We start from the raw sequence: 72089 nt of genomic DNA on the forward strand, positions 1-72089 counted from the left end.
CAACTTATGTACGCCAAATTTACTGAATTAAAATCTTTTGATAAGTTAAAGTGTTGGATCAAAACAAGTCTATTCATGAGATCGTGCGGTCCTAGTCATTATGACGACATAAGTTAATTTTCGAAGGAAATTACGAATTGTACTGAGCATAATAGAATGTGATAATTAGATCTATCGCTGCCAAGCGAAAAAGTGATGATATTGTTACTAGCAATACATTTTGTCCATTTAACAACGTACCGACATGACTGCTCAACTTCTCTATTATACCATTTTTTGGGGCTTCTCTTGAAATATATCGGCATTATATTATAGTCTTCCGTGTGCCTTAATTCTAAATCCGAATAATATACTTATATACCTCCTAAATAATTGGATATAATACTTGCTTTTTATCATTGGGCTTTTTCTTGATTGTGTGTCTTTTTCATGTGTTTTTTGTGATTGTTCTTACTTGCGCCTGCGGGCTATTCACGCAGGGGTCTATAAGCGTAGACGTGTTGCAGGAAGGGCAAGCGAAGAGATGATGAGTGAACTAAGTAAGGTTTTCGCACTCTGGGCATCTGACCGTCGGTGTTCGCCCCCACACACATAACTTGAAAGACGCCAGCAAACTTTAGTGACCCGACCGACCGAGCGTGTGTGTAGAGGTTAGGGGGGTTACAGAAGGACTGCCATGTAAAGCATCGCAACGGTGTCTTTTTAATCTTAGTCTACGGTCTTAGTGTCTTCTTCTTACTTAATCGCTTTGCCTCTTCATGGGAGCTGGGGGGCATGATTCCATTCTCCCTAAGATATATTACGTGGCCAAAACGCGACAGGAGACCAGCTTCCGTGGATCTACCGCGGAGAGAAGCGAAAAATGCCGGGCAAGACCAATGCTTAGCATGCCGGCCGTCCTGTTGCCGTTCGGGCGTTGCCTTTACCATGAGGAAGAAGGAGTAATGAGTGTTTCAAGTGGCTCCCAGGATTTAGAATTTCATCCAGCGAAATATAGCCGTTGTTAATGTGGTGTTGGGACGCATGCAGGATTGATGGATGTCCAGAGTGAAGAGCTTGACAGAGACTATCCCGGCGCCAGAGCCACCTTATTGGCGGCGGTCCAAGAGGAGCTCTGCCAGGCCTTCCTTCTCTGCGTCCAGCCTCGGGGAGGAGATGAAGATGGCGAGGGCGTATGAGGCGATGTTAGGCGGCACTGTGTGATCGGGACTTTCCCTTGGGCTGGGTCTTATCTGCTCATTTTTTACGTTTTTTTTCTTATAATTTTCTGTAAAATATTTCCTCTCACCGCCGTTAAGTAATTTGTTTATGTGTTCTAACGAGTTATAAGTTTCACAATTAACCGCAAATTTTGTCACTTGTTGTTTGCTGGCATCGTCCTTGTGATCATTAAATGTACTATGTTATTTAGTTAGCAAGTATTGATCGATTTTCTATTCACGTGTATTTTAGTTTAACTTGATGCCGAGCTTAGCTTGAGCTGTGACGGTCAATTGGTGTGCTGCGTTCCTGATAGTTGCGTGGGTGTCACTACTGCGTGCCCTAGGGTTTGTTATTAGTTACAATTCGGATGGAAAGTGCAATTGTAGGTAAATAGTTAGAAATTTAAGCTCCAAAAAACATAAATCTGTCTAAAATTGAGGCTTTAACGAACTCTGTTTTTATGCTTTCCCTATATTTGTGAATCTCATTTCTTTGGTACAGTTCGTTTCGTGTATTCCCAGATGTTTGATGTGCATTATTGTTTAGCATAATATCCTAGATATAGTACTTGTTTTAACTTTACGTATTATTTTTTTTTTCTGGTGGTGCCCGAATTGTGGTACGCGAGAGCTTTTAATTTAAGACTTTTTATAAATAGCGGTGCACTTTTGCCTTCATGGTAACAGGACCAATCAGTGCTATACGTCGGCTCTCAGCTCGCACTTTGAGATAAAAAGTGTGTCACTAGATGGGCGATATGAGAGAGGTTTTATTGATGGTTCTGCTTACACAGAAAGTTTGGGAACCACTGTTGCATGCAAAACACGTATTTTACGAGTTTTATTTGGGAGTCACCAAATCCCTTTTGAGTGTGAAGAGTTTGCGTGTTTACCATTTCGCATAGAGGTTTTCCTTGATCTGCTTTAACCGTAGAGATTTTCTCCCTATTATGGGCCGCTTCGTACTGACTTTAAAACTTAGTTATCATAACTTGTCCAAATGTTGCAATCCTCAGTGTATTGACTATATTCAAAAGCCTTGAAATATAAAGTTAGCTTTTTGTTACTCGTTTTTTTTGCCGGAAACAGGGTTCTAGAAAAAACTTTTATGAAATATTTGTTGTTTTAAACAAATCGATAATTGCCAAATAAATATGAAATCACCATGAAGTACGATACGTTTCCTAATACCGTGCAATCTATAGTCGTTGAAATATTGAACATTAGTGCCTGTTGTATCCCAGTAAAAAGAAGTAGAGTTTTCTTGACATCCCTCTAAATACAGTCGAAGAATTGGTGTTGACCGTATTTGTGCCAAACGTAAATTCGTCTATGCATTGGGGGTACAACTTTACAATAATAGCAAAACGACAAAAAACTAGTATTTGAATTTTGCAGTGTCGAGTTTCTCCATCAATCCCCATCTTGGGAGAATTATTCAATTTTGCGCCAGTAGAGCGCTTAAGCTCGCAAGGGGCAGATGTCTATTCAGCGTACGCAGTATTTATTTTTCACGGCGATCAATGAACTTGTGGAAATAGTCTGCCAGAGTCGGACTCGGTCGTCAAAACGCTCTCTGTAAACTGCTTCAAGAGCGGGTCCGACAGTTTCTGGAAGGACAACACAGCCCATCATCACGATCATGCTACGAATAATATATTTCCGAACAGCTTTGAACAGACGCTGTAAGTCACGCGTGTGCACACTGTGCAGTTTGTAGTGCTGATAAAATTTCTTGACCGATTGACCCGGACCCGGACCCGGATTGACCCGGACCCGGACTGATCCGCCGGAACAAAAAACCCGCTCACAAAAAATAATCAGCTGCAAATCATCTGAAACGTCGAGAAACTTGAAAATTTACATGGCAAATTCCAAATTTACTTAGAAAATTTTCGTATGTCTAGCACATGAGGGTCTCAGAAAAGTAAAAAATTTTCGATCGAACAATTCGATATCTTGCCCTATCATTCTATCAATAAAATCACGGCACTTGGAGTTGGAGCGATGGTCGTCAGACGTCAGCCCTCACGGCCGTGCAGGCCCGGCCCGTGCTCAGGCCTCAGGGTAGGCTATCAGTTATACACCATTTGACAAGTGTGTGGAGCCTCAAGTGGAGGTGTTGTTTAGCTTTACTTTGACCCATAGTGGCAAAGCAGAGAGTTTTTTAGACTCTCCCTCAAGTTCATTTTTGAGTCCTATTGGTAGACAAGTAAAGTATCCTGGATACCAGCATTATCATACTTAAGAAATTGGTTTAAATCTTGAGTAAATGAGGAAATTAAAAATGAACTGATTCTAAAAAAGCCCTGGTTTGCCACTATGCTTTGACCGAAGCAATCAAATTGTTATCTAAATATCTTATTAATAGTATTTTTACTCTTCTAAGACCATTTACCTTGTGCAATAAAACATGTAAGTAACTGCAACTGCAATTACTGCATCATACTCAATACTCATTGTGAGACTAAGTGAGTTATAATGTGTTTAAAAAATTAAAAAAAAATCAATCATAGCTGGGAGTGAAGAGGATAAATGAAAAAATAAGGGTCATTTATGGTAGGTATGTGCACAAAAATTTTTTTTCCTTTTATCGTAATGAAAATTACACCACTGAAAAGAGAAAAAAATTTAGAAAAATATCATATAAGTATGAGTGAAGTAGGTCGAAAAATGAAAAAGATATGAATTTTTTCCTATTTTCTATTTCACCCCAAAAATGGACCAACTTCTGTCACTTTTTTTTGGAAAAACTATCATTTGTAGGTTTCCTATGAGCCAATTTCAAAGTTTTTAGTACCATTGGAAAGCTCATGTTGTAGGCTATCTATTCTAACCAGATCAGCCGCTAAACTTTTTTTTCTTTTTTTTTCTTTTTCTCTCTTCTTCTTCTTGCCACACATTTCCTACGACACACAGCAATCCCCCAATTGTGGCCTTTTCCTGTGTGTATCATTAGTGTTTAAAACAATCTTACATTAGTTTTACCTAGCCAAAAAACCCTAACATAACCTAACCGAACTGAACACAGCCTGACATATCCTAACCTGTCCTAACCTAGTCTTACCTCACTTAACCTTACTTCACCTAACCGTACCTTGCCTAACCTTACCTAACCCAACACAACCTAACCTAACGTAACCTATCCTAACCTAGTCTAACCTAACCTGAACTAACTTTGCCGTACCCTAATCAACCCTAACTTAACCACCCTATGTGATTGTCGCCATAGTGATAGGAACTTGTTCCTGGCTTGAACCTAACCTCAGCAAATGACGTATATTTTACGACATGTTTAATTTCCTATCTGTTCTTTTTCGATTCCGTGCATGATTGTGGCCGGAGTTCGCATTTCCAACACACACTGAACGTGTTGGAAATGCGAACTCCGGCCTAAATACTCCAAACATCAATAACCTGGGTGTCGGTTTTCTTCTATCAAAGTAAACAGTGCAAAAAGTTTAAATACCTAGTCGATGGTTGCAAAAAAACACAGTTAAAAGACATTGAAAAAGCAAAAAATCGCAGTTAAGAATAATCCCCTACGAAAAATCTGTATTGGACGCAGTGGTGGACTTCAATTTAGTATAAATATATAAATTTAATATGGAAGCTAGGATCATGAAACAGGGTCCAAATTAAAGGCAAAGACTTTTTCTTTATTGTTAGGGTTGTTGAAAAAATATACAAAATTTTTCCGTAGAGTTGTGAAGAGAAAAGTGAAAAAGTTGGTAAAAAGTTGATCAAAGTTGATCAAAGTTTTGCTCACAACTTTGTGTGTTTTGAACTTTTTCAAAATCCGTTTTCACCAGTGTGTTTGTCTCAACAAGACGCATCTTTTTCCCGCTTCTACTATGGCAAAAATGTTTACGGTTTGGCCGCGAGAGTTGAAAAACCACCGAAAAATGGCCGAAAACAATTTTTTCAGGGTCAACTTTGACCCCCAATTTAGGGATGAAGTTTTGACCCGACAAAAAATCGTTCGAAATCCCAAACACATTCCAATCCTTTACCTTTCGTTTGAAATGAACCGCATTGCTCCGAGTTTGCAACTTTTCGAGCTATGATCGGTTCCGATTTCTCATTTTAGGTAATTTTTTGACCAAATTTTCCCCTTTTTGGGGGATTTTGGGGGGGAAGGAGTGGGAATTTCAGAAATCCGACAAGAACGTTTGGTAGAAAAAATATGCGTACGTGCCTGTGCCAATTTTCATGAGATTCTAACGGTTGAGCTCCTGGGAAAAATGGCTCGAGTGAAAACTTTGACCTCAAACCCCCCTGTACGTGATTATACAGCAGCAGCATATCAAAAGTGGAGAGTATAAGTTTAGCGTCCGCTTTGCTGGCTGTAGGCACACAGAAAGTGAGCCGCTCCTGCCGAACCAGGATGGAATTCTAAAATTTACAGTTCATATATTATTTTTGCTACACCTAGACCAGTTTTTCGATACAACATTATTTGAGGCAAAAAAATAAACTTCTTATAGGCTTAAACACGTATAGGTAAAGGTATAAAAAGTTTCTATAAAGTAATCACTTCACTTGGAAATGTTGTGTGTCTGCAGGGCAGCTTGCACTCAACAATTAAAATTATAAAAAGTAATAGTTCGTTAAAGATTTGTCTCTTAATGTGACAGCAAAGAACTTTTCCATGATACACACACTAAACACGCAATTCATGGGAGCGAGACTACATATAGAGCAACGAAAGCAGGCTCCCGGCATGCAACTGACAGAAACGAATGATAATCGCGGATGCGGCAGCATGAGGCATAACGTTCACATGCTCAATGCAAGAGAATGATTAATTATGATATTTTTGATAGAGGTTTGAAATATTTTTGGAAGCCTAAAACGTGAACAAATTATTTCGTTACTCTGACATGGTTGATTTCAAAATGAATATTTTAATGCCAATTCATGAGAAGCAATTAAAATATATTGAATGATGTTCATTTTATCTATAGGTTGAAGTAAACAATTATGAATCAATTTATTATCCTTTAAATAAGAATCCTTGCATTGAAACATCTTTATGATGTGTCTACCACAATATTTGTACAATAGTATGGGTATCTAGAGTCAAAGCCGTTAACCGATCATTAAATGGCAGCCGCAAATATGTAGCATCGTTCTACCTATTAGGCTATTACGGTCAATAGAACCTAAATAAACTCATCTGAAATTTCGAGAGCATGCTCTAAAAACTATAATCTTGATTTCAAATTATCTTTCATTAATTTCAAAATACGATATCCATGTTTATTTCCTGCCCAAATGTTACCTCTTGCACATCCCAGCTAAGCAGGTACTTGATAGACATTAAAAAAAAAAAAAAATGATGTCGTCATAGTTCAAGTTTTTTTAGTTCGTTTCCAAACAAAAAACAATCAAATTAAGCTAACATTTTGGCGGGACTTTCAAAATTAAATACCTTACGCGCGCCGATGCGGAAAGTGGCTGTCCACCATTTTGCCAGCATTGTTTACATTCAAGCGTACTTTGTGCACATACCTATTTATGGCCATGTTCTCAAACATTGGGCTAAATATCATCATTTTTTCTACTGTCTAGATTAGACAATGTTTATTAGGCAAAGTGGCAAACTATCAATTTTTTTGAATCAATTCAGTTTAAATTTCCTCATTTATTTGAGATTTGAACCAATATCTTATGTATGATGATGCTGGTAGCCTGGTATCCATGATAGGTTTGCTGGTCTACTTATAGGACTCAAATTGAACTTGGAAGAGTCTAAAAACCTCTCTGCTTTGCCACTATGTTAGCCTATTAGGTAAGGGAGTAGGCTTACAGATGAATTTCAAGCAAGGCTCTGCCAAGTCTGCCCAGTGCCCACTGCCCAGTTACCAGCCATTGTTGTGCTGAAAATGAAACTTAAAAGATGTTCCTATAATGTATATGTGTGCCTTTTGGATTGTTCTGGCATCCTAATGAAAAACAAAGAGGTTCAGGAAAAAATCAAGTTGTCCCTATCCCTAATTTCTATTGCATAAATATTTATGAGAAAAATCTATTATTGTCATTTGTCAGACTGTCAGAGAAATGTTTCTTTATAATTTTCCCATGCCTCTTTGCAGCCTGCAGGTAGGCTTGATCATTAGGTTTGGTTCCAACAATGGCTCAGGGTTTAAGTAAATTTTTACAGAATCAAAATGACACCAAGATATTTTGTCTCACATCTTGTACATCATTACTTATTTGGCTGAACTCGGCACTTTGGCTGAAATCTAGGTAAGTGAAGCATGCAAAACTGCAATTTCCATCTTGCATGAAATTTGGGTTTCAGAAGCTGTTAGCTACTTGAATGCAGTACATCATTTTCTCGGACAAAGTTTACAAAACCATAAAAAATTATATCCAGTTCAATGAAACGAAGTTTGCCAATTTAATATATTTCTGGCTTGGTCTGTTTCAAGTGTTGGTTCAATTTGATATTGTTGTTACTAAAATTGAATAGGAAGACTTGACAGTGCATATATATCTATCTATCTGAAGGAATTATTTAGGTTAACCTGTCCTCAAGTTGAAAAAAATATAACTCAGCACTCACTGCAGTAAGTGACAGAGAGTGCATTTTCTTGTCGACAAAAACAAAGTCAGGGTTGGACAGACAGACGGACAGAGACATACAGACGGACGGACAAACGAACATGAAACATGATTTACCTACTACCAAAGCATAAGAATTTATCTTTATCTCATGGTGTAAAATGGCATTTTGTTGTTTGTGATAATGGCACTGATACATCAAGACATTTGCATCAAATTTGCAAGTAAAATATGTCAATTCATTTAATTTATCCATAAGAATGACTTACTGAAAAGATGAGTTGAAATATAGAAAATTTTAAAGAGATGAAATTGTTTATTTTAGACTATACTCCTTGTTTTAAACCTATTTATTTGCATTATTCTGAAGCATATTTTAATCTATCTCGATTTCTTAGATCTAAATCAAAAAAGAAGTTGGAGCTTGTAATTGGTCAAGAAAAGAATGGCACCACAAATAAAATTCAGGTAAGAATAATATCATGAGTAAGTCTTGCTTTCAGTTTCTTTCAATCATCAACTCAATGTTTCATGAATATGCATTCATAATATTTTCATATTCAAGTACTAATGGTGCGTGATTGAAGTGACACAGCTAACTATAAATATTTTACCAAATTTGAAACATATTATATAGTACATTGTAAGTATTGGTATCTTAGAAAAACCCTATTTTATTAACCCTTCTTCTGATGTGCATTTGATAACTTTACTTCTTTATTACAAAACACCATACAAAGTCCCAAAGTAAAATTTGACTAATCTTCTTTCTTGTATTACTGTCAAGTGGGGTGATTTTGGCCACCATGAGTGACTTCGGCCAGCACTGCAACGGAAATGCGTGCCAGCAAAAAAATAAATAAGCGTTTTCCAAAGTGACTGGGGTGACTTTGGCCAACGTTTATTATTCTGTTTTTCTGCCATTTGTTTCTGTTGTAGTGCTGGCTGAGGTCACCCCTGGTAGCTGAAATCACCCTACTTGACGGTAGTCATATGAAGCGTTCAAAAAATTTCAATGGTTCTTATAAAATTACAAAATATCACTGTAGGTGGGCTCATATAACTGTATATTGCCATCTTTTTTCTATGAGAATCTACTGTAAATGAAGAATTTTGTGTTCTCCCTATTTTTAACTTAGAGTTTAGTAATTGGTAAAGAATAAGCTGTCAAATTGGGTGAATGTTGAGTGAAAAATTATATAGTCATGTGGACCATGAAATGGTGGCTTGCTTTTTGTATGAGTGAGGAGTGTTGGGCCTGGTGTCTCACACAAGAAAGTGAGGAGTGTTGGGCTGGTGTCTCAAGCAAGAATGTGAGGAGTGTTGGCCTGGTGTCTCACGCAAGAAAGTGAGGAGTGTTGGCCTGGTGTCTCTTGCAAGAAAGTGAGGAGTGTTGGCCTGGTGTCTCATGCAAGAAAGTGAGGAGTGTTGGCCCTGTCTCTTATANTCACGCAAGAAAGTGAGGAGTGTTGGCCTGGTGTCTCATGCAAGAAAGGCAGAAATTTTGCTCAATTGTTTGTTGGTGGCTATTAAAGAATCTACTTTCTTATCATTACCTTGGTAATTGTAAGAATTTCGATTAGGTATATAAGTACCAATATTTTGGTGGTGGGTAATATGTGTTCCATGAAATAGTTGATGTAAATAAAGTTTGAAAATATTTTGCCTATTACCAAACTAAATTGTTTGAGTCCTTGAAACATTGTTCAGGATCAGGAGCATGGTTTAGAGATTTTAAGGTTAAAATCATGTGTTATGAATGTAGAGCTTTGAAATTTTGAAGTTTCTACAAAAATATAAGAGGCCCATGGAATGTTGTGTCAATGGAAGTAATACTAATCAGTAAAGTGTTGCCTAGTGTCTCCAAATGTCACTTGACACTTAACATGAACCTTTATTGCCATTGCAACTAAATATCAAATTTAAATTATGTTCATTTCCATTCATGTTATGAAATATATGTATGACAAAAAGCATTACAATTAAAAAAAAACATAGCAATCAATAATGATGAAGAATAAAACCCTAGAATACTCTAATAAGAAATACACACAAAACATAAGTAAAGGAATTCTCAACCATCAAAAATCAAGAACCAGCAAAATCAAGAAATGCTGAAAACATTCAGTTGAAAATAATAATTGCTAAACATTCAATTGAAATATTCCAAATGGTTAAACTTTTGGACTATTTCAAACACATCAAAATTTTTATGTATATGACAGTTATTTGGCTCTATGCTAAATTTTCTATTAACATAACATGTAAAAGAATTGATCTTTCTCTTCTGTTGTGTTCAGGTTGATGGGAAATTCTTCAGCTCCCTCCGTAAACTGCTGCGTGTTCTGGTGCCCGGGCCTGTCAGTAAAGAGAGCGGCTACATGGCACTCATTGCGCTCATGCTCGTCTTGAGGAGCATTTGTGACATCTGGATGATCAATAATGGCACCCTCATTGAGAGGTTTGTGAGGCAGCTGCCATTGTCTTGAGCATTTGTGACATCTGGATGATCAATAATGGCACCCTCATTGAGAGGTTTGTGTGGCAGCTGCCATTGTCTTCACAAGTGAATGGCCCTTTCACTGTTATGTACTATGATTGGCTAATTTCTCCTGGTCAGATTTCATTCATTGTGGCTTATACATTCCCCAGCTTGACTTAAACCAGTGATGGAATTTTCTTCTAAATTCAATGAATTTTATTCAAATATCATACCTTCAGTTTTTATTTGTATCTAATTTGCTATCTTTCTGGGATGAAGTGGATTTGTTAAAATATATAGACTACCAAATTTTAATGGCAACAAAAGAGTTTTTTTTAACTGTTCCTCATTGTTATGTTTACCTTACTAAATAAATGTGCTAAACAATAACATGTAATGTGGGAAAAATTGACTGATGAATTTACAGTGAGGTTACTTTTTCACCATTATTACTTTCTAAAAATGTACATTCTACTGAATTAAATATTGAATTTTGAGTTTAGCTCACATATTTTTAAACAATGTTATTTTAGAATGTTGGTCAAATTGAGAATTTTAGTTTGATCTATATTAATTTATTAATGTTGATCTTTTCAGTGCCATCATATCGAAAAACCGCCAGACATTCATCAAGTACTTGGTTGACTTGTTCCTTGCCATGCCTACGGTGAGGAGATAATATGTGAAGTCTTAGGAGACTTATAATTACTTATAAAATACTTATAATTATCTATGGCACTATTTTGTGCAGTCTACTACGTGCCTGGATTAAAGAATCACTTTTCATCTCAACAAAACAGATGTACTTTCTTGCTCCAAATATATTGAATTTGCAACTTGCTTTAGTATTCATTGAGAAGCAATTTTTGTGCATGTTTGTGTTTTTGTTATGTTATTTATCATGTCTAGAAATGAGTTAATTAAAGATAATTTTATAATGCATGTTACTCCTCCCGCCGGACTTGCTTGCAGATTTCTCTGGTCAACAACCTCCTCAAGTTTGGGCTGAGCTCCTTGAAACTGAGATTTCGTGCTCGTCTCTCCAGCCATCTGTACATTAATTACCTCAAGTAATTGTGATCAGTTTTAAAAACCATTATACTCTCTGACAGGTATCTTGAGTTTAAGCTCTCATAAGCTTTCATTGCTCAAAGATTGAAGAAAAACAGTAAACATTAGCAGCAGATTGAAAGTTTTGAGCATAACCAATATTTCCCATAGTTTTTGTACATAGTCCAATGATTTGCAAAGATGCTAGAGTCAAATTGTTTGTTTATATATTATGTGGTGCTTCAATAAATAACACATGCTTCAAAAAATACATGCTTCGATATATTATAAAATATACCAATATATTCACGCTTCAATAAACATAAATATATTGGTATAAATTAAAGATGGTACATTTCAGAGGGTTCACATACTACAAAATGAACAACCTTGACAACCGCATCACCAATGCGGACCAGCTGCTGACGCAAGATGTGGACAAGTTCTGCGACTCAGTTGTGGACTTGTACTCTAACATCAGTAAACCCATCCTCGACATCGCCATTTATGTCCACAAACTCACTCAGACCATCGGGGCCCAGGTACTTGTGGGTGTAAACGCGGAGCAACTTCGTCCGTCATGGTGATGATCTACTGAGTAATATCATATTATCACTATTATCATCGTGCCAGGGAGAACATTTGAAACATAGAGCGTGTACACCGGCTCAATGAGAAACATGACTTACGGTAAGTTAATTAAGGGCCTGAGTACGAGATCTTGTGGTATCCACGATCCCGACAGATGCGTCCCAAACCAAAAGATGGCTTAACAGCCTCACCCTGAGTGTTTTAAGGCTCATGCTATGTCTTAATGCAACGACAGCTTGTTGTTGTAATTGCCCATCCTGGTAGTGGCGACTAGGGAGGGGGGGTGATAGGTGAATTTTTCCGGGCACTCGGTACCACTGGTAGTTCTACGACCATCACTAGCTCGCTGACCCGCCAGAACCATTTGATTGCATTACACAACACCTTGGACAAGCCAGGTACTCGTTTATCAACCAGAGTTGGATGAATGGCTGAGTTGACCATGAGCTGAGCTTCCCGGTAGAACTTGTCCTCAGTGGGACTCAAACCCGGGCACTGGGTGTGAGAGACAGAGTCTCTCACGACAGCTTGGTCGCCCTGACGTGGTGCATGTTGTTGTATAGTACAGTGAAATGCAACACAGTGCCTCAGCTACAGTGAAATGCAACACAGTGCCTCAGCTACAGTGAAATGCAACACAGTGCCTCAGCTACAGTGAAATACAATGAAACTGCCTTCCTTATCCAACCTCAACATCGCCAAGCTAAAACACTAGGCAGGATTCTGTAGGCATTACCATGAGGCAATTTCATATTCAAAAACCCTAGACGTCATTGAAGTGCAACCGTGCATATATCATCCACAAGTACAATAAATTGTTAAAATAATGAACAGTGTGGTTTGTTTGCTTGGGGACTAAAAACATTATTGATGATCTTTAATGTTCTGAAATTTTTTTGTTCAAGCATTGTTTATTCGTGTCCAAAAAGCTGAAAACTATTGAATGTGATTTTGATTTAATTCTTCGCTTATTGTTGTGGATTGGATAATATAGATTGAAAATTGTAAAATTAGGCATATGATGAATCATTCTTATTCACTTCACTCAAATTTTAATCTCTCAAATGTTTCCCTCGATGAACTTGTTGAGTGTCACCAATGTTTTGTGGCTTTCAAGTTGCATCAAACTCAATGCTTATGCCATCTATTTTGAGGCGGTCCGCCTTTACGTTGCCTGCATAATAGCTCAGGCAACCTTGCCTCTAAATTTTCTTACACTGTTAATTCTTGTTTTCTTATTTTTTTTTCTGCTGGCATATCCAGTGTTCTCCGGCTCAGTGCTAACCCTCTTAGGCGACCCTGTGTACTAATTTTCTTGTACTGTAATTCCTGTTTTTTTTCGGCAGGCCCTGGCAGTGATGCTGGCATATCTGGTGTTCTCCGGCTCAGTGCTAACCCTCCTTTGGTTGTTTGGACAGGCCCCTGCAGTGATGCTGGCATACCTAGTGTTCTCCGGCTCAGTGCTAACTCGCCTGCGCCGTCCGTTGTCGCGACTCACGGCGGAGGAGCAGCGGCTGGAGGGCGAGCTGCGCTACGTCAACTCGCGCCTCATCACCAACTGCGAGGAGATCGCCTTCTACAACGGCAACCGCAGGGAGAAGACTACCATTGACGCCGCTCTATCTAGACTTGTAAGATATTTTGAGATTATTCTTGTTCATATTTGAATACCCTAAAAGAGCTGCGTAGATATTTTGAGATTATTTTCGTTCCGCAAAGTTCATTCGTATTTCAAGCTGTGTTTCTTCCTGTACGGTATGCGTTTTCCGCCAGTTGAATAGTTTTACCAACGTTCTTCTTATCTTATGCACTCCAAGAAGTTACTTTGATAATGAGTGATTAATGCTATGAACTTTCATGAAGGTTAATATATAATTTTCAATTCATTACTTGTGAAATACTTTATTAAGATAGCGAATTTTGTTGCACCATCTTTTCAAACGCAAATATTCTTGAAACTTGGCAGATCGAGCATCTGCAGAGTGCAATCAGCTTCCGTTTCACCATGGGGTTTGTAGACAACATTATTGCGAAGTGTGAGTTTTTAACGCCATTTTGAAAATATTTTGTTACTAATTAATCAACAATAAATCTTCATCACAGCACGTTGCATTATAGTAATGTTCCATACCTAATTCTAGTACGTGTATCTGATGATTTGTCTTTATTGAAGTTTTTGTTTACGTTTTTCTGATGAAATAATTTGTCTTTATTGAAGTTTTTGTTTACGTGTTTCTGATGTAATAATTTGTCTTATTGAAGTTTTTGTTCGTGCAGACATGGCGACGTGCGTGGGATTCTGTGTTGTTTCTTACCCTTACCTGGTGAACTCCAGTCTCTCACAGGGCGACCACAAGCACAGGATGGAGGTTGGTTTATATTAAATGCGTTTTATTGTTGTATACTACTTAACATTTTAGTCCAATTGGTTTATATCAAATTTGTTTTATTGTTGTACACTACTTAACAATTTAGTCTAATTTGTCCGCTTAATGCCGCCTAATTAATTTCCCTACAAGCGCCTTAGGATACATGTGTATCTGAAGAATACTTTATAGGGTAACAAAGCAACCAAAGGCTACAAAACTACAGTGCTATAAGTTTATTTAGTTTTGACGTATTCGTAAACTGCTATTTTAATATTGGACTTGGCTCAGGATGATGTTGCCGCAACCAACACAAGCGTTGTCATCCAAATGAACTTCCCTTTGGTTTTTCTTTTGACTGTACTACTGAAAATGTACAGTTCTACTGCTACTTAGGTAGAGCTAACTTTTTATCTACGTTTATCTATGTTTGGCCACAGTTAACTACTACTTCAAGTAAAGAATTCTATTATCTAAATTTTAACATGTTGGTATTTCTACTACCAGAGCAACAGCACTGGAATGCGTGGCCGCAGTTTAACTAAAACATTAACTTAGTTGCGTCTTATCTAAGTGTTTTCCTGTGTGTAGGTTTACTACAATATTACAGCATGGTTTAAATTAATTATTCATTTACAAAGCTGTGTCTTATGTAAATTTGTACATGTTTGTACCTGTTCCTTATGCAAACGTGTACGTGTTGGTAGTTTTACTACAAGAGCGGCCGCATGCTGGTGAGGCTGGCCCAGGCTGTGGGCCGCGTGGTGCTGGCAGGGCGTGACCTCACAAAACTTGCGGGGTACACGGCGCGTGTAGAGGAGCTGCGCACCGTCCTCGCCGACCTCAACTCCGGCAACTACAGCAGGACCATGGTGGCCCAGGGTCTGTACCTTCTGGGCTCTTGACGGTGGTGGCACCTGTCTCTTATACACATCTAGATGTGTATAAGAGACAGGCACAGGGTCTGTACCTTCAGGGCTCTTGACGATGGTGGCACAAGGTCTGTACCTTCAGGGCTCTTGACGATGGTGGCTCAGGGTCTGTGCCTTCAGGGCTCTTGACGATGGTGGCACAAGGTCTGTACCTTCAGGGCTCTTGACGATGGTGGCACAGGGTCTGTACCTTCAGGGCTCTTGACGGTGGTGGCACAAGGTCTGTACCTTCAGGGCTCTTGACGATGGTGGCACAAGGTCTGTACCTTCAGGGCTCTTGACGGTGGTGGCACAAGGTCTGTACCTTCAGGGCTCTTGACGATGGTGGCCCAGGGTCTGTACCTTCAGGGCTCTTGACGGTGGTGGCACAGGGTCTGTACCTTCAGGGCTCTTGACGATGGTGGCCCAGGGTCTGTACCTTCAGGGCTCTTGACGGTGGTGGCACAGGGTCTGTACCTTCAGGGCTCTTGACGATGGTGGCCCAGGGTCTGTGCCTTCAGGGCTCTTGACGATGGTGGCCCAGGGTCTGTACCTACAGGGCTCTTGACGATGGTGGCCCAGGGTCTGTACCTTCAGGGCTCTTGACGATGGTGGCCCAGGGTCTGTACCTTCAGGGCTCTTGACGATGGTGGCCCAGGGTCTGCCCTCTCTTTTTTTTTATTGAACCGACTTAAACCTCAAACTTTCACGCACATTCTATTTTTTAAGTCCGCATCCTCCAACAAGCATGGTTATCTGATAAGTATCGAGAATGAAAAAGACTTCTCCTTCACGTAAAATGTTTCCTCAAATGTAAGACTAAATTGTTCAGTTACAACACGCAGAGTTTGGGTTTGTGATAGGCTAATGACTTGTTTCATCTTGCACTATTTATATTATTTTTGTCTAAACCATCTATAGGAGTTCTCGACGCTGCGCATCGCGATTACATTAATATTAATTTAATGTGCATATTAATTACATGCACAGTTCATGAAGGCTCATTGTATTGACTTGTGTGCAGGCAGCGTGAGCGGGGCTCTCGTAGGCCGCGGCAGCGTCGTGATAGCGGACAACCTCATCAAGTTTGACCGCGTGCCGCTGGCCACGCCCAACGGCGACGTGCTCATCGACGAGCTCTCCTTCGAGGTGCACTCGGGCGTCAACGTTCTTGTGTGCGGCCCCAACGGCTGCGGCAAGTCCTCCCTCTTCAGGATACTGGGCGAGGTTTGTGCAAACTTGCTTTATTTGGATTCAGCCGGTCATAAAAGAGTTCTATTAAATGATGTAGTTCTAGTCGTGAAGTTTTATAAAGTATTCAATTCTTATAATTTTTTTGCACTTGTTAGTTAGGTTTTCTGTGGTATTTTTACAGTTTTTATTTGTTCACACCTCGTGTACGAAAATCGCTGGTAAATATTGAGCAACTGGACACGGTCCTGGTGATTCAATCCTCGGTAGCCATTGGTTTGATGATTTAGAAATAATTTGTTGTTGGTCATTATTGCTCAAGGAATCTTTGAGTAAATTGGGTAACCCTCATTGCTTCTTAAAGCTCACGGCAAACCGAATTCACTAAAATCATTCTAACGGAACCAGCTTTATTGTGCCAATAATATTGTTGTTATACATCCGCTTTTAATTTTGTTTGTACATCATCCGACGTGATATAGATTACGTTTTAATGAAATGATAGAAAACCTTTTACTACTACTACTGTTCCTATTAAGTACTACTTGTAACAATATTGCTAATTCTACGCTATCAGTACTACATCTACATCATTCTAAGCAGTTTTCTGTTTCAGTTGTGGCCCGTTTTTGGAGGCACCGTGACGAAGCCCAGCGCAGGCAACCTCTTCTACATTCCGCAGCGTCCCTACATGACCATAGGCACTCTCCGCGACCAGGTCAGCATCTCTCATGTTTATTTCGTTTCTTCTTACTTACATCGCAGTCTCTGCACTTCGCTTTTGAGCTGACACTCTGGTATCTTAGTCAAAAATCCTAATTACTTACGACTCGAGAATTTGTTTCTGCCAATTTTTCTGACTTGTAGGGTACATTGCAGTGTTCTTGTGCTACTTGATGCTACGCTCCTCTTCTTTAGTTGTTCGATTCTTCTCGACTTCATTCTACTTGCCTATTTCAGATTCCTATCGTCTCGTCCCGAGTTTAATTAGTATCTCTAATTGGTTACATTTGCCTGTTACCAAATATACATGCCTCTTTACATCTACTTGATGTTTGAGTGCCAGGCATCACTGTAATGTTCAAGTGTCCAGCATCACTGTGATGTTCAAGTGTCCAGCATCACTGTGATGTTCAAGTGTCTAGCACCACTGCGATGTTTGAGCATGACTGTGATGTTTGAGTGTCGCTGTAATGTTCACGTGTCCAGCATCACTGTAATGTTCACGTGTCCAGTATCACTGTACTGTTCACGTGTCCCAGGTGATCTACCCCGACATCGAGAGCGTCGTGCCTGACGACGAGCTGCTGGAGCTGCTGGCGCGCGTGCAACTCACGCACATCGTGGAGCGCGAGGGCGGCTGGGACGCCGTCGCCGACTGGATGGACGTCCTCAGCGGCGGCGAGAAGCAGCGTATCGCTGTCAGTTCATCCTTTGTACCTTTATTATTATTCCTAATCAAATGAAACATTTATAACTGCTCTTCTTAGTCCTTTACAACTAATTTCAACACTTTTCAATGAACCAAACAACCACCAGTTGTTTGTGTGGTACAGATCGCTGGGATAATCGTTTTGTAAATTCCAATCATTCAACTGCTCGTATATAGTAAGGGTTTTTTCATAAGATCGTGAACATTTTCACGTGAACACGACAATGTGATACGGGCAATCCAGCTGCAGATGTTGCGTTCTTACAAGTATTATTAAATGCTAAGACTATAAATATTTTATCTGATCACAAGATTAGGTGATTCTGCCATGACCTTGTTTTGATGACCCTTAACTTACTCTAAATTCTTGTTACTCGAGGGGATTTAAAGCCTTAAGATGATGTACAGCATCAGTTGTTGGGTGTACAGATGATGTACAGCATCAGTTGTTGAGTGTACAAATGATGTACAGCATCAGTTGTTGAGTGTACAAATGATGTACAGCATCAGTTGTTGGGTGCACAGATGATGTACAGCATCAGTTGTTGGGTGCACAGATGATGTACAGCATCAGTTGTTGGGTGTACAGATGATGTACAGCATCAGTTGTTGGGTGTACAGATGATGTACAGCATCAGTTGTTGGGTGTACAGATGACACAGATGATGTACAACATCAGTTGTGCGCACAGATGGCGCGCGTGTTTAGATGATGTACATCAGTTGTTGGGTGCACAGATGATGTACAGCATCAGTTGTTGGGTGCACAGATGATGTACAGCATCAGTTGTTGGGTGCACAGATGATGTACATCAGTTGTTGGGTGTACAGATGATGTACAACATCAGTTGTTGGCACAGATGGCGCGCGTGTTCAGATGATGTACAGCATCAGTTGTGTGCACAGATGGCGCGCGTGTTCAGATGATGTACATCAGTTGTTGGGTGCACAGATGATGTACAGCATCAGTTGTTGGGTGTACAGATGATGTACAGCATCAGTTGTTGAGTGTACAGATGATGTACAGCATCAGTTGTTGGGTGTACAGATGATGTACATCAGTTGTGCGCACAGATGGCGCGCGTGTTCTACCACCGGCCGCAGTTCGCTATCCTGGACGAGTGCACGAGCGCCGTGAGCGTGGACGTGGAGGACGCCATGTACCGCCACTGCAGGCAGCTCGGCATCACGCTCTTCACCGTCAGCCACAGGAAGAGCCTCTGGAAACATCATCAGGTCCGTTAAACTACAGCAATGTCGCTAAACTCTGAAGCTCTGCTACATTGTCACTTTACTATGTAATATTATTCTCCTGTTGTCCGGATTTGTTTACACTCGGGAACGTTTTTAGAACGTTCCCCGGCAACGTTATTAGAACGTTCTAATAACGTTCTCCATAAGATAAAACATCAAGTTGTAAATGAGGAAGCTCACAAAGTTGAAACAAGTAATGCATTCAAACTAGGGCACAATAAATCAGATATTTTGTGCTACGAGGTCATTAACTTGACCGGAAGTTTATTCTATGCTAAGAGAAGGATATAAAAATCACAAGAGATTGCTTATTTCACGTGCAGTATTACTTCCACATGGACGGTCGTGGCTCGTACGAGTTTCGGCCCATCGAAGACGACACGCGCGAGTTTGGCTCCTGAAGAGTTTGGCTCCTGAAGAGTTTGGCTCCTGAAGAGTTTGGCTCTTGAAGAGTTTGGCTCCTGAAGAGTTTGGCTCCTGAAGAGTTTGGCTCCTGAAGAGTTTGGCTCCTGAAGAGTTTAGCTCTTGAAGAGTTTGTCTCCTGAAGAGTTTGGCTCCTGAAGAGTTTGGCTCCTGAAGAGTTTGGCTCCTGGAGAGTTTGGCTCCTGAAGAGCTTTACCCTCGAAGTCGCCTGCTTCTCCTCACTCTGTGATCGTGTCAGGTCTTATTGTGTTGAATGACTAGCTTTATTTAACGCTCTGTGGTCTGATCGTTGGGTTGTTTAATTGAGACTTCCAATATATGGGAAGAAATGTCTCTTCACTTTATTTAGTTCAGTCTTATTAATGTTCACAACACTTGGGTTCTCAACCGCAACGATGTGTAGTGAACTGCTCCGCATTGCTAGTAAATTGGTCGATTTTAATGCCTTCAGGTCCCTTCACCTTGCGAAGCTGTGCTTGGTAAGTTTGAATACAAATTATTGTCACAAGCGATGGATTTTATACAGACCATTAATTAGTTAATTATTCTTCTTTAGCGGTAATTGACTTCTCACATCGATTGCAGCTAATTATTATGGCAACTGTTCCATAAAACGATAATGATGATAATTAGCAAAATAGCACCACTGACATTACGGTAATCATTGGCTGTATTTAAATCCGTTTATTGCAATAAAGCTTTAGTTCAAATTTCTTCCAAATATAATCTAAAATTGTGGCTAACTATTTATATATAGTTTCTTCTATTTATATAGTTTCTATAGTTTCTTTCAGTGTCAGATAGAACGTTATGGCTAAACTTACAATTGACTATTTCTGATTATCGTCTATTTAATTTTAGAATTCAGTGTTCTTCTAAGAATGAAATAACTACGTCAAAATAATGCTTCAGGTTTTGTTTAAAAAAGTGTTGTTTTAAATAAATAGTTTTGCAGCTAAAGAGAAGAAGCTTCGTTGTTAATGAGTTTTAGATGAGCTCGTTAGGAAAGCTCAAATATTATTACTATTTTAAATGGGTAACTGAAATTCTTGTTGTGATAGTATCGCTTTATACAATATGGTGCCATATTTCATTAAGCATTCATGTACCTCATTAAATTGCTAGTATACACCGTGTAAAGTGATGGAAGTTTGTCTCGAAAAAGTGACAGTAAGAATTCGACTGAGCGACGACTCTCTTGGACCCCCCGTTATCATAAAATTTTTGTCATGCATAACATACGTCGTGGTTATTTTAATATTATCTACGTAGGCTCAATCTTAAGGCCCGTTTACACTACGGGACTGATTCGGAAGGATCGAGACTGGACTGAGACCAATAAGCCACATGGCTGGGCCTCAAAACTGGCGTGAGCGTTCAGACTACGCGCATGTGCTGGGATCAAGACTCACGACTATCGCAGTGCTGCCACTCTGCCGCGCGCGACATTTCAGTTACTCGTTTGCCTTTGGAGATGGATCGTGCTAACGAGTAACTTGAAGATTTTGGATTGAAGCCGAAAAAGATGGTTTGAATTCAAAAGTTTTCGGCTATCTATATACCTAATAGCAGTTATGAAACGCAAAACCTAACCACAACCGCGGTGTAAATGAATCCTCGGCACCTGCTCCAGATTTCAGGGTATCTTTCTTACCGTGTCGATGGCCCGGACTGCCTCAGTCTGGACTGAAAAAGCCAGTTTTTCAGTCGTCAGTCGCGCAGAGTCTCGTAGTGTGAACGGGCCTTTACAGTTCTCTGTACAGTTCTACATATAGTTTACAGTTCTCTGTACAGTTCTACGTATAGTTTACAGTTCTCTGTCCATTTCAGCCCTGCATAGTCAAGGCAGCCAAATTAATGACCAATCAGTAACGCTGGCGTTATCACAAATGTATTGAATCTATATGTTGTCTTCGTAATTTTTCACTGAAGAGTGTAATGTGAAATCTACAATAATGATTAACTAAAGGTATCGTGTTCAGATCAACCCCAGAATCAGTTGAATTTATTATATTTTACAGCTGTCATGAGCTCTGATTAGCGATCACGAATTTTATGTTGTAACAATAAGACAACTTATTTAAACTTGTATATTGTTACCGATTATATCTTAGCTAGACCATGTATAACATATACAATTTTACGTTGGGACCTAGGTTCTGTGTTTTATGTTTCAAATATATTTAAGTGTAACTTGGGGCGTACACAATAATTTTTGATGTTTATATACAGGCACACGCCTAAGCGCAAGAGATCTCTTTAACGGACTTAACACGGTGTAGGGGCTTATACTATGAAATTCTTTGATAATGTTATAAGAAATCGTGAATTACTTCTTGGAATTATTATTGTTTAGATTTAGGGTCGATGACCGATCAAAGTTTTTACCTCAGGTTTAGTTAGCGAGTGAGCGGCCGTCCGTGCGTGCCGAGCGCTCTAGTGAAGACATTATTGCCGTAAGGGAGATGATTGCTGTGTTCATGTACACTCTGAGGAATCTGTGGGACTTTGTTCAAATAGCGATACAATTTTTACCCTTCTTTGGGTCCTCCTGATCCAAATTGGCCCAACAGAAGGGGCGCATAGAAACACTTTCTACTCGCTGTAGAAAGTCTTTCACTATTTGGAAGATAGAAAGTCTTTATTAGAAAGTCTTTCACTATTTCACTTTCACTATTTGGACAATGTGACCCATGAATTAATGTGAGTGTACTGTGCTACTTCATGTACAATCTTGTGAAAACAAAACGTGCTTGTAACGCTACAGGTTGTCTTACTTCTACTAGAAGGGGATATTCTATGTCTATTTAATTATGTGTATGGTTTCAGTGTAATGAAAAATTTTTGTTATTTGTGGATTAATCTATTAAATTCTTTTACTGCGCAGTACCTCCTGTTAGCTGTTGTTACTGTTACGTTGTATCTCGACCTTTTACGTTACTAGCTCTATAAGGTTGCCATATGTTTTTCTATTTTCCATGCCTGTGGCGGTGAAAAGAGATTGTGGTATTTTGATAAGCAGGGTCCTGAATTCAAGGTATATATTTAATAGAGGACTGAGATAGTTAAGTTGAAAAACTCTCTCTTTATTGTATGGGCTCAAATGACGCTGTTTTATATTTCTTATGGACACATTAAATACTTGAGATTTCCAACAAGATATTTTTGTGCCTTTTATAAACTAATGATTGCTCGAATAGTTCATACGTTATGTCTTGTTAATGGTATTAATTGATCTATAAATGCTAAAGTTTTACTGTCTTGATTCATCAATTTCTATTACTTCACTCGAGAGACACGGTAGTTCCAATTATATTTCTCTGTTTCTGGCAATAATTGGATGATGTTCGATCATCCAACACTGTTGAAGAAAAGCTGTTCTTTTGCACATCAATATTTTCAATATATCAATATTTTCATTAATTTTTCTTATATCATTCACGAGTGCGCATTGTTAGGTGAAGGGTGGCCGCAAGGGGCGGGAGCCTGGCTCCTGTAGGGGAGCTGACAGTCCTCCGGTCCTGACGTCTTCCTAGTGCAGTGGTTCCCAAAGTGGGCGATATTGCCCCTTTGGGGGCGGTGGAAAGATCTGTAGGGGCCTCTGGGAAGATCTGTGTTTAACCTTTCTCTTTCAAAATTGCAGCATACCTAAATATCAAGAAAGAGGCGTTTGTTAGCGCATTTTCTCATTTATGGAAAAAGTGCAGTATTGTGCTCGCCATGTCCGTCTGTGTCTGTCTGTCTGTCCGTCCGTCCGTGACCTCAAGTTTTCGTCGACGAGAAAATGCGCTCTCTCTCACTCACTGCAGTGAGTACTGAGTTATATTTTTTATATGTGTCTGTCAGCGAGGGGGCGCTAGAGATTCACTGGGGAGCCAAGGGGGGCGGCAGCCTGAAAAGAAAAATTTTGGGAACCTACACAGTCCTAGTGACTAAAAGCTTTGGACTTGTCAGCTCACGCTGTCCAGCGCATGTCTGGGGCCATACTTTCAAAACTCGCTAAGTGAACGTAAGTACTTACGCTCTATTTTCTTGTCTATGATTGGTGGATACTTTCAAAGCTCGCTATGTGAACGTAAGTACTTACGCTCTATTTTCTTGTCTATGATTGGTGGATTTTGCTGGAAAGGCCGTCTATGATTGGCTGATGAACTTACGATCTCTTAACTTTTTTTGAAAGTATAGGTCCTGATCGATCAACTGTTTTCACTTATTCCTGAATAGCGAATAATGTAAAGCTTCTGGCATGTTAGTTCATTAAGTTTTTTTTTAACACGAGACTAACTATTCTAAGTGTAATCTTTCGGTTAACCACTCGAAGATAACTAACAACTTAAATAAAAAGGTTCCAATAGTGTTCGGTTAGCTGTTGATCGAAATTTCAAGATTTTCAGTAATATGGATGTTGGTGAATCATGTATACATTTGCTTCAGTGGCGAATCTTTTCTATTTTACTGAGGTCCTGCCTGATTGAGGTAATAACACGATGAAAATGGTTTGAGTAAAGCTTAATATCAAGTATCTGCTGTATCAATCTTATTATATCGATATTATTCACTTGTGAGGATTTCGATCCCATTTGGGCCTATTTAGTGTTGATTCTCTAGTGAACCATCCATGTCGGATACACCACTTGCCTAGTAATGTGAGCTTTTTATTTTGCTTTCTCATCGAGAATTTATAGGCAAAGAAAATAGCCAGCAAATTCACCATTTATTAATATGAGAAAACGTTTCTGAGTCCAGCTCCATCGTCAGTTCAAAACCTATAGAATAGAAGTGTGTCGGCGCTGAAGAAATAGGCCCATGGCCTATTTTTAGAATCTATTATAATTTTAGGCCCATAATTTATTATGAATTTATTTAGAATCATCTATTAGAAGAAATAGGCCATGGCCATGGTCAGTTCAAAACCTATAAGTAAAGCAGAATCAATTCTCAACTTTCTCATTGTTTGCAGCAGAGATTCATATCGTAATAAATAGTGAGGAAGATGTCCAGGATACCGAGAGTGGTGGGTGGAGCGTGGGGCCGTGTGGTGAATGGTGTGGTGCTGCCGTCAGAAACTCTGCCCATCATCACCCGCCCCATCAACATCACAGAGAAGATGGTGAGACGTCAGCAGGCTGCTGCTCGCAAGCGATCGCAAATCAACCCGCCTGTTGTGCGCCGTAAGAAACAGGTACGTGCTGCCTTGTAATAATATGCGTTTAAAATTTTTTTAAATGCAAAAGTAATTTTTTAAAATGCAAAAGTAATATTTTTAAATGCAAAAGTAATTTTTTTAAATGCAAAAGTAATTTTTTTTAAATGCAAACATTTTTTTAAATGCAAACATTTTTTTTAAATGCAAAATTTTTTTATATGCAAAATAATTTTTTTTAATGCAAAAATTTTTGTAAATGCAAAAATTTTCCAGCACATGCTGACGTTTCAACGATCGTTCTGCAAACTGGTCGTTTTATTTAGTAATTTACTCGTATGAGGCAATCCCTACAATTCGTGCGACTACTGACTTATAATAATATACGTTTAAAAATTACTTTTTAAAGACAACACTTCTGAAGAATCCAGTGTCTCCAATGTTACACATGTACAATGAATTTCTAATTTTAGTATCATATATGAAAAAATTAATTTATTTTTAAAATGTAAAAAAATTAATTTTTTCAAAATTATTTATTCTGTCAATTGATTCATGCATTGTCTCGAACTTTACGCAAGTGTGCAAAATTTCAGATCCCTTGGAGAGGTAGAAGTGTGTAAGTTTCGATTATAAGATTTGTAGCAAACAAACAAACAAACAACAAGAAGTGAAGTTGAAGAGAAGTGTTGTAAAATTGGTCCCTGTTGCTCCGATTTGTCTCTCATATTCATTACTCTGACTTGAGTTTTCAGCATCCGTCATCAGCGTATCGACAATCGCGGTGTTTTATTGCAATTAATGCGAAATTTGATAAATGACTCAAGGTTGACATAGAATACAATTGAACTCCGTTTGACCTGTACGTCGTACTGTCAGTGTGCAGTACTGGCTAATGCCACGTTAACAGTAGCTTATTGAATTACCCTCTCCCTAGGACGCGATCATATCTTGCAGCGACGCCGTAGCTCATTTAATTACCCTCTCCCTTATTTAATTGCCCTCTCCCTTATTTAATTACCCTCTCCCTTATTTAATTACCCTCTCCCTTATTTAATCACCCTCTCCCTTATTTAATTACCCTCTCCCTTATCTAATCACTCTCTCCCTTATTTAATCACCCTCTCCCTTATTTAATTGCCCTCTCCCTTATTTAATTACCCTCTCCCTTATTTAATCACCCTCTCCCTAGGACGTGATCATATCTTGCAGCGACGCTAAGAAGAACATGTACAGGGATCAGACGTACGACCAGTTCGCTCAGGTGCCGCTCGCCAGTCTGGGCTGGAAGAACCGCAAGTCCGTTGGCCAATATTTCACCATTCATCCGTTTTCCGCGGTGAGAATTTCAATATTTTTTTCAGTAATGAAGCATAATGATGTTTGCAACATTATTGTATATATGTAAATTTTGTATTTTATAAATTTCAATATTTATTAGATAACTTCCTACTAATTTAGTCGAAAGAAATGTAGTCCTTGCACCCAAAAAATTTTTCTAACATGATAAAATTATATATATTGCTCTTTACTATGGGGCTGCGTATTCCAAATGGTATTTCTCAACAACTCACAACCCTCAGTGCGCTAGGTGTCTAAAAGCGAGTCTCAGTTATGGGTGCGTGAGTTCTATGTGATTCAACTTAACATGCATTTACCCGTGAAGCTTTTTAGCTTATATGGGCATTCACCTGGAAGCATTTTGTATTTTTTTCTCAAAATTTTTTACATTTTCTTGTTATGAATTTTTTTGTATGCTCCTGCGTGAATAAAGAATAAAGAAAGAACCTATTCCTTCAGAATCCTGCGCTTCAGAGCGACTGTCAGTCTTTCTCTGACTTGCTGCTTCACCAAAAGGTCGTCGACGCTCTTGAGATGCACGGCTACAAAGTGCCTACTAGCATACAGGTAAGTTAACATGTGTAAATTATACCTTATTTCTATAGCATCTTGACTGTGTTTGATTACACTTGCTTTCAATTGTCGTGATAGAAATTAAATCAGTTTTGCGATGCTAATAACTCAGGTTGGATTCCCCTGAAGGATTATTACATTAACTGTCGTCAAAGCCACGGGTATATAAACCCTGGCTTTAAATACCACTGGTATCTAAACCCTGCTTTTAGATACCACGGGTATCTAAACCCTGCCTTTAGATACCACGGGTATCTAAATCCTGGCTTTAGATACCACGGGTATCTAAATCCTGGCTTTAGATACCACGGGTATCTAAACCCTGCCTTTAGATACCACGGGTATCTAAACCCTGCCTTTAGATACCACGGGTATCTAAACCCTGCCTTTAGATACCACGGGTATCTAAACCCTGCCTTNAGCTTTTGTGTTAGGAGAAGCTCTGCAGGTCCATGTTAGTGAAGCTTTTGTGTTAGGAGAAGCTCTGCAGGTCCATGTTAGTGAAGCTTTTGTGTTAGGAGAAGCTCTGCAGGTCCATGTTAGTGAAGCTTTTGTGTTAGGAGAAGCTCTGCAGGTCCATGTTAGTGAAGCTTTTGTGTTAGGAGAAGCTCTGCAGGTCCATGTTAGTGAAGCTTTTGTGTTAGGAGAAGCTCTGCAGGTCCATGTTAGTGAAGCTTTTGTGTTAGGAGAAGCTCTGCAGGTCCATGTTAGTGAAGCTTTTGTGTTAGGAGTTCTGCAGATACATGTTAGTGAAGCTTTTGTGTTAGGAGTTCTGCAGATACATGTTAGTGAAGCTTTTGAAGAACTTCTGTAAGCCCCTGATAGTGCATCTTTGATTCCTGTATAATTCGTCTGTCGCCAGTTATAGTTTATTCACTGAGATTATTTTAATCTTCTGCCTTGTAACGTTTTCTCCGAGCTTCTGGAGAAGTTCATGATATAAGCGTGCAAGATGAAGAAAAAATAATTTTTTTGTGAGAGAGGCTGCTCGTTGTTCCTTCTGCTCGTTTTTTGTACATGAAATTATGACTTATTCGATTTATGACAGTATCACCATATATTATGTCAATGTTTTTATTTATGAATTTCTAATTTGTGAACTGAAAATGCTCAAATTCAGTCAGTGTGCGAGAAGCTGGCTACTGAGTTGCAGTTGAAATCCGAGGTTGTGTTGGGCGCCGACAGAACACAACTCAAGCTCAGAAATCCTAAGATGTCCAACCCTGATATCTTGGTTGCCACGCTCGGGGTGCTCTCGAAACTCGTCACAAACCGTAAGCGATTACAAAGGACGTTTAGAAATGTATTAGTTTAGGACTGAACATATGGTCGCTCAGTTGAACAATTAAAAGAAATTCCGCTGTTACTTCAGAAGTATTAGAATGTGATGAATCAAAATACACAAAAATGATTCTGTGTGATTCACTATGTTACTGTAATATAGAGAAATTCCGCTGTTACTCCGGAAGTATAAGAATGTGATGAATCAAAATGCACGAAAATGATTCTGTGTGATTCACTATGTTACTGTAATATAGTTTACAAACAATTTGAGTTGCTAAAGTAAATAAAATGATTTTCCTGTTCTAAAAACAACACTTCGCATCGTCCGCAGGTATCGTACGTTTAGATCACGTCAGGCACATCGTGTTGGACGAGGCTGACACTCTCCTCGATGCTTCTTTCGAGGAAAAAACCAAGCATGTTCTTTCTAAAATACCAGTAAGATTTTTTCTCTAAAAAATTCAAGTTAGAATACGTGCATATGAACCTTCAAACGGTTATGAAAACAATCGTACAAGCCTCGTCACGAAACTGTTTTCTCTTTGGTGAATCATGTGTTTGAATGCAAGATATTTTATCGTTTTATTGCGCTCAACAAGATGTCGAAAGAGATCCAACTTATCTTCTTCAATTCCCTTATTTATCACACTATATAGTTTTGAGTTTTATATTTTATTACCACGTTTTTCTTAGCTCGCTTTCGTGTCTGTGATGATCAAATCTTGCAATCGATATTTCACCAACTTTCCCATTAGCTAGCGCTCTGAAACTTTTAGGGAAGCTCAGCTCCCGATAACAATACAATAATCAATAATAAACAATTAAATACATATGCGCCTCACGTTTTTCGTTTTAGATGTTGTAAAATATTTTAACTGAAATACAAAAGACCAAGAGAATGAAAGCAAACAGAGATCAGTAGCTGCCGAAAAATTATTTTCTACTTTTGAGTCCACATGAAAAACGTGGTCTTTAAAAATTTTTTTTATACATTTTATCTCAATAATCAGAAGCAAGATGCTTTCTTGAACATTGAACAAGGCCAGCAATTGTCCACTGTAATTTAAGCTATCGGACAACTATTATACAAATTTAATAATATGTTTTTTCAGCACAATTTTGAATTGAACCCGCGGTTTATTGTGATGTTACTTGTTATGTTCTCAGTTGCGCGTGTCAGAGGAGAGCTTAGAAGGAGCACAGCTCGTCCTTGCGGGCGCTACGGTGCCCCGCAATCTGGGCAAGCAACTCGGCGACATACTTGACGTGAGTAAAATACTCTCGTGTGTGATGTGTCTTGCTGTCAAATTAAACCATTCTGTCATCTGCACGCATTCCAGCTAGACCAAGCTACTTGATAAATTGAAAGAATCGTTGAAAGGCTTTACAAATTAAAAAGTTCATCTTCAATAAGTACCGATTTGTTTAAAACTATTTTGTACCTTGACTGCATTCATTTTATTCCTACACAACCTTAAACAGACGAAGACACTGCAGCAAGTGTCGACGAGTTCATTGCACTGCGTTTTGCCCCACGTGATGCAGCGGTTTTATCGCGTAAACCAGACAAGGAAACTCGAGTTTGTCACGGAAATCGCCATGAACGCTCACAAGAAGGGCCTACCGACCATCATCTTCAGTAACTCAGGCGCGGCAGTGGACTTTATCGGGTTGACGCTCAGGGAGGCCAACATCGGATGTGTACACATTAATGGCAGGTTGCGCTCCACAACGCGACTCGAGCTTTATAAAGCCTTCATGGACGGAGAGGTTAACATTTTGTCTGCCACAGATCTCGTGTCCAGAGGACTGGATACCATTAAGGTTAGTCTGGCAGTCGTCTTGCGCTTTCTACTATAAATGTGGGACAAAAATGAACTATCGTGTCACGACAAAACGAGTTAGCATTTTAAAATGGATACTTTTTAAAAATATTTCCAAATAAATATGACAAATTTTATTGCGTACGTGGAGCGACATGTTGGTATATTAAAAGCCTAAATATAAACAATTTTAATCGTATGTGCGTGTTCTCCCAAGGCTACTCATATCGTGAACTACGAGTTCCCCAAGTTTGCTTCGGATTACGTGCACCGTTGCGGCCGCGTGGGCAGAATAGGCAGTCAAGTTAACAAGCCAATCGTCACAAATCTCATCACAAAACCTCACGAAGTCGAGCTCGTGCAACAAATTGAGGTAAGTTTTACACTTACGAAGATAACAAAAATAAGAGACGAATTAATACGTTTCGAGTTCATTGAAAAAAAGTGATGTCAGACAAAGAGGAAAATTCATTTCCAGCAGCATAGATTTGCAAGTAGCTGTGTGATTAAAACAAAGGCAGTTTAATTAGTCTTTATTGATTTACGTAGCCTTCGAATGAAGGCAAAATGTGTAAAAACAAGACAAAGAATATTCGAATTTTGAATTCTTTCTATGCTCACGTGGCATATAATAACTAAACAAAAAATTCATAATATCTATATACCTGTGACCGTCTATCTGTACGTTTTTCTACTACGCTGTTAAATAGATCCTGTACACTTCCGCTAGAAGAATGTGCAGTAAATACGCTGAATTGTTTTTACAGTATTCAGTGCGCCAGATGCAGCCGCTGCAGAATGTTGACGCCAACATTAAAAGATTATACGAAGAAGAAAAAGAACGAATTGACGAAGGGAGAAGAGAAAAACTGGAGAGGAAAGAGAGAAAACAATGGAATAAAATGGCTGCAGCAGAGTTAAACTACTAACATCAATGTTCCGCACTTAGCGTGTGTAAATAAAAATACAAACTGTGATGTATTGAATCTTTCAATTTTAATATTTCAATTACCTGACAAATACCAACTATGACGCACAAAAAACAGCGACAGTCATGTTACAGTAAACCAAGCGCATGCTGAGTAAAAATACAGCAAGTGCAATATTATAGTGCACTCTAATAATCTTGGTGATTGAAAAGAAACAGGCAGATTCCGCAAAGAAAATTCCTTCACTTATTTTAGTTAAGGTAGAGACGATGGTAGTCGTTGGCGCCGAAAGCAGCATTGCATTTGGGGCACTTGCGTTGACGAGTTTCATATCGAGTGCGCAGGCAATCGAAGCAGAAGACGTGGAAGCACTTCACCAACACAGCGTCTTTCCTCTTCACCTGCACGTTCAAAATTGGTTCATTGGTTTGATCTTCACCGAAAATGAGAGGTTTTTATCAATGGCGTCACTAGGTCTATTTTAAGGAGTTTCAACAACCCTATATATCAAGATTTATTAGGTTTCTCGTTGATAGATTTCCATTCAGTAACATTTTTAATGTCTAAAGAAAAGATCCGAGTTCACTTGGAGTATTCAGTACGATAAAATTTCCTTACGCTCACTGGAAAACATGCTCAAAACAGAAAACAAATGTTTATTGACATAGTATAAGCATACTCCTTCAAACAGGAACAAGTTGCTTTAGACATTGCTTAAGACATTGTTCGCTAAATATAGAGAAACTAATTGTTTAAACAATACATGTGGAAATAATAAGTTCTACTTGAACATCACACTTTCCAAGCGTGCAGAATACAAGTGACGCTCACCTTACAGGACGGGCACGTCAGAGACTCCTTGTACTCACGAAGCTCTTCCATGAGCACTTCGTCTGCTCTGTCAGCCATTTCAAATTTCTTCGCTCGTTCTACTTTACGGCGAAGACTAATTGCTTCTTCCTGATAATTGGAAAATTATTTCTAGAATTAAACGCAAGGAAAAAATGCATGAATCCATTGATCGGCATGGAGCCAAACATGCGTTATTCTCCTCCCAAAAAGACGATTAACCTAAGATTGTATGTGTGAAAACTTCACAGATCATTGAACAGTCAACAAATGTTGCTAAAAATCGAGATTCAAATCGTCCTACGTAAATTATTTTCATGAAGTTCGTCGAAAGTGACTAAATATATAAGGCATGTTTAATTCATTATTTAATTGAAGCCGATAATTTGAAAAATGTACCTGGCTGCGCCTGTACTTGAAAGATTCCTGTTCCAAAGTGATGGTTTTCTCAGCCACAACCTGCTGCGCTTCCTTCATCTGCGCGTGGTATTTCTCTGCACATAATATTGAAATTAACTAAAGAAATTCAATATAATCTGATATCATTGATTATTATCGACGATATGAGGTCACTCATCGAACTGAGATGTCCACGGCGTCGCGAATGCCGCCAGAGATCACATGCCAGCATTGAAAGCAAATGTTAGCAAGTATGGAAACGTAAATCCTATATTATCAAGCGAATTCCAACTCTTCAAGATTGTAGACTATATAAGCTTATGAGGCATGAATTAGAATTCGTGCACTTCTCAAGGTACACTACTATTATCTTGTGGCTAACGCACCCAAATGGAGTTTGAGATCAGCAGCTGATTGTGCAGACTCGATGGCCTTGCGTTTATGCATCTCGAGCGCCTGCTGGCGAAGCGTGAGCTCCTTCTCAAGAGTGCTCAGGCTGTTCTGCAGCAGTCGCTCCTTCTCTTCTAACTTGCGCACTACTTGATTCTGTGCCGATACTTGCGTTGTCAAGGTGTTCACCTGATCATAGAACCAGTATTGTAACTTTTGTGTTATATTTTTGTCAACAAACTTGGTGAGATTAAAAAAAAGCTCGAATGTTTCACTCATTGCCTATCTATACGTACTTTTTGCGTTTGAAATTATAGGTAGAGGAATTGAATGAATTTAATTCACAGCAAATGCATAGAAAGTAAAGGTAAATCTTTCACAAGATTTCGCATCCAATTAAAGTATAATAGTGGACCTAGAAGCTTAAGCACATCAACAAACCTACCAAACAGATCAAACTAAAAGCGAGTGCAAATGATCCTAGAAAGTACCATTGCAGTGCAGATAAATTAACACATATCATTTACCTGTTCGCTGAGACTGTCTCTTTCTTCGTTAGCGAGTTTGTTTATTTGGTTGGACTTGATTCTCTCGGACATGAGCTTGAAATTAGCGTCATCTTTTTCTCGCAGCTGTTGAATCAGACGAATATTTTGATCCTGCATGTCTTCAAATGCTTGACCAGTCACTTCCATCTCATTCAGTAGAGTTTCTTCTTCCTGCAAAGCAATGCATGCAATGAATCACTCGAAATCTTGCACAATTGCAATGGTGCTTAAGCGCAATGCGGTATCTTTTCCTCTCGACGAAAAGCTGTCTTCAAAAATGTTTCAATTTGAAAGAGACTGACAAAAGCCTTCAGATAATTGTGCCCACATTTTTTTACCAAATTCAGCAGGAGCTAACTTGTTCCGGCAGAAACTTTGAATCATGACTCGCCTGCTTCTGCAGAGCAACTTGTCGTTGCAGATTTTGACCAGTCTCTTCAAGCTGCTTGATTTTCCTGATAGCTTCTTCATCAGCAAGCTTCTTGCGCTCCTCTCTCTTGCTCTCTTGCAGTTTTTTTACCTATGGCACACAAATACAGTCACTGAGGTAACACTTATTTTTGACATGATGACAGAAGCGCTTAGGAAAGTTCTGCTTACACACATTCTAGACTAGTCCAAACAAGTCAAATGTTATAAATTACAACACTTCTGATGGCTCTTATTGTCAAATAGCAGAACCAAATGAATTGGGTTATATCAACTTTATTTGTAAGACGAATAGCACTTCTTCAAGGATATCATCCATGTGTTAATTCGAGAAAAATCATAAAAAATTAAAGAATGGAAACAAATACAACATAAACGGATGACAAGGCCGGCAATGAGAAAGTATCATTAAAAAAGTTATTTCATTCTTTCAACAATAATGCAGCAGCCGTAACTATTCTAGACCCAGAATTCAGTGGATTAAAAAGAACTATGAAACATTATCTGAACTAAGCATTTCAACAGCTCCAGAAATCATTGGATTGTAGAATTCTAAATAAATATATTTTAATATTAAATGTTACTCGCCTGATTTTTCAGGTCTTCAACTTCCTGTCTTGCCTTCCTCTCAGCTGCCATGAGCTGAACTTTATCTCTCTGTTCCTTACCCACGCCTTTGTACATATCCAACAGCAGCTTCAGCTCGCGCGAATCGTTCAGGGCTTTCCTGAGAAAAGCCATGAATCGGAATATGCTACAGGATATGAATAGTGAGTAAATCATGTAGTACCTAAGGGTACGCACACAGTGAAAGCAGGTTTTCCCGCGCGGGCAACCTGCTCCAACCTGTCACAAGAATGAACATAGGATAATAATGTAAGTGTTCACAGTGAAAACCTGTACGAATAGGCTCCTGTATTCTATGGTTTCAGGCGCCAGCCTGAGCAGGTAACCAGAACGATGGCAACCTGCTTTCACTGTGTGCGTACCCTAACAAGGAAATGCATGTTTTCCAGCCAGTTTTTACTGATACACTAAAAAAATTCATTAGTTATTCGTGAAGGCAAACTATTTGTTCCTAGGACTATAAAACTCTGCGAACATTCGTATCGCTATTCCAAAAACGCAACATTAGGCTTAAAACAAATCTATGTAGCACGAACTTGAGGTCAGCCTTGAGATTCTTGATGGCCTCGCTCTCTCTGCTCTCCTTGAGAGCCTGGGCGGCGGCTTGCTTGGCAAGCTCCTTGTTCTCGAGCGTCTTGACGTCCTTCTTGCTCTGTGCCGCACGGTTCTTCTCACCGTCCTTCTTATCACTCTCATCGCCCTGAGCGATAACGTAAACTTTTTAAGGAATGAATATATATTGCAGTAAAAGCGTTGAAAATTAACTACAAAGAGGCACCTAAAAAATGCTTCTCACCGTCCTTCTTATCACTCTCATCGCCCTGACCGATAACATGAACTTTATAAGTAATGAATATATTTTGCAGTAAAAGCGTTGAAAATTAACTACAAAAAGGCACCTGAATGCACAAAAAAGACATTAATTAATTCATATTTTGGGTTCGGTAGTTGAAAATTTTACACCGAACGTTCAAGGGTCAAATAATTGTCTAATGGGCCATTCGGCTGACCAAAGCAAACGTATCAATAATCTACGGAATAAGAACTCGCGACTTTATTCATATACGGAATCTAGTATAAAACTGTTAAATGGTAACAACTACAGAACCAGAATGATAAAGAGATCGCAATGTGCATAAGTGATACGGAATCAATTGTGTGCATCAATTAAGTTTTTTCATAAGTTGTCTTAAGCTTAGTTGGCATTTCAATGTGGAAGTACCTATTCCATCAGGAACTGAGTAATAAATTAATTTATCTAAATGAAATTTATATAAATATTTTCGACATGAAAAAATTATTAGTTAACCTTTTCCAGTTCCTAAACTTAGATTCAACAGCATGAAAATGAAGAAGCTAACCTTCACTTGGTTGGTCCCGTGACTTATATTGATCGACATGAACATAAAGCAGCCAACATTCTCCTGGTCCCGTGACTTATATTGATCGACATGAACATAAAGAGGCCAACCTTCTCCTGGTACACACGATACACAGCAAACGTTGATTCACAACACACGAGGGAACTGATGTCTCTTACAGCCCAGGAAACTGCCCACCTGTTCTTTAGGAGGATCTGTTCGTTCAGCAGACCCGTCCTGCCTGTCAGCGGCGCTAGCATTGCGCTGACGCACCAGTAGCCTCGTCTGGCACTCTTCCAACTCACGGCGAAGCTGTTCACATTAAGGTAATTATTTAATTACCTTAATGTAATAATGTAATGTACATTTAGATAATAAAATAATGTGTATTAAAACAAGTGACATCACAGAATCTTACTCTGATCACCAATAATCAAATCAAACAAAATAGAAAGCATTTTCATTTCGAAACGAGCTGTGCTCCTATTATTAGTATCATTTGGGCGAATTCAAACAATTAATTAATGCATTGTTCCATTTTCAAACGATTGTAATTTAGTAGGTTACATTGGAATGAAACTAGACTCAACTAAATAACGGAGAAGTTCAACCACATCACTCCTTAATAATACTCGTCATTTAACTTCATAAAATGCGATGATAGAAGCAAGACAATAACTCACTACTTAATTAAAAATGCGATTATAGAAGTGAGTTATTAAAAATTAAAATGCGATGATAGAAGTAAGACAATAACTCACTACTTAATTGGATCATTTATCCAGTTCATTACATTGAGCTCAGTAAGAGAGATCCCTGAAGCAAAACTCACCTTGTTGACTTCAGCAGAGCTCTCTTTGTACTTGCGCTTATAGCGAGCGATCTCGCCTTTGAGTTGCGAGATGTGGTTCTGTAGCGAAGTTATGAGGTGGCGCATCTCCCTGTTGATGGGCCCTGTCTGCTCATTGGCTGCCAAGTTTTGCTCAAACTCAATACGTAACATCTCGTACTCCTTACGCAGCTGAGCCAGCATGTCCTCCAGCTGGATGACCTCGGTGCGCAACTTTTTCTGAGACAGCAGCTCCTCGCTCTGAACAGAAACTGAGCTTAATGATGCAATATTCCTGCTGCGTACCCTAAGCGAGGGAATACATCTAAACCAATAGTCACTCTGTGAGTACCTATTATTAATAAAGTAGATACAGAAATAGGAAGGATGTTTTTACTCCATTTGAAAGGTACGGGATAAGGTAGTGAAATTGCTAATATCCTGAAAATCGTCCCTGTAATTTCGAAACAGATTACATGTTCTTTTGTGTTCTGTATAACACAGGAGCGAACCCAACACAAATCTTGCTCATGTGACAATCACTTGATTTGCTAAATAAATCTGCAATGGTTAAAAATATCACAAAATTGATGGGAAATTAACCTCCATCTGCTCAATCTGCCTGAGATGGGCATTCTTGCTGGTCTGTAGCTGGTGCCGCGTTTCCTCGAGCTGAGTCTTAAGTTGCATTGACTCGTTGTACAGGACCGAGAACTGAGACTGCAGGCACTTGTACTCCGTCGTCTCTACGATGATGCTTTCGGGTAACTGCCGCAACTGCAGGCATGGAAAAAAATACAAGTGAGGACCCAGGATTAGAATATCAATGCTCTGAAAACTTTCGCAGAAACTGCAGGAGCAACAGTAAGTTCACAAGAATTTTTTTGCTCTAATAAGAAATGTTGGTAGAAGGTAAACTTTAGCATTTCATAGACTCGTCAACTTCACATTTAGGAATAAAAAAGGAACGAAAAATGGCCCATTTTGAATTATGGTTAACTTGAACAGTTGCAAGCATCATTAAAATGGAAACTTACATCCATTTTGAGTCGTTCTAGCTCCTTGAGGGCTTCCTTGTGTTCGCCAGTCTTCTTCTCGAGTTCATCCAGACGTTTAGTGTTGAGTTCACGAAGCTCTTCCAACTCTGCCAGGCAGTCTTCCATCTGAAAGCAATTGGTGCAACATATTATTCAAGTCATCAAGAGCCTTAAAAATATTTAAGTTATACAGCGCTGATACCGCACTGCTAACACAACTGAACAAAAGTGTACCAGCAGCAAATCTACAATATTCTACCTGACAAATAACAAATTCTTTTTGAAAAATATGGATTTTTTTTGGAAATTAAATCAAATCTTCAAACTATAGTTGGCAGTAAGAACTTCGACAATTGCCGTAGCTATTGCACAGATAAAAAAAGTCTATTAGTAGATTCAAAAAGCGGTCGTAATCGTAAAGTTAATGTATTCTCACACGTTTCAAATAGAATTCCTCAATCATATTGTCGTCAATCATATCCCTGATGATTGAGTTAAGGAATATTCGCCTATCTTTGCTTTCTGATGAATTAAGGACACTGTGGTTACCTGCGCTTTCGCCATGACGTCACATCACACAAAAATAATTCAAGGAATAACTATTGATAATCTTGACTATTGAAAATAATTACTTACTCAGGACTCAAATGACAAGGTGGCTGATATTGGCAAGAAATAAAAACCATAGACTTTGTGAAGTTAGGAAGAAAATGAAGCACTGATGGACATTAACAGGGAAGAACACACATTTACACGTTATGTCATCTGCCTTGACTACCAGGAAACGGGAAGTTTAATAAGTAATCCTACCTCGTAACAAATTGTTGCTTACAGCTGAGACTTATCGGTAGTATGTGCATTGAGGCATGTCACTGGGGCAAATAACGCCACTGGTCTCCCGGCGACCAAAAACATACATAACAAAGAAGGGTTTCAAGTATCAAATGAAATAATGTTTGACTATATTCTGCATGAACTGACCTTTCTATTGGAAATGGTGGTGACCACCTTGCCAACGCCAGGCTTGGAAGGACCGGCAGCTTCAGACGACTCGGCCTGCATCATCTGAAGCAACATGGACATGGACATGACACATGAAAATGTCTTAAATATGGCATGTAGCTACCCAAAAAAAAAAATTCATATCTGGTTATCTATTCACAGATGGACATAAATGCTTTAAATTAAAAAACTACATTTGAAACAAACTACTTGAATTAGTCAAGCTTCAATTAGCTTGCAAACTCAACACATTTGCATACTTAGTTAGACTAAATGATGAATTATTTTGACGTAGATATTATAAATTTTGTAACAATGAGCAATACTTTCATTAACCGATACAATGAGAGACATTGATACAGAAAGATTACTGCTGGTCAAGGAATATATAAATGTGACAGTAACAATATCATCAGAAGATAAAATTATACAGTGGAAAATTAAGCAGAAAAACTACCTTGAGTTTATGACACGTGTCTGCCAAATGAGACTCGACTTTTTCACACCGAGTGCGGGTCTTGCTGAGGTCGTACTCCATGTCCTCAAGCCTGTTCTGCATCTCAGCCTTCTCCGTCTCCATGGCCTGAACCTTCTCTTCCAGCTCTGCCACCTGCCCACACCCAATATTAATTGCAAACAATGATAAATGCATTAAAAAATAATTAAAATAAATCACTTAGATAGCAAAAGGGCATTTACGTCTCAACAAAACAGTAGAGATGTCTTTCTGAGTCTAATCGCTTAATTAAATAGTCAGCCCGGCGTCCTTGAATTTCAGGTGTTAACATGAAAGTACATACCGTCTGATATGAAATTTTAAAACAGCATTATTAGAACGTGAATGTGATTGTCATAGATTGAGAGAAAAATTATCCTAGAAACTCAATTAATTCTCAGGAACATGTAAAAAGTCTCATTGATGTTCAGAACGTCGGCACGATTGCCGGACCTATGAAATTCATAAAAACTGCGCATGTTATCAAAACGAAATTCGTTCTTCAAGCAATACCAGCAAATGTTCACAGTATGTAAGAATCCAGAAGCGACACTTAAGAATACTAATAAATAAATAAAACTTTGTTTTGGTTGAAGACTTACTTAAAAGCTGCTAAATTAGAATGACAGAATCTTTTATTCAATATTCAAGTGTAGATCGCCAATAAATAAAACTTCGTTTTCGTTTAATACTTACTTAAATGCTGCTAAATTAGAATGACAGAATTTTTTATTCAATATTCAAGTGTAGATCGCCTTGGATACCTTGAGAGACATGACGAATTTTTCAATAAATATTCAAGCGTAGATCAACTTGTATACTTTGAGAGACATGACGAATTTTTCAATAAATATTCAAGCGTAGATCAACTTGGATACCTTGAGAGACATGACGAATTTTTTAATAAATATTCAAGCGTAGATCGCCTTGGATACCTTGAGAGACATGACGAATTTTTTAATAAATAATCAAGTGTAGATCGCCTTGGATACCTTGAGAGACATGACGTGATGTTTCTTGTGCAGGTCAAGATTCTGAGCAGATATCTTCTTGTTCTGAGTCTGGAGTTCGACATTAAGCGCCTTCACGCCTTCGTCCAGAGAAGGGATGGGTCCCATGGAGACGTCTTCTGTGGAGCTGTCCAGCCCGCCACTGGAGATGCCCTCGCCCTTCAGAGCTCGCGTGATCTTCTCGTTACGTTGGTGAAGGCGATCGAACGCTTGAACAATCTTGGCCACGGCGCGACGAGAGACCTGCAAGTAAACATAAGAAATCAATTAAAATTCTGTGATTTTTTTGTGAAAGTGGTATATATCTCCACAATAATGCTTTATCAATTGAAAATCTATAAAAGGACTGATTTAAACGGCAAAATTGCTAGTATCAATCAGTGCATAATCTTAGCACTCATCTCGTTGATATCAAGTGACAGGAATTAAATCAATACTTGTTGATCACCTATTAAAATATAGGGAAATGCATAATACATTGGAGTATGAAATCCCAGGAATATAATCATCAGAACATGAAAGAGTCTAACTCTACTGGTGATCACACTTCAGCAATAAATGAATGTAATGGTATAATTAATTTCACATTTTCATGCTCTATTAGCTCACTTGAACTCTGTTGGCAAGCTTTTCATCAAGCTCATCACGATCCCATGTAGAAAGCATTGTCAGGAACGAGGTGGTAGCTTCACTCTCGTCTGTAATATGAACAAACACAATGTAATAATGGTAAAAATAATGGGCTAGTGTTGTTTTTAAGTATACAAACTTGATGATAAAGCCCTAATGCACAACGATTGTAATTTTCACCTGCATTTTCCATCATTAGGATGAAAATTGGAAACATTGTCAAAATTTCCAATAGCTGTTTGACATGAGATTCACTGGTAAGAGCATAAACCATTTTCATATATTCGTACAAGTATATATAACTGAAAAAGAAACAAGATAAAAAATAATCTGAGCTAGTAATTGAAATGAAGAAAGACTGACTTCTATTTTCAGCTTCATCAGAAGTTTCAGCATCAAATCTGAGCAGCATGAGGCGGATGTCTTCATTAAACTGGTTCCAGTAGCGGTTGATGACAGTCAGCACGTCATCGCTCTGAGTCTGACGCTTCTCCAGCTGCTCAATGCGACCCCTCAGCTCATCTTCTATCTTCTTGCGGTGGTCCAGGCGCTGATGTGTAAAGAGTCACAAAAAATTGTTATGTTAAATGATAAAGGTAGAACAGCATCAGAAACTAATTCAAGATAAATTTGATGATAGATATTTTTTCTATTGCAATAAAATAGCTTAGGATTTGAGCATTAAATATTTTTAGCTTAAGGAGGAATATTACAGAGTTCTCAATGTTCTATCATTTATTCAAACAATCCTGCAACTATAAAATGATAACATAATATGTATATTAGAAACCAAAGAGAGTAAAGAAGGATGTAGACGGCAGAAGGTGCTTCAAATGATATAAAAAGTTATTGAAAGAAGAGAAGTGATGATCCAATTTCAGTTTGCACATACATATCTGAAAAAATCAGATACGTATCTTTGTACAGATAAAGGAAAAAAACACTATTCAGAAACCATCATTAAATAGCACAAACCTATCCTAATATTACATTGTTATGAAGTGAAGAGCATGAGTTCCTGAAGTAAATTGCTTGGATTGGAGTAAATTGTTGAGATGACTCTCAAAGTGAAGAAAAATAAACTATTCAGTAATAACGCACTTAGCCTCATGATATCATGCATCAGGTTTACTGAAATTAATAATTACTCCACAAAATTTAAAAATTATTAAACGAGTCCAAGACGTGGTTTTGTTCTAATTTTATCATCAACCTAATGTCATGAATGTGAAATTTTATTAACACCACATAATTGAGTCACTTATGCAAATCCAGATTAATACTAATATGTTAAAGAAGACTGCTAGTTTCTGTGACACAAATTTGAGAACAGTACAGAAAACTAGAACATCGGTCAAAGTTAGTGCCATCAAGTGCTTATTCTGAAATTTAGGTCCAGTTCACGTGGCTGGTAACTGCTAATTACAGAGCAAATTCATTTAGTTTTAGTGAAAATATTATAATAATATACACAATATAGTTTATATTATAATATACACAGATAATTTAATATTAGGTATATCTGTGCTATGTATAAGATGTTAAAACAAATTTGACTAATTTGTTGACAATCTAACAACATATTAGAACTAATTACAAATTTTTATGTGAACTTATTTGAGATAATTTGGATACTAATTTTTGGATGGAACCTGAGTGCTATGAGCACACATGACATCACGAATATCACAATATTTTCTCATCATCAGCTGGCTCAATCATAAATTGTGTCCAAGTTAACTCAGAGCCCTGCATTGTGAAGAAGAGTTTAATTGTTACTAGTATACAATTTATTCACATTTTTATTTTAGATCTAATTTTTTTCAATAAGTTTACATCTGCAAACATAGATTCTCTACAAAATAAACTTCTAAGTCAATTTAATTATCTTGCATAGATGAAAATTATTGTGAATGGTGCATTACCACACCAGGTAGCAATAGCATACCTATAATGTAAATTTATACTGCAAAATTGACTTCAAAGCATTATGAAGACAAATCAATGTCTTGTTATATTATGAGCCTGGGTTTAAAACTAAGCTATTCTACTAATGACAGATATTTACACTACCAGATAGGAATGAAAAAAAAAATACATTGCAGTAGAGGTTTCATGCAACAGTTTACTTACTTGGTAAAGCTTGTGATTTTGAAATTTGAGAGTTTTGACATCCATTTCTTCAAGAGTTGAGATTGGCCCCAACTGCACAGGCTCAAACTGAACTTTCTTTGGAGGAGGCGAACCGCCCCGGCCATCTTCTAGGGGGCGTTTGCCTGACATAAATTCCTCAGTGAAGCAAGTAAATTTTCCAACTTATACCTGAAAAAAAAATTCTCAATTTATTGAAGCAAAATACATCTTATTACAAAGTGCTTTTTTGATAAACAGTAAAGTATCATGTAGATGTGAGAGGTCATCTCACTTGAAAAAAATTTATAAACATAGCTACCTCTCACCATCTCCTATTATTCAAGTAAATTTATACAGATGCCTTTTAACAGAAAAAATCTCTGTGATAATTCTGTGTTTATTCTGTGTTACTTCAACTATAATTCCTAATATGACAAATTTTGACACAAAATAACAGTGATAATGCAGCAGCATCATAATTTTGAGGATCAAATTAAAATTTAACAGAGAACATCATGAATATTAGTATATTGAGTCAATAAGATTTGATACTACAATTTTATGGCCAATGACATCATTGACCACCACCTCCACCACAAAAGCGATTAATACAAGAACTTGATTTTTTCAAGTTTTATACCAGTTTATACTAGTTTTAAAACAACATAAGGATCCCTTTTCAAGTTTATAACAGCGTTTACCAGTTTTGTAAGATGACAGTTTGAGCAGATTTCAAGTTTTTTAGTAGCAGGAGCACCCACGCCACCAGAATGGCACCTACACTAAGTACCTACATAATTACTATGTAAAGCTGTTCCCTGTATGCCACAAGGTCCAACGGGACAATAAGGGATGGAGGCTAAAACTAAAAAAGTTGCATAAAACATTTTACTGAATAGAAGTCCTAGGTAAACAAAACAGTATATACATCTGGAAATACATGGAAATCAACTTTAGTAAATAAATTTAGAAAATGATAAGGAAAGAAAGGAAAAAAAAACACAACTATTGACCTAGAATCGTGTCAATAGTTGTTTTTTAACACGTTTTTCTTAGCTTAGCTTCGCGTTTGTTTGTTTGTTTGTTTATTTGTTTGTTTGTTTGTTTGTTGTTAACATTGACAACAAAAATTAGCCCACTTTTGATTGTTCTAGAGATCTGAAATTCGGCATGCAGGCTATTTTCACCTAACAATTTCAGATACAATCATAAAAACTAGTAATTAGAGACTGAAATTAGTTTAATTGAGTAAAGTATATATATAGTATATATATATATATATATATAATAACGCTGCGTATCATCGATACGTACGTCAAGTCATACTTAATCAAGTCTTAATCGTTTTTCTTGTGGACTAAAAATTAGAAAATAAAATACTTTAAAAAACTTTTTAAAAAAAAACACGTTTTTCTTGTGGACTAAAAAGTAGAAAATAAATTATGGTTCGCCCCAAAAAAACGTGGGTCGGGCTGTACGTTCACCATCAATTTTCCGAAATTCGTGTGTTGTGTGCTTTTTGCTTTAATCATAAATCTGCCCGACACACGTTTTTTTGGGGCGAACCATAATTTATTTTCTACTTTTTAGTCCACAAGAAAAACGTGTTTTTTTAAAGTTTTTTAAAGTATTTTATTTTACTTTCTTTCCTTATCATTTTCTAAATTCATTTACTAAAATTGATTTCCATGTATTTCCAGATGTACTGTTTTGTTTACCTAGGACTTCTATTCAGTAAAATGTTTTATGCAACTTTTTTAGTTTTAGCCTTTATTCCTAAACTTAGAAGAACTCCTAGAGATATTGTGAATAAGGGATGGGCGGGGTAAATTGGAACAGTCATCCCACATTTTGTAGAAATGTTATAGCAGCTAAACTAATCAAAATATAGCAAAACTAAAAATAGTGGCGTAAAGCTCAACATTTTTACTATCTATGTAGCATAGGTATAGCAAAATAAGAAATAATAAATTTACTACCTCCAAAAAATCCCTAAAAAATGTGAAAAGTGAGATTTTGGAAAAATGCCTCTGCTAAGTAAAAAAAACATTTGCTGTATTTAAAAATTTTACTTACATAAAAGTTGCATACAGGTGTTGGCTTACAATTGTGATTGATGAAATTTTCATATCTCATTCCAAATAAAAATGGCAGGCATTTCCACACAACAGGGTAATAAGGGACATCCCCCCGGGGTAATAAGGGACACCATAAAAACACTTTTACAGTAGAACCTCCATTAGCAAAGGCTCCAGTTAACAAAAAAATCTTTAACAACAGAAAACTTTGATTACTTTACCTTGCTCAGTGAAAAAATTTCACTTAATGAAAAATTAATGCATCATCAGCATCAAAAAATTGTGCATAGAATGTCATAGGTAAAATTGTGCACTGGGTAACATAGAATGAAAAATATTTAACCTAAACTATGATTTATTTTTCCAAAAAATATGATGGTTGTTACTAAAATATTCTTTCTGTTTCAGGTATATTTTTATGATCTTTTTAGCGCATTTTCTCATTTAAGGAAAAAATGCACTATTGTGCTTGTCCATCCATCCGTCTGTCCGTGACCTCAAGTTTTCATCGACGAGAAAATGCACTCTCTGTCACTCACTGCAGTGAGTACTGAGTTATATTTTTTGCTATAGTGAATTCACTTGACCCAATTATAATGGTGTGAAATTACAAGCCATCCTGTAAGCTTACAGATACAGAGGAAATGCTATATATATATGGCTGCTGATATGAAGCTTGCAGTGGATAAGGTTGTTGTCAATGCACAATGGCATTTCCATGGATATGGTAATAACACATTAATAATATGATAATGGATGTATATGGTAATATCATATCAATAAAGAAAAAAAAACAAGTAAAAATTACAGAAAATGTTTATTATACATCTACATCATCTACAAAGGAAGAGGAGGACTTCAGCGTACTGTTAATAATAGATGGTACATTCTGCATGCTTCAAATGTTTCAAAATTGAGTTTTATCTCAAGTGTTCCAGATTACCCAGTTTCCAGGGGTAATTCAGGACGCTTTTATTTTGCATCTGGCACCTTACAAAAAGCATATGAACTTTTTTTTTAACATGCCATATGATAGCCCTTGAAAAGAGCTTTAAAATGAGTACAAACTTGTTTATGAAATGTTTCATGGTAAGAATTTATCAACAAAAAATGCTCAAAACTGTCCCTTATTACCCTGTTTGATGGTATGCTAATGCTATGGCTTAGAGCCTCATGCACACCAGATTAATCCATGGAAAACAGCACAATCCTGGCTTTGAAGTCGGGGAAGTAAAATTTCCAATAGGGGCCATGGTTGTACAGAATCTTAGAAGTTCAAAAGTTTAGATGTGTACAAGTCACATTGACATTTGATACAGAAATCTGAGATTTTAATTAAACTTCCACCTTTTACTTGCTTAAGGTGGACCATCTCCCTCTTTTGAAAACTTTTTCATTTACAAATGGATTGTTTTGAAACTCGGTACACCTATGTAAAACAGAAATCCAAGAACTTTTTGTTCCTGACAATTTTTTGAAAAAAGGAAGAAAACATGAAATTCATAGAAAACAGTGAAAAAAGAGGGGTACTTTAAAAATCTATCTCCTCCTACAAATATCATGCTAATTTCCTATTCTAATTGTTAAAGAACTCCTGCACCCCCTATTCCGTTTGTGAATGCATAAATCACTGTACAGAGATGGTTTTGGTACCGTTGGTGTTGGATAGGTCAGAATGTCAGCTTTAAGATGAAACTAAAAACCCAGAAAAGCCGAAATTCAATATTATAGGGTAGATGCTTCCCTTAACACATCAATGCCGACAATTCCCTGCGGATTATTAAAACACTTTTCCCCATTCAAGGGATTTATTTAGGCATCTTCTAAATAAATGTGACGAAAAATTTTTCCTTTTTTTATTATTACTTGAAATACAGACTGGCAACTTGGCAAGTATGTCAGGTCGTGATGTCAATAGTGAATCTTAAGTCTCTTACATCACCTTCTGTGATGTCACTATCTATTCGCAGGTCACCTCATAGGCTTTGCCTCGTAGGCTCGTAGTATATAGTATAGTATATAAGTTTGGTGAGCCAACTGCCAGTCAGTCTTAGAAGAGTCTTAGGCAGACAGCCTTCAGCTGCAGTCATGCAGCTAACTCTAGATGAGCTCACATCATCTTAGACTCCGGCAAAGCCCCGGCACTTAGCCCATCACGCAGTGACAGACTGACAGTCAGTGTTGTAATAATCTGCACATACGGTGAAAAATTACTGCAAAAACACATCATCTTAGACTCCGGCAAAGCCCCGGCACTTAGCCCATCACGCAGTGACAGACAGACAGTCAGTGTTGTAATAATCTGCACATACGGTGAAAAAAATTACTGCACATACGGTGCTTTGATCCTGTAACTTCTATGATTCTATCTAGTGTATCCCATGAACATAGTGACAAACCAGAGATTTTTTAGAATTGGTTTATTTTCAATTTCCTCATTTAACCAAGATTTAAACCAATTTTTTATAAGTTATATATGATAATGCTGTTATCCTGGACCTGGATACTTTACTGGTCTACTTATAAGACTAAAAAATGAACTTGATGGAGAGTCTAAAAAACTCTCTGCATTGCCACTTAGCGGCCATGCCACTGTGCAGAGAGTGGATGAATATTGCAAGATCTTTGGCGACGCTTCAGTAGCAAAATTTACACCTTAAGAAGATCTTGCCGACACATTTAGATTGAAATTCTTGCATTTCAATATATTTGTCAGTCTTCGGCCAACTATTTAAAAAAAAGCAAGGTTTCCGATATGTTGGATGGATCAGGATGCAGTGAAGCTTGTCCGGAAATCAGTTGCAATGAGTTCCCGCCAAAAAATGTAAACATCAAGCTTACGATTACGTAGTTGCGGTCACATTAGAGCGGTCAGACTGCACTATCACATGTTCAGTTTACCCTTGCTGTACAATCGGACTGTTTTTAGTTTAAAATTAGTTATTTGGGATAACATGTGCAAGCAAACTTGTAAATAAATTTGTGGCTTATAAATAGTTTTTCATTACTCAGCGTAAATGGCTTTTCATTAAAAATTACCCGGCGACGCATCTTAAAATTACCCGGCAACGCTTAGGGCTTAAAAACCCATATATTGGCGACGCTGCATCCACCCTCTGCACCCTTGTGGCCATGGACCTATCTCTAATACTTACGCTTTGTTGGCTTTGATAGCTACATGTCTTGTTAAATTGTTATTATCCTTCCCTGGCCAATGAATATTTAATACATTGTTTAGACAATTATAAAGGAACCAAACCCCTCAGGACTCAGGTTTTTCTGCCATTGATTTGAAGATCTTTGATTGAGGAACTCATCAATTTACAATCATGTTGCCACCAAACCAGTAACCTGACAGACGACAGTGGCGCCCGAGTGCGTAATCGGTAAAAACAATTAAAATTGGCACTTGGCAGTGAAGTGAAGTGAAAATGTCTTTCTCGGAGAGTGTATCAAGAACTGATAGGGAAGAAAGGAGAACACCATCTACTCATTCTACTGGAAGAGACACCAGCCCAGCGCTGCATAGTGGCAAAGCCAAAGCAGAGAGTTTTTTAACCTCTTCCTGAAGTTCATTTTTGAGTCCTATAAGTAGACCAGTAAAGTATCTTGGAATTTGGATACCAGAATTATCATACATAAGAAATCTGTTAAAATCTTGAGTAAATGAGGAAATTAAAAATGAACTGATTCTAAAAAATCACTGGTTTGTCACTAGGCTAGGCCTATGCAGCGCTGTCTATAGAACTTTGTCTTTGGACTCAGTCACTTGGCATCAAGCTCACGTCACACGGTCACAAGTCACAACTGTTTCTAGAGTAACTAGACTAGTAGTGACAAAAGATGATTCTGTACTTTTCTGACGGCGATGCACGTAAATAACGATCAATTTATCAGCATCTCTTAGTACCTTTAACAGCCTTTAGCCAACAGCTTCACGATTCCACTAACCAAGCTTGTCAGCTTGAGAAGTTGTCCCCTGGCAAGCAATTCAAACACCAGAACTAAAACTTGGATCTTCACAGATCATAAAGTAATTGCATGAAATTGTTCCTAGAATTTGAAACAACATAATATACAAAAAAAATATTAATAATAATATAAATGAACAAGAATGAACTATATGCTATTTCCGTCCACTAAATTTTTCCCTTGGCAACGGCCTTGGGAGCTAAGACTTCGTTTAAGGCTTAAAACGCTTCGTTTATGGCCATGGTTTAAGTCTTAAAAAGAAGGTGCAAATGTGGAGGTGAACTGAACTGGAATGGCGGTGCAACCTAAAATTCTATGCTTCTGGGCACATACATTGACATATATACAGAGGTGGGCACTGGGCAGTAGCGCGCTACATTTTCAGTAGCGGCGCTACATGCAATTGTAGCCCGCTACATATTTAAGTAGCGATACGATGTTTTGCCGCTACAGCTCTACCGCTACATTTATAGATAAAGCCTTTAGATTTTACTAAATAATATTAAATATTATTTAAAAACCAGCATGATACATACATAATATAAATTACAGAATAAAACTGAACGAAAGATTTCGGTGTAAAGTTGTCAACCTCAGCCTGTTACTAGTGTCAACATGTTAGTCGTTACCAGAGGTGTGCAGTAGCGCGCTACATGTAGCGGCCGCTACATTTAAGCAATTGTAGCCGTAGCGCTCGCTTCATTTAGAGCATGTAGCGGTAGCGGCCGCTACAATTCAAAGTAGCGCTGCCCAGCTCTGCATATATGAAGTTCACATATACGTATTTCTGTGCAATAACTTGTATGCCCAACCATACTAAAACTTACCGGTATATTCACTAACTAATAACAAATAAAGAGAGCAACGTTCGGAAGTTATTGAAGAGGAAAAATTAGACCTTCAGAGTTGAAGTAATCTACTCGAGGTGCATTTTAAATAACATGGGTTGCTTTGGAGTTATTCTTCCATTACTACGTTCCAGTCATTACATATTAGTATCTCATTTTAGTACATAGCAAATTTTTGGGGATGTCAGATTGCATTACTTTCCCATCTAAAACAATTCCACACAGGTCAGTTTTTCCACCTTTCATCACATCCACTCGAAATGTGTACTATCAACTTGAGTCACAGTTACTCCCAGCGAGAAGCTAAAATCATTGAAAATATTAAGCATTAAACTGTGCACCGCGCTTTTAATTTATCATATATTCACTGACATTTAGGCCTATTTTGCATATGATATAATTTTCAAGAGCCTAAACACGTGGTTAAAGCAGCGTTTTCAGTACATTTTAGATTTGAGTTATATTATGAACAAAGTAAGCTGCTAAAGTTGTCATAGGACACCAAAAGGATCTTTTAATAAACAATAAATTTCATGATCTCAAGACCGTGTACTGTATGATACAGCTGATGTCACTTAATACAAGTTGTTTGATTTCAAAAATTTAACGCTGCTCTCATTTGAATTTACAGCTAATCGTAAGCCTTCTCGACAGAACTGGCAGTGCGAACGGGGAACTAACATTGGAACGTGAAACGTCACTGATAACTCAATGAAGACATGAGTTTGTTATAATAACCAAACCTAACATTCGTGAAATAGCATTACACCAAAGTAGCCCTAAACACACAAGTTCACTCGGCCGAAGTCACAATGATGGATGATATTGCTGCTGAAATGTCTTCGGAAATTGTTACTTCAGCATTAAATCCTATAATATTAAATACATTAAGAATATTCCTGCACTAAGCCACACGACAAGAACTACTGGCACTCGAAGTTTCCGGAAAATAAAAATTCTTAGCGTTCATTGGTGCAATAACCATGAGTTCGATTGAGCATCATAGCCGCCATAAAATAGAATTCTAACCGTACTAATCCCTACTAATAAAGTAATAACCGACACCGGGCCGTTCCGTACTTGCTACATCTCGATCAACTTCGGTTTCATGTGCAGAAAGATACCAAATATTTTCTATGGATGGGTGCCTATTCAAATTCCGCACCTCGATACCACAAAATAAACCTCATTTCATTGAAGCACATATACTTTTTATGGTCAAGATTCACGCGTGAGAATGGAAAAGAGAAACGACACAAAGATTGACGCAAGCGGAAAGACGACAAATGCACCTTCAAAGAGATAAAGAATTTCTGACAGCATTACTCTATTATAAAAGCTATTATCCTGGTTCGAGTCAAACTTCAAAAGAACAGACGAATTTTACGCGATGGCCAAAACGCCTAGCAAGCCTTCATTGAATTCGGAGATGAGCAACAAAAATTTATAAGCGGACATCAATTGACAACGAAGTATTAAATGGTCATTATGTTAAATTTCAAGTCGTAAAAATTGCAATACATTAAACATTCAATAATTTAATCTCCTGAAGAGACGTCTATGAATATTTATCGTAAAAGTATTCAACATATTATCCCTTATATCCAAGCTACAGTCAAAGCAACGTTTCTGCAATGCAAATGATAGAATGCGACGGTCATTTCTGCTTACATTGTTCAAATAATTCACGTTATTCCAGAGGATCTAGAAGTGAAATACTTATGCATGAATTAATACTAAAAAATAACTTTACTCCCTCATTCACACACACAAACTTTTTTTTCGACATTATCGTGCTTTAAGAGTTCCTTCAAAGTAGAGAAACTCGACCTTTTTAAGAATGTGAACACTTAGGAAATGTTCTGCCTTTTGGGTCCAGCTAAACATTAAATGTTTTTTATAATAAAAGGATGACTGCATAGCAAACTTGACATGTAATAATTAAGCAGATAGAACGTATAGAAGAACATTAGAAGAGTCACTTGCGTGGTGAAATATCAGAAACGACAGTCGCGTGCGATTCATCAAACTAATCATGATACTAACACAACACTCAATGAGATCTGCGCACGCGAGACTGTTGGTAAAGCTAGAAAACTGTTCACATGGCGATCGAGTGACAAGACAAAGCTTGGTCGTGATCAACATATTATCATCCTTGAAATTGCATCAAAATGAACTGATTGACGTACAATGCTATACGACAGCAAATTATACAAATATAACCATGAAAACTTCAGTATTTGAAAGAACAATAAAGCGGCTTTCGTTCGCCAGTAGACGAGAGAAACAAGAAGTATCGTCTAAAGTAAAAATCTGGCCACAAAGTAACGGCAACTTCAATATCAACAGTACATTATCAAGATCATGCAAGTAGGTCCCTAGGCATATGTTTACAAATACATACCGAACTTACATGAACTTTAGACACCGTAAAAAGACAGCACTTTAGTGTCAAATATTTGGTATGGGTAATACGGGCCTTTCTCGACTGGCAAGAAGTAACTTACAGCAATGCTTCACAAAGTTTGTAAAAATATCACACAAAATTCTGTCGCTATTAATTGTTTAAATACTATGATTCTCTAGCGTGACTACTAACACTTATATTATAGACACTCGGGAATCTTTATTAGTTTCACTGCAATCGTCATTGAGCGGATACGCGGGCTGTGGCTGAGAGGTTTTTTCGGACGCACTGTGGCTAATGGCAGGCGGGGAGACCAGATCAATTTTCTCAGCTCGCCCGCCCCAGTGCAACACATAGCGCGCCGTGCGCCAGTCTATCACAGGGTCTCGCAGGGCCTTCACGTGCACGAATATCGCGCTCAGTTCGTGGAACAGCCAGGCTACCGCGAACTCAAACTTGCTGAAGGGAGGCGAGCCATTCTGTAAGCAAGTATAGTCATGAATCCACACAATCAACTATAATAATTAGGCGTTTCGCAAAAAAAAGCATTTAAAATTCACATAATTTTCTATTTAGTTTGCGTTTGATAAGTTTCCTGACAGATGTGAATAGCACGAAAAAAAAACATGAATTTAACTTTTATTTGTTGAAGCAAATAGCTCTGCGAGCCAAGATAGGGTAATGATCAAACTGAATTCATAAGTCCAAAAAAAGCATACTAAAATATATACTATCCAAGATAATCCGCGTAAATTCAAGAGCTAAAACAAAATTATTGGAAGAATCTAAGCAATCCATTAAAAATTGGCTACTATTTACAGAAAAAAACTTTGATAGCTTGGTTTTATTTCGCGCATCCCAATGGAGTTATTATAAATTTAATGGTAAGTATTCCAGAGCTGGAATAATTAGATACTTGGACTGGACTGAAGAGTTACCTGAATGATGTTGAGCAGCAGCCAGTCTGAGAGGATCCAGGCGAGTAGATGAAACAAGAAGAAGGCAAGAAAATCAGCTTGGAACTGCACGGTCGCAGCAGCAGCAGCCACCAAGCCCAAGAGGATGCATTTTGTCGTCGGCTCGATGAACGTGGCAAAAGGTGCCATCTTTAGCCTTAGTTTGGTCCATCTGAAACGCATAAAAGAAAATCCAGTTTAATTATGTGAATCATGCATTAAAATTAATACAGAAAGAAAACATGGTGCCAGTCCAGGTAATGACAATAATTTTACTACGTATCACTTTAATTATTTAGTTATATTTAACATGAACCCAACATGTAATTAAATTTAACATGACCCAGAGTTTATACATCAACTGATTTGCGCACCCTAATTTAATCGTAAAATATGATCTTCCTCAAGAAGAAAAAATTTATCAACCCCCCCCCCCCCAAAAAAAAGAACTTAATCCCAACTTCAAATGGGGGTGCAAATCCAAGGATACAAGGAAGACTTAGTCAGCAGAGGCAAAAAAAAAAGACGATTGACACAATAATACACGAGACTCAGGACTAGGCTATTGAAACAATATAATGCAAGGCATACAAGCATAATTTAAGGGCAGACCAGAGTAGCCCTAAGTTCATCACAAAAGTTTTCACATTGGTTGCTCCGTTGCCTCTGGTCAGGTTACCTCATGAGGTATAAAATCCCGCGAATGGATCTCATTGATCAAGAGACACACTTACCTCTCAAGTCTGGAGAAGTGGAAGTCTACGGAGTATACACCGTGGTTCTGCAGTGCTGGATGAGAAGACAGCCGAACGCCCCACCCGTGACGCTGACAGTACTCGGCAAAGAAATAGTCTTCTGCCAGGTAAGGACTGAAAGCCTCAATACCTGCCAGTAATAAAATTCATTTATAGCTGTAAGGTTGTAAATTATGTTTTAGAAGACACTGAATAAAAGGCGGAAACAGTCAAGACAGACCGCGACTTGTCAGTTGGAAGCCAGCAGTTTTAGTTAGCAACACATAACGTCGCTGTCATCTTGCTGTAGCGTATTTCAGTGATTTTAGCATAGCTGAAAAGCACTGCCTTAATTGGCAGGTTACATCAATTTAGTCTTAGAACATGGTATTGAATTTAATCATTGGTTATAATTAGTATATATTAGGAATTAATTCATCGGCTGTGATTATCATTCAGTATTTGCCGAATCAACTGTTCAGTCTTGAAATATTGTTTGTTTTATGTTCAGGGTTGTGGAGCTGGAGTCAGTGCGCTCCTGGAGAGCGGATCGTTGACCAGATTGAAGGTCGAGTTTGTAGAATTCGTCTGGGGTGCTCTCAGATCAAAGAGGACTCCTGATCACAGCTTGAGACGATCAAGCTGTTATATAACTAGAATGGGGCATCCATTATGCCAAGTGTATATAGGTATATTTAGTGTTCCATTCATTATGTTCCATTGTATTGATGTGTTAACTATTCCATCTAGTCTTGTTTAAATAAACTGTTAATGGTAGATAGGAGCGCTTCACGAAAGGTACCACACACAAGTAGGAAGCAAACCTGAGGAAGCACCAGCTTCATTGCAATATTGCAATGGTGGCCAGTGTGTTGTAACTACTTCTTCTAGTGCGTTGTAACTATTTCATTTGGTTGTTAAGCATTGTGAAATATTGATTTGTTATTTTGATTGTGCAATCTGTTATTTTGATTGAGCACAGAAAGTTTACATTGATAGACATTCTTCATGCTTGGTTCTCTTAAACCTCCTCTAAGTTTCAGTGATACAGAGAATACGTTTAGGTACTAAATGCCATCTTGGGAAGTCATTGATCTCAAATTTATTATCAATAAAACCAAATGATGCTAAAAGAAATGACGTCTTAACATAAATCTTACCACCAGCATGTTCAAAGATCTGCTTTCTCATGAGAATGGACATGCCAATGCAGAGATTAGCTCTCATCTTCAGTTGGTCCAGGAGATTGAGGAAGAGGGAGAAACGAGCTTGATTCCCACCAAAATTCACCTGCAAATTACAGGAGGGTAAGAGCTGTGGGAAGTAAGGCGATCTAATACCAATAAGACCAACAGTCATATCTAAAGGCTCCATACCTCTACTGAAATAAATATGTATCAAGATTCATACCATGAACAAATGACTCAACAAAAAAAAAAAGTGTAACCAACCTTCTCTAAGGAAGCTGCCCAGCCTTTCCTGTCAGTGGTGTAAGGCAGCTGCATGACAATGCCAACGTTTTCAGTCATGCAGCTGACCATTTCTGTCAGCACCTCAGGCTTTGTGAAGATGCCGGCATCACTCATGAGCAACAATGGGTAGCGTGCAGCATGGTAGCCTTTATACAAGTTGTTGATCTTTGGATTCACGCCTACATCAGCAGCACCTTTAAAAAACAACCAACAATTCTGTTAATAAAAAACGAGATTTCTTTTGGATGATGTGTGCAAGTTGATGAGGATCTTTAGATGAAGATATTGTTAATGCTTCAATGGAAGCACTTGAATGCTAAGAGGATTGCTTCATCAGGTACAGAGGGTAACTATATTGAAACAAGCAGGCAGGCAACTTAGAGATGATAAAAATAATAGAAAATCTTGTGTCAGGAATGATTGTCCGATGAGACTTCAATCACAGCAAAATTTCAAGCATTGAGGGCAAAATTATATTTGCAAGACATAAAAGTTCAAAGGATTATGAAAGTGAAACTTTCATAACTTCATTTTATCCATGTCCTTTTATCCTTGTACAAGTAGAGCAACTTAGGATGAAAGTGAAACTTTTGTTTAGAAACTGAACTAAACTAAAATGAATTGAACAATAAGGAAATGCTGTTTGTGCCTCAAGTTGTTCTATCTGTGTTATGAAAGGCTAGTTACTTCATTTTTTTCACCTGGAACTTTTATTTAGGACAGCATAGATCGTTGTGCTATCACAGAATTTGAGATATCTTGATTCATCTTTAGATCATTGAATTCATTCAAACCAATTAACACTTGTTGCTTTGCATAGTCACAATTTTATCTCAAAAGAAGGTGAAGGACTACATCTAATCTATTCTTTTGAGCACAACACAAATTGCCTTCCAGAAGGCTCCTAAATATTCATTGTTTCATAAATATTCATTAGTTAGCTTTCTTAAAAGCTGTGCACATTAATCGGGTTAACATGAGCTATACGTACCTATAGTAGTTAATTTAAAGAAGACCATTATGCCTTTTTGTGGCATAGGTAGTCACTAGTCAGCAAACTCCTTTCACACTGATTGCAAATTGTACTTATACATATTTTAATATGAGATTCAACTCAATATAGAATATTCAACTGTTGAAATTTTTAAGATAAATGTTTATAATAAATATCATTTAATATGTAAACTTTGTTAGTTAGATTTCTTTTGAGTCTAGTCAAGATTTTAATAAATATTGTCAGCATTAAAACAGTCAGCATGCTGCCAAAATTATTCCCTTAATGGGGCAATGTCTCTGGGTAAACAGGCAAGGACTTTGAATAAAGCAGGCACATAAATTATGTCAGTAAATATGGATTGGTAGGACATATATATCAATGGAAAATTAAATATAATTTGTTGCAAAAACAAAAAACTAACTCACCAATGTGTAAAGATGCTTCAACATTAGGATATTTGAAATATGGATTGGTAGGACATATATATTAATGGAAAATTAAATATAATTTGTTGCAAAAACAAAACTAACTCACCAATGTGTAAAGATGCTTCAACATTAGGATATTTGCTCATGAGCTGCTTCACAACCATGATGCTGGGGTCGCCTTCCTCAGCTATACAGAACCGCAACTCAAACTGCCATTCAAGATGTTAATTATGTTAATTATTGCCTCACCTAGTTAAATCTTTCACCTAGTTAAATCTTTCACCTAGTTAAATCTTGTTCAACATTTCAACATTTTCAACATCACAAAAGATAAATTATTTATGTTGTCATGGTATTCAGTCACATGTACGGGAATAGATTATCCATATTTTTAATAAGAATGTGGCATAATGAAGTTTGGAATTATGGACTCTTTACGATCAATATTTATAACCCGCATTAAAATATTCTCATCCCCACTTATGTAATGATAATCCTTTCAATGCTTTTGAAAATGTGCTAGTATGTATTAACAATACAACATAAAGTAAAGACTGAAAAAAATTATCTCACCTTAGGATATGATATAGTGAAATAAGATTCTAAATTGGTCATGAGATTAGGGTCCATGGGTTTGCTGACAAGAGGCTTGAGAACAGTGACGCCCACCACGGCATCTCCTTTCTCCACCGCATCATCAAATGATTGGATGGTTGCTCTCCGTCTGAACTTTCGGCAACTGGCAAAAGAGTTCAAAGAAGGGAATACAAATATGATGCCATTCACAAACCTAAAAATTATAACTTTAGAAATAAAATGTAACATTAAACATTATAAATGTATGAGAGAAATTTATTTACAATAACCAAATATGACTGTGGAAATTTTTCAATCAAGTTAGAGATAGAAACTTTTATATGAATATTAAATAGTTTGAAAAACTGTTTGCAATGAATGTCAATCTCTTGACAAGAGCCACAACTAATCATGCATTATGGTAAAAGATTGTATTAGCAAAATTGACCAAGCCTTGAAAAGTGATTGTATCTAGTCAGCATCTTCATAGACAGTTTTAAATGTCAATGGCAAGCTACTAATGATGTAGGGAAGCCGAAGAAACCAGTATGAGAGAAATTTTCAATGTTGAAACATGAAATAAAATAAAGATATTAGTCAATTAGAATACTCACCCATAAACAATTCCAATGAGATGCACACACCATATCCCGACCCAGTAAATGAGAATGCCGATGGTAAGAACATCACAAAAAACAGACAGAAAAGACCACACCACTACCACCATCCCTCTGACTATCCACACCAATATGGTTTACTTTCACTACAACAATGTTAAGTTTCACTATTGGAAGTCTATTTTCTAGAAACATTTCACAGCTGTGTATGTGAAATCTCAAAAAGACCACTTAAATTAACACCTAAAAGCCATGTAAACTTGTTTCTTTGGAAATGTTCTGGACAACAACACTGGATAATACACCAGAGAACAACACTTTTGGCAATAGATGGATCCATCTTCTATAACTGAGATACACTTGGTGATATAGAAGCCACCATTTTGAATGTGAACATTTCAGCAAAAAAGGAATCTGCCAAGAAAGACATTGTTCATCATAAGGTGAAATTCATATAAATTTTTGGGACTTACTAATACACAAGTAAAAAAATATAGAATATCTTTTGATATATGGTATTTATGGTTTTTCCTAAGCAGGGTATATATAAATTCAAAATAAAGGGGGCAGCTAGAGTTTGCAACTATGTGGTACACATGGCAGCTAAAGTTTGCACAGAAAATTAAAGTAAATTCCAATTCCCTAGTCAATAGCCTTTAGACTAAAATATAAATATCAAACTAAAAAATTCCACAAAGTCTAGCCCATTGAGAGAGTGGGTCAGACCCAACATTTGATTCCAGCCCACCTACTAAACTGGCATGTATACATAGGTTTAATAATTTTCTTCAAGAGAACCTGATTTTTGACCTACCAATGGCAGGGAAGAGGTAAAAAAAGAAATTGTTCATAAAATCTATTCTCTTGTCATTGATTTAACTTGAATATATAGCAGCTAAATAATATAGATGAATGTGCTTTCTGACATAATGTTAATTTGCCAATGTTTTAAGCCTTGATTGCAGACTTACATTTGATATTACGCAATTTCAGTAGCAGAAGATGCTACTAGAAAATAATCAATGTAAATCTGACATAGATAAATACCTGTAGCTTGACAGAGAGCAGCTTGGAATTTTATGTCATGAGATGATGAGCTATAGGTTATTCTGGAAGGTAGTTAGGTTGATAGTTTCAGGGTAATGTAAAGGTATCAGGTTGACCTAGCTCTGCTGGATTAACGTGCATGATAACCTGGTACTGTGTGTTATACTATGTCACAGTGTATCCTAGCTTATCAGGTTATCCCACAGTAGTTGATCAATCCTTTTGCAGGCAAGCATTGAAATTTCCGGAAATTAAAATCTTAAAAGCCAGCTCAAAAAAGTAAGAAGTATTATACAAAATATTAATTTGTATGCATTTCTGAAAATTTTGCATATTGGAGGTTTAAATAGCACTTGAAGAATTTCTTAAGGCAGTCACTACACAAAATGTTTTTGTCATACTTAAAATTTGGTTTGTGTGGATGAAAAAATTAATAGCATAAAAATATAATTCAATTCAATCATGCTAACTTAAATAATTATGTATATATTTATAATTCTGCCTTTTTAAAAATGCAGAAAGTGCATCAATTTCATCATCCAAGTCAAAACTTTAATGCTCATATTATAATTTTTGTGCATGGCATGTAGTGATGCTATGAATGGAACAATGGTCAGATAATTAATGATTGGCTGAGGCATAATAAGGAAGCCAGAAACATAAACTGGAAGCCATTGTGGGTCTCTTTGCGAGGCAATTTCATGTGACCATATATGGTAATTTGCCCATGAAAGGTTATGCAGGAGCGACAGGCAACAGTTGATTAGTTAATAAGTTGCCCTATCAACCCAGCATTTCAGTTTAGGCCAAATAGCCCTGTTGACAGTAGTGAAGCTGTGACCTCTATCCAATAACCAATGCCAAGTAGTAGTGTAACCTCAATTGCCAGGTTATCCAGACAAATGTTAATTATTATTACCACATTACCAAAAGAGTTAGGAACTGAAATATTTGCTTCTCATTTAATTCGTGCAGGAACACTGTAGTTTGCAATTCTTTAAAAGACACTTCATTGCTCACAATCAGTGTGTGAGACAAAAAGCTTCTAATGAATTTTTCAGTAACACATCTTCATGTTTTCTAGTCATTGCCAAAAGTTATGAAGTAGGTATAAGTAAGTCATAGAGCTTAATATATCAACTGATACTATTTTCATAGAGTTCAATTTGTCAAATCTTGATTGCCACCCAAACTATAAAATTTGAAAATCACCCATGAATGAGAAAAAATCTCCCAGACATTCCAGATTGAATTGAAAGTTTGACACCATGCTAATCTTAGCTCGAGAAATCAGTATTCAGCTTCAGACTTGTTTCAACAGCTAAACCCATTAATACCGAGCAGTTTCATTTGGAACCAGCGGAGAAAAATGAATTCATAATAAATTTGTACGATCAAATATATATACAAGTGGATGCATAGGTTTGATACAAATCTTGTACATATCCTGGCAATGTTTGGTTCTGCTGCACTGATTACTCCCTGTTCAGTTAACATTCAAAGATTATAAAAATCAGGTGTCAGGAGTCCAGGGCTGGAAAAGTCCTATCTTTTTCTGAAATATCATGGCTCTAATATCATATAATTTCAGTAGGTATGAAATCTCATGGCTCTTATGTCATGTATTTATCTTTGATTGAAAAAAATCACAGTTTGCACTCCGCAAACATTTTGTTTCATAAAACTGCGTTAATATACTGCGTTTACCCTAAACATAGGGTAAATGCGGTATATTCCGACATTGTGGGTAATTCCCACACTTCTCAACTTTTTCCTTTATATTAAGCTTTGTCTTAGTTCCACGCATTCGTTGATGGTTGAAATAGTGACGTCATACTATTGCACGCCATATTATTGCCAAAACACTAGGTCTGGGCTGTCTGGTGGGAAAATGTTAAGAAGATATACCAAGATATACAGCGTTTACCTTAAAGATAGGGTAAACGTGGCAGGGTTGGCAATGATTAAATCAAAATGATTAAATCATGTGATTAAATCACTTGATTTTTTTATAAAAAAATCATGATTTTTTTATTTTTTTTATTTTTTTTATTTTTTCATATATTTAAATATATTGAGTGGCAGTCTTTAATTTATATTGAGGTATTGTTATTCATGGTTTAGTATAAATGTACTATGAATGACAAATTGGTATATAAACTTGCCTTTAGTGTTTATTAGGTTCCAATAAATTGAATGTTTTTGGTACAGAGGCATCAAGTGTGCAATACATTGTACGTAGCTAGCAGCTTAGCTAATTCTTATAAGGCTATAAGAAACTATTTGACTATTTGTTATATATTGATTACAATATACAATTTACATGTGTTAGCTAGCTTATACAGGGTGGGGCAGAACTTATTGAACAGTTTTAAGGTGAAATAAAAAAAGTAATGGAGGTACATAAAGAAGAAAGTTTATTTTCCTCAAGATTAGCATAACATACCATTTAGAATACTTATGTTTTGAAAACAATATCAGGAAGATGGTGTCTGTTAGCTGCATCACACTGTTGGAGTCATTCTCAGAAGTTTCCTACAGCACGTTCACACATATGGCAAGGTATGACCATAACCTCTGCTGCAATAATCTGTCCCCTTAGCTGTGGAAAGGTGTGAGGGCAACTTCTGAACACCCTTCCTTTTAGATGTCCCCAAAGAAAGAAATCACAAATGCTCAAATCAGGTGACCTTGCAGGCCACTGTAAACCACCCCTCAGAGACACCAGACCTCCGGAAACATGCGTTTCAAAACATTGAGTGACATTCGGGCTGTGTGAGCTGTAGCCCCATCCTGCTGGAACCACATGTCTCCCAATGCTTCATTTTCAACAATGTTTTCCATCATGGGCTGCAAGAAGTTTTGCAACATTGCAGCATAGCAATAGGAATTCACTGTTACGGTTACTCCCTCCTCTGAGAACAGAACGATCTAAATGTTATGTTATGCTAACCTCTATGAAAACAAACTTTCTTCTTTATGTACCTCCATTACTCCTTTTTTTTACCTCAAAACTGCTCAATTGGTTCTACCCCACACTGTATATTGAGAGGTTGAGATTGTATTGACCTTTTAGGCAATTAAAAAGATTTTCCACCCTAATACAAGAATTCTAATTAAAATAATTAATTACAATCTTTAAATATGTGAATTTAAAACTAGAAACAACAATTACAATTATAATACTATATATAAAATAATTAAATGCAGTGAATGGATAAAAAATATTTGAATTGTGCACATGTTCATTTCAAACAGTATTAGCTTTTCTCATAATTTAAGTCTAGCTTCAAGTCGTTTGAGAATTGTTTGGTTATCGTTCAGTTTATGTTTAGTATTGGTTTATTGGTCAGAATTAAATGGGAACAGTGCTGTCAGTCACTCAGTCACTACTAGATGGTGTGTATAGAGGGTAGAGTCTGGTAGATTTAGAGGACATAAAACTAGTAGATCTATTGATAGTGCTGTGCACTGTGCTATCAGCTACCTATCTGTTATGTGACTCTTCAATGTTTAGATGATCTGCATTCCTGAAGTATTTCTGTATATTGAAGCCAGTTAAATGGTCAATGTTTAGCTCATTACCTTGCTCCATACAAACTTTACAAAGCTAATGAATAGACTTACCAATAATTGTTTACCCAAAAATCCCTAAGTGGTACACACCACCTTGGCCTGTTGGCATTATTGAAGGCAATAAGTGCCCTTTTTAGCCATCCATTATGATCCATATACCGTTATTGTTAGTAGGCTAATTGCAACATAGAAAATAACACTTCAAAAAGACAAAAAAGCTGAAAAAATCAAAAATCAAATAAATAAAAAAAATCATGAAAAAATAAAAAAAATCATTGATTTTTGATTTTTTTGATTTTTTTTTAAAAATAAAAAAAAATCGCCAACCCTGAAACGTGGTATATTCTGACATTGTGGGTAATTCCGACACTTCTCAACTATTTCCTTTATATTAAGTTTTGTCTTAGTTCCACGCATTTGTTGACGGTTGAAATAGGGACATCGTACTATTGCGCACCATACTATTGCCAAAACACTAGGTCTGGGCCGTCTGACGGGAAAATGTTAAGATCCAAAGAGAGAGAGAGTGCACGTCACCCAGTGAGAACATCGAAAAACGTGTCAAAGTTGATAGTAGACCTTGCTCTACCAAATAGTGATAAACTGTTATATTTTTTGGTAAAATAACTCCAGGTTTTGATGCATTGTAGTAGAACTTTTCTAGTTACATATGCAAAAGACAAATTTTAGGAAAGTGTCATAGTTTGCAAATGGGGGGCGCCGCCCCCCAATGGGGTAACTTTGACCACCAAATGGCAGCCGTGACGGGGTAACATTGACCGGCTTGGAAATTAAGTTAAAATTACAATAGGTACCTATATAACATATTTTATGTTTGATACACCTATTAATGTTTTTTTCTTTATGTTTCAGACTCTACAGAGTCTTATATATGGTAATTTTAACTTAATTTCCAAACCGTGTTTCAGACTCTACAGAGTCTTATATATGGTAATTTTAACTTAATTTCCAAACCGGTCAATGTTACCCTGTCACGGCTGCCATTAGATGGTCACATTTCACCCATTTGGGGGTGGCGCTCCCCATTTGAAAACTATGACACTTTCCTAAAATTTGTCTTTTGCATATGTAACTAGGAGAGTTCTACTACAATGCACCACAACCTGGAGTTATTTTACCAAAAAATAAAATTGATTTTACCACCCGGTCAAAGAAACCCCAAGAGCTGGGGTAACAAAGACCGTCACTTTTTTTTTAAATTACATCAAAACTATGAGAGGCAGGAGCCAGCAATTTATGGTGAGTAAAGCAAAAGTATAGACCTGTATTATGCAATATGCATGTTTCAATTTAAGTTTAACTTATCTAGTAAAAAAATTGCATCATTTTGAAACAAAAAAGTGGTCAAAGTTACCCCATTTTACGGTAACTTGGTAAATAAATTAATAGATGATTAAGTTAAGAGATGGTTCTAGACACATAAAAACTAATTCTGACACAGCTTGGAATTAGACACACACAGCTCGTTCAGAGCTGTGAGCAAAAATTAAAATTTTCTTAATTAAATAGTGTTCAATATTCAATAGTGTTCTAATTCCAAGTTGTGTCATCTTCCAATACAGCTCACACAGCGATTGAAATTTGAACACAAGAGGGTCGGACTTACGAATTAGTAGAGCTTGAAGCGCGGCTGGAATTAGTCTCACAAAATGCTGAATTTAGTCACACACAGCATTGGAATATATGGATTTGGTAGGTTGGCATTCTAAAGGCTTTTAAATAAATATGGCAATTGGCAACACTCTGTGACGTTTCATTGTTGCTGGCGCGTAGTGCAGTGTTTTGAGAGTGACATAAAGCAAACAGAACTTGAGTTGAGCATACCGTGATTTTTTTATAGCCATTCATTTTTTGCTATGTCCTTAATGTGTCAGAATATACCGCGTTGCGGCTGCGCATTTACCCTAATAACATAAAGCAATTCCTTTATGAGTTAGGTAGAATGGTAGATAGAGAATTTTATTGATAAAGTGAGTGCTTTTTATGCTGTGTATGCCACCTCACTCACTGTATGGTATTATGTGATATAATACTTCTAAGTCATTCAGATATAAAAATATTTAGCCTGATTCCAAATGGAACCAAGCTAGCCTAGGTACCTACAATTTTTACAATTCACATACATCTAGTCTCTAGAAATAAATATTTTAACCATTTTTTTTACTTATTGCCATAACAAGTGATAAAAAATTAAAAGCCTATTCTAACAGGAACCACAAAAAAATTCAGATAGGGTAAACGCGGTATATTCCGACACATTAAGGACGCATCGAGAAATGAAAAACTATAAAAAAAACCGTATGCGTTACGTAAGTTCTGTTGCCTTCACATGACTCTCAAAACACTTCACTACGCGTCAGCAACGATGAAACGTCAAGAGAGGTGACGGAATTACCTACGATGTCGGAATATACCGCGTTTACCCTAATAGGTTCTTAGCATTAATGGGTTTAGAGCAAAATTAGTAGCTACTAGCTAAAAAATTATCTCTTTCTCTATTCAAGACTATTGCCTTAATATATCTATTTTCATATATTAGCTGCTAATTGAAAGAGCAACAGGCGAACAGGGCAGCTCTATGAATTCTGTCATAGCTCAGAAAGTAGTAATACCTATCTACAAGACTACACTTGCTTTATCAATGTAGATTGTGGAACAAATGAACAATTATAGTGAATTATTAAATACAAAACTATTCATAAATGAGAAATATATATAAAAAAATTTCATCATCCTTCACATTACACTTTCAAGTTTTGGACATACATAACATGATAACTTACGGCCCATAATAGTTTACGGGCGTAAGACGAGGAGCAACAAGATTCGATTGAGATATTTTTCCATCAGCTCAAGATCCACTGTCTCTGTCAGTGTCAACTGTCAAGTGACCGTCTATCTTCACCGCCTTCTGATATATTCGTTGTCTGTAGCAACCAATGTTTGTTGTTCGGCGAATGTGGACTCATGGAAAATGCCTTGCGTTTTAGATAAAAGATACCCTATGACGATTGGGTGGGCGCGTAGGTGACTGTGAAGTCAGGCATTTGAAAACTTTTTGATATGCGGAAACTTCAATTAGAACAAACAAGTGCCTTATTTAGTTAGTCATGTGCATTATTTGTATGACTGATGGTGCAAAGACTTTGGAAGAATTCAGAGTAATGTTATTTGAATCGACCAGCTGGCATAGAAGACAGAAACACTTGTTCCAATTTTATACTTGCATCATTGCATGCACAACATCACTGAGGTATAAATATGAAAGTGTATTCTCACGCCCATGACGCATATACACTCGACTTATTACAGGAAAACAAGGATGGTTCTGAATAGAGGATAAGGGAAAATTACTTGAGGGAAATTTTCGGGCTTTCCCAGCTATTCGTGATGTTGAAAACCAATCTACACAAGTTGGAATGACAAACAATACAGATGACCAAACATCTACTTTAGATCATTTGAATAAATGAGTTAAGAATATGAAACAAGAGAATGAAATCTCTGAAGAGAAAGTGAGCTAGCCTACGTTGCAGAACGATGCTATTTAAAGCCAGGGAATGCAGACGTTGCATACCTCCATTGGCATTGTCATACGTGCGTCAATGAGTGTGGCAAAATCATTGTGCAAGATAATTGATGACTCACGGGTAATATGATTACAAGAATCGTCGATTATTTATTTCGACGATCATACGTAAAATAAATAATAATAAGGTTAATGATTACCTAAACTAATACGTCGATAAATTATTTGTTGACAACCTTAGCTACGTAGATAAGCCAATGCTGATAGCAGCCATATTGGTAAAACACATTGACACCACTTATATTAGTTATATAAGACTGCTAACTCTGGTATTCTCGCACCTCAGGTCGGCGTTCAGTGAAGTAGGTAGAATTCAACCATGGGTAGAATACCTTATAATGCGTGGGATGGTAGACTTACGATTATGTCATTTTTGTGCACCCTGATTCTTCTGAGTAGTTTTTTGAATTTGATTCGACACCAAGCGTATTTATTTTACATTTATATACATTTTAGCGTATCTACCAACAGACAACTAAAAACCTGAAATGGTTTTGTTTACCATAAAGCAATCAGAAAATGTTCAAGTTTAGCCATTCTCAAATTGTTCAGCTAAATTTTTAGCATAGCTCTAAACAGGTTCAGTAACCCACATCGATTACGTCTTTCAGTTGATGAATATTCTGACATCGGTAACCACAAGATGGATTCGTATTCTGAATCCAGCTGCATAGTTTATAATATTGGGACCGTAGCTTGCAAATAGTTTAATATTGTTCCTCAACCGTTAATTAACTTTTCTCTTCATAGTAAAAGACTCGAAGAACATAAAATGCTCCTAACTGTCCAAATAGCGCAAAACAAAAGTGATTCCATCTATAATCAGAAAAATGAGAATTTTATATTAGCCAGTAATTGATAAAATTCTACGGTTAACACGAAATATAAAAAGACTATTTATAACAGAAATTAAATAGGTGTCAAAGGAAAGGTGGTTGGCATAACTATCGAACACAGCGACATGGTTTCAGATATGCGGTTGCGATACACGTGACCTTCTGGCCAATGTGTGCTATTTTTATGTCCTGTAGCAAGATCTACACACACTACCTCGTTGACAGCCACATCACAAGGTACTAACAATTGAAGTGCCCATTCATTGACTCATTGTCAGTAGTGACGCAGGCTAAAAGTCACATGCTTGGTCACAAGAACACGGTGATAACAATACATGGAGGCGTCATGTTAACATAGCTCTCAAGCCAAGACCTCCATGATAGCCTTGGTGAGTAAATAAGCTGGATTTTCTTTGAACAAAGCTAGGTATTGAGACACATATTGGACTTAACAAATACAGACGGGCTCACTTATGTGTCAGTGACGTTGTTGATTGGATCTGCTTGAAAACATCGAATAAGAGACGCTGTGATTGAAGGTTAACAGTCATAAAATGGCGTGAAACACAGACGCATAAATGCAGAACACATCGAATAATAAGGCCTAATAATGTCTTCGCATGACATCATGATAGCCATTTAGACAGACCTTCCGCAATATATCAATAAGACTTCGGTAACAATTACGGCGAGTTGCGTGAAGGCTAACTTTATATAATTTCTTTTGGAAACATGGCCGTGAACATTACGTACATAGTTGAAATTAAACTTATAATTATAATTGCTCTCATGGGCTCTACGGCACAATAATCTTTTGATTAGAGAATATATTTGTAAAAACTCGAGGCTTATTTATGTCTATTCCAGAATTAACACCATGATTTAAATATCAATTAATAACTTCGAACTAGTCTAGTTTCACGCTACCGGCACACGAGTGCCAAGATCACATGCGACTCTTGATAGCATTTCTAATAAAAATTTGGTGCCGGTTCACGCGCGCCCTAAACTTCAAAACGTTTAGTTTCTTGTTTGAATGGACGAGTTACACACCCTGTCTGCGGGAACATGAATAGGGGACCGACACACAGAGGTAACTTAGGCCCACCAGCGAACCTTAACGATCGCGAATTTCCTCAGTTAAGACAAAGACATGCCTCGGGCATATAAACGAATACGCAGTAAATCTCTAGAGCGATGGTATGGAGCAACTTTATGAGGGTCAATAGTGACTTATTATTTCATTACTATATTGAATACATTAGCACACGAGGAGTAAAAAATTCTACGTTTAAAGTTGTAACATACTACCTATATCTACTTCTGGTTGAGAAGAGAATGCTCTAAAAACTCAATATTTTTCCACGCTCACAGCGGGACTCGACAAACAAATAATGCGAGTACAATACCTAAATGGGCATCTTATTTTCCTGCTAAGTGTTTGAATTCGTCCGACTAAGCCAGTCCAATCGAATGCATCTGCATGGATTTCTGCGCGTCTCTACTAACGTGGGGCGATCCATAGACATTCGAGCGTCTATCCTTGTCGACCTGTGCAGTCAGCGGCACTGCCTGGCGTGGTCACAATACCGCTGCAGGTTGCCCACTTCTCTAAATTGTTGATTTTTGACCTAAATATGTATGAGGCCGAATCGAGAAGCTTAAAGACGATTAAACTCTATGTGGGTAGAACAGTCTCCAGCATAGTAATGATGTTAAGATTATGCTTGCTAAAACTTATAATTCGAGAAATAATATGTTTGAAAAAAATGAACACATAAGAAGTAATTTTTTGCCGTCTGATAAAAAGCAAATGCTCACCGCATTTGATGTATGGCCAGGAGGTTCCAAGCATCAAATGTTTACGGTTTGTAAGCTGAATAGAAATCTAACTCGCTTTTAGAACTGTTGAAAGGGTCTGAGGCATGCTGAGGCCGATATTTGAGGCATGATGTTGTTCCTGTACAATTTAAACACGTTAGCATCATTGTTCTAGAGCAGCGGCCCCTCAGGGGGGACTTCTGACGCGTGTCTGTGCTCGTCAGAAGTCCTATGGGATTTCGCGCTCCTAGGGGGATTGTTCCAGAGCGCCCCACCGCTGAGCTCGCGGTGTCTGACTGCGGGTCTCAGTTGTGGGGTTAAGTTATTATGTAGGTAGGATTCCTTACATTTATTCATTATGTAGGTAATGATTAATTACATTTCCCTTCTCTGTCTCTCTCGTGCGGGCGGCCGACGTCCCGTGTAAGCGACCTCTTGTTCGAGTGTCTCAGTTTCTGTTGCTTTTCACCTGTCCCTCCTTGTCACTTCGTCTCTTTGAGATGCTAACGCTACTTCTTTCGAGCCAACTTCAGCGGGCTGGACATCTCGGACCTTCCGCCCCTTGTGGGTGATGATCAATTTGAGATTTTTAATAATTGAGACCTTCCACCTTGCAGGCGATGTTATCTTTTGACCTACGGTGCGAAATAGCTTGATAGCTGAAGCGCCAGCAAACCATTCTACTACTACTACTACTCTAGAGCAGCTGTTCCCAAACGGCGGGTTATGACCTCTAAAGGCATCCTTTTTTTTCTAGAAGTCATGAAGTGTCCCAGTCTGTTTAATAAATTCATCTTTCCGATTTCCGAATAGGAATTAAAATGTAAGGCCAGTCTCTGAGCAGTTCATAAGTCATAACTGGACATAGTCGAAGAAACGCACATATAATTGACTAGTGTCTGAAATAACATTAACATAAGCTATTAACATAACATTAACGGGAGCAAATGACCGATTAACGTGATTCTGATGAAATGAGACGGTACAGCTAACAATTGTTAGCAATGTAGCCCGATGTATCGTGAATGATCTTCCTGATAGAGCGCGAGAATGATCTTCCTGATAGAGCGCGAGAAAGGTTCTTGAAGCCGGTCAACCACACTGCAGCCAAAGCGGAGATCCGGGACCAAAAAACTACGCATATTTATAACAATAATTGGCCGTAGGCTTTTTCTTCTTTCCAAAGACAAACAAATTAGCCCCAACGATTCTTATTCCTCCTACAACGACCTTCCTGTGGAAGTAGTTCCTCGACCGTACTGGTGATCAAATCTTAACGCTCTGAACAGGTTTGTGTTGCGGCAGACATTGGTTGTGTCTTGTGACACACAAATCCGCGCATTGATTGATGTACTTGTCGACAAGATGCAAGGACATTCTTATCATTAAAATACACATTGATTAATATGTGTAAGTATCTGCGTTGATGAAAAAAGTGCATTTTCAGTAAGATAAATTTGAGGGTCAGGTTTGGTACCTCCTAAAGAGGTCACGTACCGAAATAAAAATGTGGAAACTATAATGTCCTTGAGTCTAGCTAGCATCTAGAATGGGAAGAAGGATATTTTTGGCCTTCCTCTGCTCAACAAGGCGGAAAGCTTGTAGGCGGCATTAGTTAAGACAATTGTAATGGGAAAATGTAATAATGAGTAGCAATTCAAACGTTAGTTTTGTTCATTGACAAATTATTAAAGCGCAGAACAGCCGGATAGGTTACCAATCATTCTTAACAATTCGCGAAAGGCATGTAGCTCAGATCATATGTCAAGCTTGCAATGCCACCAGCTGTTCCAAGCAGTGCATCATCGCAGTCAACGCATTCGAGTAAATTTCGTGCCCTTTACTCCAGACAGCATCCAAACACCCGGTCCGAAATTTGATGCGAGTTTCGGGTTGAATTTTTTCGTGCACACCAGTACAACTTACGTCACGTCAGCATTCGTTGAACCGAAACCAATCTTTACCAAATTGATAATAAAGCTTTCATGCACAATACGCTTCTGCGAACATTTTCAGATTTTTTTACATTTTCGTTTTCATTTAGTGCGCTAAACGCCAAGTTTCTTATCTGTTAACGCAAGACTGTCCCTGAGTGTCCTCTAAATGGAGATTTGGCATACCACTTGTAGCAAGTGGCGTTCAGATGAAAGAACTTGTAGGTTATGCGTGTTGAATATAAATGCAAACGATGAAACATGTTGTGCACGTAGCTTGTACGGTGCACGAAGACAAACACCGTACAAGCTTGCATCATCGGCACAATGATGCAAGCCAATGATAACTTCGAATTAATTAATTAACCACTGGGCAGGGTGGCCCAGTGGTTACAGTTCAGAGTACCAAGATTGGCGCAGAGAGGCGCGGGTTCGATCCCAGCTCTGTGCGCCAGTTTCTGGTCAGAATCGGCAAGGAGGCCGGGCGGTTAAGCACAGCAGAATTGTAGCAGTGAGTTGCGAGTTCGAGACCGCAAAATGCTGTGAATGTTCTGCGATGTTAAGAATCGGCGACAGGCCTACGGCCTAATAACGCTGAAACCGCTATCATTATTATATTATATGGCATGCTCATGTTTCACATTAAGCTGCTATTTCAGTTAACTCCCATAATTGGTCGAAAATATGCCGGAGTGATTACTTTATTGTTTACAAGGGGAAATGAGGTTAAAAAAAACAGACATTGCAATCCGAGGCACAATGCGAATAAGAGGCTCGGTAACGTAAAAATCGATAACGATTTAACGAAGGTATAGGCATGCAAATGTTGCTGCCAACCTTTAGAGCGCTGCATGAGAACGCAGCTTGTGAAAAATTCCAACAACGCTCGCGGGAACGTATTGTAAAAAAAAAACTTGTTGTCAATTAGGCCAAGTTTGGTATTGATTTGATGAAGTTAGGAGTGACTGAAACAGGTAGTACGGGAATGCGTTCAAAATTTCGGGCCAGAAATGTGACTGCACGGGGCCACACTCCAGCCATTACCCGCAACCAGCAGTTGACGATATTTCGTCTTGATGCCGCGCAAGATCTGACCTTCAATTATGGAATAATTCATAGCGGATACCGGAAAATGCAATATTTTAATTAAAACGATTTTGAGATACATTTCTAATCAACTCCAGCCATCACCCACAACCACCACTTGACGATATCTCGTCTTGATGTCGCACAAGCTCTAACCTATGTCAATTATGGCATAATATATAGTGGATACCGGAAAATGCAATATTCAAATTAAAAACTACATTCAGATACATTTTTAACCAAGAAGTATGATATTTAACTATTAATTCGACTCGAAGCATAAACAAGGAAAACTTTTACAAATTTTTCTTCTAAATGTAAGAAAAATATAAAAAAAAAATAAAGAAGACGTTCAATCGATTCAGTAGTAAAATTTGTTTCAAGCTAGGAGCTCGAATTCAAAGATATGATTCAGTAATTCAAAATGGTAATATCTGCCAGATCATACACGATTACTTTCTTTACTCCAGCACGAATGCAGGACGTGATATAGATTGCAAGGAGCCACTGCGGTAACTCATATCCGCATGGAAGTTAATAGGTTGTTTTCACTTACATAAAAGTGGTTTAAATGACGCTAGTAGATGGTTTACAGAGCGCTAAACCTTCTTAGCTAAATCCGATCACCTCAATTCTTAAGATGAACTGAGAACAGTTGAACGCCGTCAGTAATTCGTATTATGGAGGCCGGCGGGTTCATTTTCGCATGGCTCAGCGCGGTCATTTTAAAGCCAATCACGTGATCCAACGCTGGCTGCTGAAACGCTTCTGCACTTCCAACCTTAAG

The 72089-nt window shown here is 37.7% G+C and overlaps 5 protein-coding genes across 7 annotated transcripts in view; 3 read left to right on the plus strand and 2 right to left on the minus strand.

Annotated features, from left to right (window-relative positions):
* The window catches only part of LOC108682766 (protein fem-1 homolog A-like), a 5343-nt gene extending 3079 nt beyond the window's left edge, over positions 1–2264 (plus strand). Inside the window, exon 2 of the mRNA XM_018172003.1 lies at positions 1–2264. This exon is cut by the window's left edge and continues 947 nt beyond it. The gene's annotated coding sequence lies outside the window, so the exon portion shown is untranslated.
* A 5035-nt stretch (positions 2265–7299) lies between these two features.
* LOC108682767 (ATP-binding cassette sub-family D member 3) lies at positions 7300–20729 on the plus strand. Of its 3 annotated transcripts, none has more exons than XM_047880495.1 (15): positions 7300–7454; positions 8171–8240; positions 10073–10233; positions 10852–10921; positions 11227–11324; positions 11666–11846; positions 13314–13526; positions 13862–13931; positions 14173–14264; positions 14969–15143; positions 16197–16399; positions 16980–17081; positions 17599–17784; positions 18869–19030; positions 19372–20729. In XM_047880495.1, the coding sequence occupies exons 1-15, from the start codon at positions 7339–7341 to the stop codon at positions 19447–19449; spliced, it is 1977 nt and encodes a 658-aa protein (XP_047736451.1). In that variant the 5' UTR covers positions 7300–7338; the 3' UTR covers positions 19450–20729. The 3 variants fall into 3 exon arrangements, with proteins under 3 accessions (XP_047736451.1, XP_018027493.1, XP_047736452.1); XM_018172004.1 differs by having other exon boundaries at positions 17626–17784; XM_047880496.1 differs by lacking the exons at positions 7300–7454; positions 8171–8240; positions 10073–10233 and adding an exon at positions 10261–10307.
* A 3637-nt stretch (positions 20730–24366) lies between these two features.
* LOC108682768 (probable ATP-dependent RNA helicase DDX28) lies at positions 24367–30635 on the plus strand. Its single transcript, XM_018172006.2, has 9 exons — positions 24367–24653; positions 25807–25953; positions 26415–26522; positions 27634–27802; positions 28144–28250; positions 28980–29078; positions 29295–29636; positions 29853–30008; positions 30403–30635. The coding sequence occupies exons 1-9, from the start codon at positions 24465–24467 to the stop codon at positions 30562–30564; spliced, it is 1479 nt and encodes a 492-aa protein (XP_018027495.2). The 5' UTR covers positions 24367–24464; the 3' UTR covers positions 30565–30635.
* LOC108682763 (E3 ubiquitin-protein ligase Bre1-like) lies at positions 30156–48427 on the minus strand. The gene is made up of 20 exons (XM_018171999.2): positions 48293–48427; positions 42305–42493; positions 40535–40721; positions 40151–40239; positions 39524–39784; positions 38493–38645; positions 38015–38098; positions 37034–37159; positions 36600–36773; positions 36000–36257; positions 35366–35479; positions 35278–35283; positions 34343–34506; positions 33768–33906; positions 33142–33270; positions 32730–32921; positions 32199–32391; positions 31813–31907; positions 31396–31524; positions 30156–30965 (listed from the first exon to the last, which is right to left on the minus strand). Exons 2-20 carry the CDS (start codon positions 42452–42454, stop codon positions 30816–30818), a joined length of 2793 nt encoding a protein of 930 aa, XP_018027488.1. The 5' UTR covers positions 42455–42493; positions 48293–48427; the 3' UTR covers positions 30156–30815.
* A 1304-nt stretch (positions 48428–49731) lies between these two features.
* On the minus strand, positions 49732–57801 carry LOC108682769 (ceramide glucosyltransferase). The gene is made up of 8 exons (XM_018172007.1): positions 57390–57801; positions 56773–56938; positions 56306–56408; positions 54754–54968; positions 54463–54592; positions 53303–53453; positions 52551–52740; positions 49732–52091 (listed from the first exon to the last, which is right to left on the minus strand). Exons 1-8 carry the CDS (start codon positions 57500–57502, stop codon positions 51807–51809), a joined length of 1353 nt encoding a protein of 450 aa, XP_018027496.1. The 5' UTR covers positions 57503–57801; the 3' UTR covers positions 49732–51806.
* Positions 57802–72089: the final 14288 nt, after the last annotated feature.

The sequence above is a fragment of the Hyalella azteca genome, unplaced genomic scaffold (assembly GCF_000764305.2).
Source record: "Hyalella azteca isolate HAZT.00-mixed unplaced genomic scaffold, Hazt_2.0.2 contig5479, whole genome shotgun sequence".
Taxonomy (NCBI): Eukaryota; Metazoa; Arthropoda; class Malacostraca; order Amphipoda; family Hyalellidae; genus Hyalella; species Hyalella azteca.

Excerpts from the sequence above, each read along its gene's own strand:
- LOC108682767 (XM_047880495.1), top strand. The coding sequence starts at position 7,339 with ATGGCTCAGGGTTTAAGTAAATTTTTACAGAATCAAAATGACACCAAG. Across the intron at positions 8,241-10,072 it reads GCACCACAAATAAAATTCAG|GTTGATGGGAAATTCTTCAG; the intron begins GTAAGAATAATA and ends TGTTGTGTTCAG. Across the intron at positions 14,265-14,968 it reads ACCACAAGCACAGGATGGAG|TTTTACTACAAGAGCGGCCG; the intron begins GTTGGTTTATAT and ends ACGTGTTGGTAG.
- LOC108682768 (XM_018172006.2), top strand. The coding sequence starts at position 24,465 with ATGTCCAGGATACCGAGAGTGGTGGGTGGAGCGTGGGGCCGTGTGGTG. Across the intron at positions 26,523-27,633 it reads AAGTGCCTACTAGCATACAG|AATGCTCAAATTCAGTCAGT; the intron begins GTAAGTTAACAT and ends TTGTGAACTGAA. Across the intron at positions 28,251-28,979 it reads ATGTTCTTTCTAAAATACCA|TTGCGCGTGTCAGAGGAGAG; the intron begins GTAAGATTTTTT and ends TTATGTTCTCAG.
- LOC108682763 (XM_018171999.2), bottom strand. The coding sequence starts at position 42,454 with ATGTCAGGCAAACGCCCCCTAGAAGATGGCCGGGGCGGTTCGCCTCCT. Across the intron at positions 40,240-40,534 it reads TGATGAAGCTGAAAATAGAA|ACGAGAGTGAAGCTACCACC; the intron begins GTCAGTCTTTCT and ends TTCATATTACAG. Across the intron at positions 39,785-40,150 it reads AGCTTGCCAACAGAGTTCAA|GTCTCTCGTCGCGCCGTGGC; the intron begins GTGAGCTAATAG and ends GTTTACTTGCAG.
- LOC108682769 (XM_018172007.1), bottom strand. The coding sequence starts at position 57,502 with ATGGTGGTAGTGGTGTGGTCTTTTCTGTCTGTTTTTTGTGATGTTCTT. Across the intron at positions 54,969-56,305 it reads TGAAGCATCTTTACACATTG|GTGCTGCTGATGTAGGCGTG; the intron begins GTGAGTTAGTTT and ends TGTTTTTTAAAG. Across the intron at positions 53,454-54,462 it reads GATCTTTGAACATGCTGGTG|GTATTGAGGCTTTCAGTCCT; the intron begins GTAAGATTTATG and ends TATTACTGGCAG.